At 47.9% G+C, this 72,089-nt stretch overlaps 1 protein-coding gene across 1 annotated transcript; it reads right to left on the bottom strand.

Annotated features, from left to right (window-relative positions):
* Positions 1 to 29,915: 29,915 nt before the first annotated feature.
* On the bottom strand, positions 29,916 to 31,405 carry LOC123151940 (DNA damage-repair/toleration protein DRT100). Its single transcript, XM_044571568.1, has one exon. The coding sequence runs from the start codon at positions 31,344 to 31,346 to the stop codon at positions 30,204 to 30,206; it is 1,143 nt and encodes a 380-aa protein (XP_044427503.1). The 5' UTR covers positions 31,347 to 31,405; the 3' UTR covers positions 29,916 to 30,203.
* Between the last annotated feature and the right edge of the window lie 40,684 nt (positions 31,406 to 72,089).

The following is a 72,089-nucleotide window of genomic DNA, read 5'->3' as shown; positions in this document are numbered from 1 at the left end:
ACGATGATCTCATTGGATGAACCACGATGTCAAGGATTCAATCAATCCCGTATACGATTCCCTTTGTCTACCGGTATAGCACTTGCCTAAGATTCGATCGTCGGTATACCGATACCTTGTTCAATCTCGTTATGGCAAGTCTCTTTACTCGTTCCGTAACACATCATCCTGTGACCAACCCCTTAGTCACATTGAGCTCATTACGATGATGTCTTACCGAGTGGGCCCAGAGATACCTCTCCGTAATACGGAGTGACAAATCCCAACCTCGATTCGTGCCAACCCAATAGATACTTTCGGAGATACCCGTAGTGTACCTTTATAGCCACCCAGTTACGTTGTGACGTTTGGCACACCCAAAGCATTCCTACGGTATCCGGGAGTTGCACAATCTCATGGTCTAAGGAAAAGATGCTTGACATTAGAAAAGCTTTAGCATACGAACTACATGATCTTGTGCTAGGCTTAGGATTGGGTCTTGTCCATCACATCATTCTCCTAATGATGTGATCCCGTTATCAACGACATCCAATGTCCATGGTCAGGAAACCGTAACCATCTATTAATCAACGAGCTAGTCAACTAGAGGCTCACTAGGGACATGTTGTGGTCTATGTATTCACACATGTATTACGATTTCCGGATAACACAATTATAGCATGAATAATAGACAATTATCATGAATAAGGAAATATAATAATAACCATTTTATGATTGCCTCTAGGGAATATTTCCAACAGTTTACACAGACCTTGGGAATAGGCGAGTTTTAGGGCGGGTCGGGAGGCATTCGATATTCACTGCCTTTATAAGGGGATAAGGATTCCCCCTTCTTCTCCCACGCCTTCTCTCTTCCTCTGCCCTTCCACTCTTGAGCTCCAGCGCCCAAGTTCGCATCTTCTTCCCACTCGGGCAAGCACTCAACCATGTCCGGATCCGGAGGTCAAGGCAAGTGGATGGTCTCCTCCGTCAAGGAGAAGGACATTACTGAGCTTCGGGTGGCCGGGTACCTGGCGAAGGAAATCGCCCATCATCTTCCAGCCCAGGGGCAAGTCGTCCCCACACCGAAGCCCAATGAGAGGGTGGTATTAATCCCCCATTTCCTCCGTAGGCTAGGGTTTCCACTCCACCCTTTCGTCAGCGGGCTGATGTACTATTACGGGATAGACTTCCATGATATATCCCCGAACTCTTTCCTCAACATCTCGGCGTTCATCGTCGTGTGTGAGGCCTTCAACCGCATTCAACCCCACTTCGGGTTGTGGCTCAAGGTCTTCAACGTGAAGCCTAAGGTGGTGGATGGCCAGCACGCAGAGTGCGGAGGCACCATGGTGAGTAAGCTGACCAATGTCTCCTGGCCGAAAGGAACTTTCATGGAGACTGTCAAGGAATGGCAAAAACAGTGGTTCTACATCATAGAACCCCGCGGCGCCACCTGAGCCGCGGTTGCCGAATTCAACTCCGGCGCTCCCATGCGACTCACCTCCTGGGTCGAGAAGAGCCCGAACTGGTGTTCGCCGGATGAGCTGATAGCACTACAGACGCACGTTCAAAGCATGGTGGACAAAGATGTCAAACTTGTCGATGTAATCCAGGTGATGCTAGTTCGCCGGATTCTCCCGTGCCAAAGCCAAAGCCATCCTCTATGGGAGTTCAATCCGAAGAAGCACCATGCCCTGAAGAGGCTCTTCGAAACCACTCACGAAGATGCCTGGAAGTTGCTCTTCAAGGGCAACGACACACCGCCGGCCATAGATTTGGACCGCGGGCACGACATTAACCACCTCACCAATGAGGTATGATATTTTTAATGCATCCCCTACTTGCTTTTTTCAAGGATGATGTCTAAGCTTTTATTGTCATTGCTTCTTCAGGACTGGATGGAGAGGGCAAAGCAGATCCGGTGTCTGGCTCCGCTACCCGAGGAACCAGTCATCCCGCGCCTAGCGAAGATGCTGGTGTCGGCGCCCTATACGGCGCCGGAGAAGAAGGCCAAGGGGGTCCGGAGTGGCCCCCGCCGCAAGGGCACTTCGGACGTGACGTCTGAAGACAAGACCCGCTCCTCCCCCGCCGAAGACGACGACAAGGAGGAGGAGAGCAACTCTCCCCCTGATGGGGGAGGAAGAAGAGGGCAGCCTCCACAAATCTGGAGGCGGAGGCGCCCAAGAAGGGAAAAGGCCCTCTCGCGGACAACTCCGCATGGGACGTAGACAACAGTCAGGAGCGGTGTTGTGACGCCCCGAGACCGATGCGCCAGGTGTATTCCAGTTATTCGCCGTCGTTGCCATGTCATTTGCTTGCGTGTTGCATCTTGTCATGTCATCATGTGCATTGCATCATCATGTTTTCAAAACCCGCATCTGTCCGGGTTTCCCCCAGTTCTTTCTGTTGTCCGTTCTGAGCCCAGACACACTTGCACGCGCCCGCGGCATGTCCGAAATTTTATTTTATAAGTTGCTAGAAAATGTTCTCGGAATAGGCTGGCATGCGGTCTTATTATAGTGTAGATAGACCGCCTGTCAAGTTTCAACGCATTCGGAGTTCGTTTGATAGCCCAACCGTTAAACTATAGCGACATTATAGTCGGTCTAACGTTGGACGTTTTCGGTCTCCGGAAACAGTCGCCGGGGCTCTCTCTCTTCTCTTCTCTCAGCTCGAGATCGTCTATACAGTCCACTACTCACCACCAGGCCCTACCTAACCTCTCTCGTCAGCCCGCGACCCTCCTCGTGCGCGCGCCCGAAAGCTGTCCCGGACCCGACTCGGGTTGTCGCTACCGCTATGTCCGGATCAACCCCAAACATCTACAAAACGTCTCTGTTTCTTTATTTGGACTCCCCAACCTTTTTATCTCAACTGTCCGATCTAAATCGTAGGGTCCAAATAGCCCTTTATCTCATTGCTATATATATTTAGGCCAACCCTAACATCTAGGGAGTCTATCCCATCATTCCTCCCCGCCGCCGCCGCTCCAAAATTCTTCCTTGGGATCCCTCCCGATTCCGAATCCACCAATCAAATCTACAGCCGCCACAGCTCCTCCCGATCCAAACCATGCACCACCTCCCGTGCCTCCCCGAGCTCGATCCCGCCGCCTCGCGCCGCTCGCCAGAGCAACCAGCGATGACCCTCACCTCCAGGACCTCCTCCTCGCCATCTCGTCATCCTTCCCACCCGCCGGTGTTCTTCTCGACGACGCCAGCCGCCCTCCTCAACACCTTGCATCGCCGTCGGCCGCAAGCAGCGCCACCAGCAGATGAGCCCCCGTCGCGCCCCCTCGTTCCTCTGTTTTCCTCCTCTCAGTATCTCATCTCTCTCTCGTTCTCTCTCTGTACCAGGATGCAGCATCGCCCATGGCCTTCTCTCCGGCCAGAACGAGCCTTCCCTGGTGCTCCATCGACCCACGCCCGCCTCGGATCGATCGAGCCAGACCGGATCCAGCCATCTCCGCCGTCTCCTGCCGTCGATGCCGTCAACTTCATGTCATTGCGCGGCACGCCAAGTCCCTGCCTCGCTGCCAAGACCTCGTCGGAGCCCCTTGATTTCTGCAGCCGCAGCCCCTTGCTCCTCCGCAACCCCGAGCTTGGTGCCGTCCTCTGCTCCCGCATCACTCGTACCTCAACTCATTGATCTCCATGCCCCGCCGCCGGCCTTTGCTCGCTCTGCATCGAGCATAGGAGCTTGAACTGCTCGCACTCCTGTACCCGCGCGATGACCGCATCACCGTTGATCACGGTTCTGCGTGTAGGGCCCAGTCGCGCCATCGCCTTGCCTCTGCAGCCTGCCTCCCGAGCTCCTCCCGCACCGATCCCCGATGCCAGCGCCCTTGCCTGTGCATGTGCGTTGACCTCTCCAGCGAGGCCCAGCAGCATCCTCCGTTCCCTGGGCCGGCCCTTCTCCTCCTCTGCTATGACGACTGGGCCTGGCCCATGGGTGAGCAGCCCCCAGCTCTGTTCAGATTCAGCCCGTTGTGTTTTTTTCCTTGCTGAGAATGTTTCTATTATTTCTAGATACAACAGTTTTTGTAGAAAACCCCTAGACTTCATGCATCTAATAACTAATTAACCGTGCATCGGATCTAAATAAACTATATTTGAAACTTGCTTAGTTTTTCATCTAGTTTCATAATATGTCATTTTCATCCATGTTTAAAATGTTTAAAATGATGTATGGTTAAATTTGCTCCTATGTCATGTTAAAATGATTTATTTTCATAACTAAATAACCATAGCTCTAAACCTAACAAAGTTTTTATGTAAATGGGGCAGAATTTTGCCTAGTTTAACATGGTGGCCTTACTTTGCATGTTTAACAACACTAAAATTGTGTTTAGGGCAGAACAGTACCAAACCTAATATATGCATATGAGGATTTTTCCGGACTTGTTGTTTGTTGTTCCGGCCTCATTTAAACTTGCCTAGATTGGTAGTTTTCATTTGCTTCACCCCTTGCCATGTTAATCAACATTTAATATTGTTGGGTACATAAACGAGATCGAACTAAATAACTTGAATGTGGTGTTCCGTCAATATGCAACTCATTGCATATTGAGCTCCATTTAATTGTAGGTTTGTTTGTGCACTTTGCCATGCCATGCCTCATTAAACCGGACATGCATCATACTTGGTTGTGCATCATGCCATGTTCATGTGTTGGTTGTTTACTATGTTGTGTGCTTCTTTCCGGTGTTGCTTCTTCGGGTTGGTTCCGATAACGTCGCATTTGTGAGGACCCGTTCGACTACGTCCGTTTGTCTTCTTCATGGACTCGTTCTTCTTCCTTGCGGGATTTCAGGCAAGATGACCATACCCTCGAAATCACTTCTATCTTTGCTTGCTAGATGATCGCTCTTTTGCTATGCCTATGCTGTGATACCTACCACTTGCTTATCGTGCCTCCCTTATTGTTAAGCCAAGCCTCTAACCCACCTTGTCCTAGCAAACCGTTGTTTGGCTATGTTACCGCTTTGCTCAGCCCCTCTTATAGCATTGCTAGTTGCAGGTGAAGATTGGAGTTGGTTCCATGTTGGAACTTGGATATTTTGTTGGGATATCACAATATCTCTTATTTAATTAATGCATCTATATACTTGATAAAGGGTGGAAGGCTCGGCCTTATGCCTAGTGTTTTGTTCCACTCTTGCCACCCTAGTTTCCGTCATATCGGTGTTATGTTCCCGGATTTTGCGTTCCTTACACGGTTGTATTATAATGGGAACCCCTTGACAGTTCGCCTTGAATAAAACTCCTCCAGCAAGGCTCAACTTTGGTTTTATCATTTGCCACCTAGCCTTTTCTTTTCCTTGGGTCGGCCCTCTCAAGGGTCATCTTTATTTAACCCCCCCGGGCCAGTGCTTGTCTAAGTGTTGGTCCAAACTGAGCGATGTCCGGAGCTACCAGGGGCAACTCTGGGCTGGCCTACCCGACGTCTTGCTCATCCGGTGTGCCCTGAGAACGAGATATGTGCAGCTCCTATCAGGATTTGTCGGCACATCTGGGTGGCTTTGCTGGACTTGTTTTACCATCATCGAGGATGTCTTGTAACCGGGATGCCGAGTCTGATCGGATTGTCTTGGGAGAAGGAATATCCTTCGTTGACCGTGAGAGCTTATGATGGGGTAAGTTGGGACACCCCTGCAGGGATTTGAACTTTCAAAAGCCGTGCCCACGGTTATGGGCAGATGGGAATTTGTTAATGTCCGGTTGTAGTAAACCTAAAGTTGACCTTAACTAAAATACATCAACCGCGTGTGGAACCGTGATGGTCTCTTCTCGGCGGAGTCCGGGAAGTGGACACGGTGTTGGAGTTATGTTTGACGTAGGTTGTTCTAGGATCACTTTTTGATCATAGTTCATCGATCGTGTTTTGCCTTCTCTTCTCGCTCTCATTTGCGTATGTTAGCCACCATATATGCTAGTCGCTTGCTGCAGCTCCACCTCATGCCTTTTACCCTTCCTATAAGCTTAAATAGTCTTGATCGCGAGGGTGTGATATTGCTGAGTCCCCGTGACTCATAGATACTTCCAAAACCAGTTTGCAGGTGCCGATGATATCATGGAGGTGACGCAACCAAGCTCAAGGAGGAGCTCTATGAAGATCTTGTCCTTTGTGTTGTTTCGTTCTAGTCGATCAGTAGTGGAGCCCAGTTGGGACGATCGGGGATCTGTGTAGCATTTGGGGTAGTATTCTTTTATTTTGGTTCCGTAGTTGGACCTTGAGTGTATTTGGATGAATGTAATGCTTTATTCATGTATTGTGTGAAGTGGCGATTGTAAGCCAACTATGTATCTCTTTCCCTTATGTATTACATGGGTTGTGTGAAGATTACCTCACTTGCGACATTGCTTTCAATGCGGTTATGCCTCTAAGTCGTGCTTCGACACGTGGGAGATATAGCCGCATCGAGGGCGTTACAAGTTGGTATCAGAGCCTTCCCCGACTTAGGAGCCCCCTGCTTGATCGAATCGCTGGCGTTGTTGAGTCTAGAAAAATGTTTTGAGTCTTATAGGATTATATATATATCGGAGAGTAGAATTCTTTTTACTCCTCAGTCCCTTCGTCGCTCTGGTGAGGCATCCTGACGTAGAGTTTTGACTCTTCTCTTCTCAAATTTTCACTAATTTTTTTTAGGATCACGCGGGTATCTTGGAATCGTTCCGATGGTTTTGTGACGAGAGCATTGTTCTTGGTGCCTCCTAACATTTAGGGGTTGTGGCAGTGTCCCGGGGAGTTGAGCTCCAAGGTGTTGTCATCACAATTTTATCGTTGCAGTTCTGGAATACCTGAGTTCGCCGACATCGAAAATCTCTTTTGTGCAGTTGTTGGTGAGATAACCTCGACGCCACCCAGTACTGGGGCGGGAGTTCGGGAGTATTGCCATAACTCGTATAATGGATGCTTTTCGAAGGTTGAGGTAAACGATTTCCGAAGGTTTCTTGGTTATGTGTTGAAGGATGGATATAGCTGGATGTAGGATTTGCTAGTTTGGGTGAGATATTATGCTTTCCCTGTATCCCCAACACCTGATTGCATAACCGGAATGTTTTGGGAGTTTATAAATGGGAATTCAAGTAGCTCTTAGGATATCTTTCCGACAGATGTATGATATGAAATTGGGGTTTGGCGTCTAGTGGTCCGCCTATCCACGGTTGGTTTTACAGTGGTCTCATTATGTCTTAAAGAGTCCCTGGCTATGCCGACTCAGGGATGCTTCGCATGTCATGTGCACTGCCTTGTACATGATGGTGTTGTACGATCAAGCCCGTGTAGGCCCCACCACAAAAACTTCGAACGAAATCTCTATCATATGTTTGTTCCGGCTTATTCTGCAAGCCAATCCTTTGTTTTGTTTTGAGTTGTGGTATTCGAGTTGCTTCAATGTCAAGTGTTGATTCCATACCTTCCCTAAGTGGTGTTCTCATGTTCCTATGTGAATGCAAATTCTTCTTGTTCATCAAGTTTGCCATCTCAGTTTCTTTTGGAACCGGTGTTTCTCTCCTCAAGCGGATCCGATCTTTTCATCATCCGCAAGACCAACTCAGTTCTTCTCAACGGTGTTTGCTTCATCCGTCTCCAAGTTGTCTTTGTTTTCCCGCCCTCCCACCCTTGTTTCTTCAAGGACTCGGATTTCTTTATCGAGTACCCATCTTATGGATGTGAAGTCTCTCCATTCTTTTCCGTCAATATTCTTACCCGGTGGTTCACATGAAGATGCTCTTATAGTTCGTCATTCCTCATTCCTTTTTTCTTCTCCGGTGGATTCAATTCAAACTTTGTGGATCATATCCCTTTTTCCTCGTTTCAAATACCTTCTCATGCCGGTGCTCATCATATTCATTCATTTCTCGCTATTCAATTATTCCGGAGTGCTGAAGATATCTCGGAAGGCTCGTCTTTTCCTTCAAGATCCGTTCAAACCTATTTCGAGGTTGTTATCTCATTCAAGCCATTTTATTCAACCGGTGCTATCTATCTCTGTTCAAATCTTTTCAACGGTGTTTCTTTTGAGTGGGCCCTAACCCACAGGTCCTTTCCCAGGATCTTACCTGACTCTTCTAATTTTTCCCGGAGCTATCCTAAATTCTTTTCAAAGTTTGACGTAAGAATGGTTTATCATCAGTCAAATGTCTTTCACCAAGATCTTTCAAACTCTTTTCATTGTTGGTTCAACCTCTTCGCTTTTCATTATTCCGGAGTGCCTCAACATTCATGGTAGTGTTTCTCGTCATCATTCTTAAATTTTGAAGACCAAAGAAGTTTTTTCCTCTTAATCTTGCTCCTTTCTCTTCAAGATTCATGGTTCTAGCTTGATGCCATCCTCTCATAATTGTTTTGATCGTGAGAATTCTTTTGACCTATCCGGAGCAATTCAAGAGTCTTCTCGGTTTGATTATCCGGAGCCCATCATTTCAGAAGACCTATTCATTCTCAGCCTGCAGCTATCATGCTCCAAATCTCATCGGTGCATCATTCAATATTCTTTAATCAGCGCGTGATCTCTTCGTTTCAGTTGTATCCAAATCCCCTCAAGTATCCTCATTCGTTCTCTAATTCTTACTGGTGATTCATCCCTTTTACTTCGTTCATTTCCAATTCTTACGGTTATTCATTCAAGATTTATCTTCCTTCTTTTCATATCAATTTATTCGTTGCTCCAACCCGACCGGTGATTCACTGAAGACCTTTCCAAGTTGACGCTATATCTATCTTAATCCTTTCTACGAGAATAAATAGTATGTCAAATCCGTTGCTTGTCATCAATTTAATTGGTGAAGGATAAGCATAATGTAATTCTTATTCTTGTTTCATCGAGTGAATTCAATTCCTTATTCCGGAGGTTCTTCTTAGCACATTCTCAGTTCGAGATGCTTTATCTTTTCTCCCGGAATTCCAAGATCTCTCAATTATATCATCACGAAGATCCATCTAAATCATTGCAAGGCTTCAACCTTATTATTTTCATCCTTCATTTCGTTTGATCATTCTTTTGCTACCGGAGTTCCTAATGAAGGTTCTACATGATGGTTCATCAAGTATTTTATCCCTTCTCGAAGCTTTCATCGAGAGTCTTTTCAGAGGAGCTCAAGCATTCTTCATCTTGCATCTCAAAGTCCAATTCGTCCTATCTTATCTTTGAGGTGGTGTTATGTCATTCGTGATAATTTCCCGTCATGCTCCGTGATTCACAAGTTATCAAGAATGAGATATCTCAAATCCATCAATCTCTTCATTGAATCTTGGGTTATATTTCACCTAAAACTTTCCCTAAGGATTGTTACTAATTATATGGTGATTATAAATGATCCAAGTTCTTCATTTATCCTTCCGAGGAGATAAGTTTCTCGTCTCCTTGTTCTTATAATCCAATTATTTTCCCCGTGAGTGGCAGGTTGCCACCTCATATTTTGAGATTTATTCCGTAAGCCCATTTCAAGTTTATTCTTTCGGTGTTGGTTTTTCAACAATTCTGTTCGACCTTTCTCTTCAAGATGCTTTTCAAGCTCATTTGAGTTAGAAGATGGTGTTTTATTCTCTGTTCTTTTGTTCCGACGATCTACCTTTTATTCCTTCATCCGGAGGCATTGCTTTGTTGCTATATTCACTCTTCATCTCGGATTGTCGGGACCATGTTCTTTCCTGCTTATCCATTTAACCGGAGTGTCGTGCCCGCTTTTCGAGTTCTTCCCATTCTGTCAAGTTTTGCCTCCCTTCTCAACCGGAGTGCCGCCTGAAATCGTTCTTACCCATTGTGTCATTATTTCAATAGTTCCGGAGGCAGTGTGTTGTTGATTTCATCAAGTATCCTCTCATCTTGTCAAGTTCATGTTCAATTCCTTCCATTTACAGTTGGAGTGCTGCCCAAATAATATCATTCTTGTTCCTTCTCTATCTTGTTTTAACCAAAGTGTTGTGCCCTCGGCTCAAGTTCTTTCATTTTTATCAAGACTTTCATCTCTTTTCAACCGGTGTACTACCCGAATTTGTTCTCCCCTGTTCCTCTTTTCTAACGGAGTGTTTTCAACTTTGTTCATCTCCGTTGCATTATTTCTTTCAATATGTTCAACTTCTCAAGGTTCATTGGTTTCACTCGATTGTCAAAGAAGCAATTTATTTTACCTCTTCTCTTCCTCTTCCTTTTCCCTCCGGTGCCATCCTAGATCTCGGGACGAGATCCTCTCGTAGTGGTGGAGTGTTGTGACGCCCCGAGGCCGATGCGCCAGGTGTCTTCCAGTTATTCGCCGTCGTTGCCATGTCATTTGCTTGCGTGTTGCATCTTGTCATGTCATCATGTGCATTGCATCATCGTGTTTTCAAAACCTGCATCCGTCCAGGTTTCCCCCAGTTTTTTCTGTTGTCCGTTCTGAGCCCAGACACACTTGAACGCGCCCGCGGCATGTCCGAAATTTTATTTTATAAGTTGCCAGAAAATGTTCTCAGAATGGGTTGAAAGTTGGCGTGCGGTCTTATTATAGAGTAGATAGACCGCTTGTCAAGTTTCATCACATTCGGAGTTCGTTTGATAGCCCAACCGTTAAACTGTAGCGGCATTATAGTCGGTCTAACGTCGGACGTTTTCGGTCTCCGGAAACAGTCGTCGGGGCTCTCTCTCTTCTCTTCTCTCAGCTCGAGACCGTCTATACAGTCCACTACTCACTGCCAGGCCCTACCTAACCTCTCTCGTTAGCCCGCGACCCTCCTCGCGCGCGCGCCCGAAAGCTGTCCCGGACCCGACTCGGGCTGTCGCTACCGCTGTGTCTGGATCAACCCCAAACATCTACAAAACGTCTCCGTTTCTTTATTTGGACTCCCCAACCTTTTTATCTCGACCGTCCGATCTAAATCGGAGGGTCCAAATAGGCCTTTATCTCATTGCTATATATATTTAGGCCAACCCTAACATCTAGGGAGTCTGTCCCATCATTCCTCCCCGCCGCCGCCGCTCCAAAATTCTTCCTCAGGATCCCTCCCGATTCCGAATCCACCAATCAACTCTGCAGCCGCCACAGCTCCTCCCGATCCAAACCATCCACCACCTCCCGTGCCTCCCCGAGCTCGATCCCGCCGCCTCGCGCCGCTCGTCGGAGCAACCAGCGACGACCCTCACCTCCAGGATCTCCTCCTCGCCACCTCGTCGTCCTTCCTCCCCGCCGGTGTTCTTCCCGACGACGCCAGCCGCCCTCCTCAACACCTGGCATCGCCGTTGGCCGCAAGCAGCGCCACCAGTAGATGAGCCCCCATCGCGCCCCCTTGTTCCTCTGTTTTCCTCCTCTCAGTATCTCATCTCTCTCTCTCGTTCTCTCTCTGTACCAGGATGCAGCATCGCCCATGGCCTTGTCTCCGGCCAGAACGAGCCTTCCCTGGCGCTCCCTCGACCCACGCCGCCTCGGATCGATCGGGCCAGACCGGATCCAGCCATCTCCGCTGTCTCCTGCCGTTGATGCCGTCTACTTCAGGTCGTTGCGCGGCACGCCAAGTCCCTGCCTCGCTGCCAAGACCTCGCCGGAGCCCCTCGATGTCTGCAGCCGCAGCCCCTTGCTCCTCCGCAACCCCGAGCTTGGTGTCGTCCTCTGCTCCCGCATTGCTCGTACCTCGACCCGTCGATCTCCATGCCTCGCCGCCGGCCTTTGCTCGCTCTGCATCGAGCAGAAGAGCTTGAACTTCTCGCACTCCTGTACCCGCGTGAGGACCGCATCACCGTTGACTGTAGTTCTGAGTGTAGGGCCCAGTCGCGCCATCGCCTCGCCTCTGCAGCCTGCCTCTCGAGCTCCTCCCGCACCGATCCCCGACGCCAGCGCCCTTGCCTGTGCAGCTGCACCGCTGCCTACCTTCGACCAACACTGAAACGAGACGACGAGCGTCGCGCCATGTGCGTTGACCTCTCCAGCGAGGCTCAGCAGCATCCTCCGTTCCCTGGGTCGGCCCTTCTCCTCCTCTGCTGTGCCGACTGGGCCTGGCCCATGGGTGAGCAGCCCCCAGCTCTGCTCAGATTCAGCCCATTGTGTCTGATGCGAATAAGCATGCGTCGCTGCTGGCCGCGACTTGTCACACTGCCGAAGTCTCCGGACTAAAGCAGAAACTGGAGCAGGCCGAAGAAGAGCTCGGCCAGGCGAGGAAGAAGCTCCAAGAAAAACAAGGTATGTGATAACCCGTTATGTATTCGAAAAAAGTAAAATGGTAAAAAAGTAAAATGATATGCATTGACCGAAGTGTCATGATATGTATAGAAGCAACGACCGAGGTCAAGGCACTAAAGAAGGCCCTGGCCGAAGCCAAGGGCAAGGCTGTCAAGGAGCAGGCCGCCCGTAAGAAGCTCAAGGCCCGCGTCAACGAGGTCCACCAAGAGCTCCAAGATGCTATGAAGAAATATGAGGCCTTGGAGGGAGATGTTTCGGCTCGAGAGGCCAAACTCTCAAAGGCTCGCCAAAGCGCGGAAGCGGCCCGGGTTAAAGCCCAGGATGCCCTCCAGGAGATCCAGGAGGTGAAGAAGATCGCAACGAGTAAGGCATTTAGTATGCAGAGCAAGTATGTGAAGAAGAAATTTCTCCTACTAACCCGGATTCGGAGTTCTCCAGGGGCATTTGCAGATCTGCCGTGCAGTGTGTCCGACGCCACAGAATTCTTCCAAGCCGAAGAAGGGAGCTCGACGGAGAAGTTGTTCTGGTCGTAGTATCTTGCGCCAGAGCATCCCGTGCCCTTCACCGATCAGCTAAAACAGCTGGTGGAGCTGCATAGGGTGGCCGAGCTAGCCATGAAGGATTTGATAATCTGGCTGTGGCCAGCTGAAGCTATGCCCGACAGCTACTTCGGCCTCGTGAAGCGGCTAGTGAATGATTGTCCTTGACTGGACATCGTCAAGCGATTGGCCTGCATCGAAGGTGTGTGCATGGCCTTCGCCCACATCAAGGTGGGTGTGGTGGGCGAAGATGGACGCCGTCAAGCTGACGGCCGAGGGGCCGCCAGAGGGCAAGGAGCACCGCACGCCAGAGCGGTATTTTGCAGATGTCCTGGAGGGGTCGCGCATTGTAGCAACGCAATGTGTGCAAGACATTATTTTCGAATGAATAAAATCATGTTTTTCTTTGCCCTGTATGATGAAACAGAGTCGTTATGTAATATAATGTTTAGTTAAAAAATTCTCCTCCTGTGCACCCGTGTTATGTGAAATCTGAGAGTTGGCCAGTCGTCGGCTTCTGCCCCCACGTAGGAAATACGGGGGTGTTCGGGATGTAATCTAAACACTCTTGATCCAATTGTTTGGTCCTTGAAGGAGGTGTTTAGCGCGACGAACCAGGCAATCGGACTATGCGGCTTTAGCATCCTCACTCAGCCATATGAGTTTGACAAATAGAAATATAGGCGCATCCTCTAGTATTCAGACTAGGAAGCTGTAAACACTTGATTGGGTAAGTATCGATCCCTCGCATAATGCGGAAAAATTCTCTAAGGATTTGAGACCACTAAAGAGCTGACCGGCTCTCGCCGCATCATGACAGTCATTTTTCGGCTTTCTCTACTGAGGTGCTCACCTGGGTAAACCAGGGCACAATTGCAGTAGTTCTCCCTTTACTACCCTAGCCGATACAGCGGAACATAAGGTAGTAAGCACAGGAGTCGGACAACCCAACTATTGACCAAAGACATGATTCAGAGCCAATGCATATAGTGCTAAATTCGGGGTGCCGAACTATACTATAAAAGTGTTTGGACTTTTGTTGCCATGTTGTGGGGCACTATGAAGCCCTTGGCAAATTGAAACGCACCCGAGTGTACGGGTGTTATCTGATAGAATTACCAGAAAGAAAAAGGAAAAAGGAAAGAGAAATGAAGAACCAGTGGTAAGCTAGAGCCGTGAAATTTTGGGCCGCAAACTGTTTCTATTATAATTTCATTGGTGCGTTAAAGCACGTTTATACAAGTAGTGCAATAAGAAGAAAAGCTTTTTACTATGCCTTCACCAAGAGAGATCTGCGTATGGGTCCTGAAAATAGGTAAAGGGATCGTTAAAGAGACCACCTAAGAGTTTCCCAGCATGTCCATGCTTCTTGTTGTCTTGGTGTTTTTATCCTTCGAAAAGAATCGATGGTCAAGCCGCCAGGAAAGGTCTGTAAAAAAGAGAAAAACAAAAGAAAAAAGGGAAATAGTGAAAGTATGAGTGTCCGGAGCGGTCGAGCCGTATTGCAGATCACAAGATGATTATTCCTCCATCCGGGTCCATGGTATTTTTAGTGCATAATTATGTACGCGCGGTACGATGACCGCCACTTGGTTAGTACGGCGACGGAGGCCAAATTGCTAGTCAAGCTCCTAACGAGCCGAGTTGTCCTTCCGCGGGATGGTTCGGACTCTCTTGACAGTGTCCGAGGGCTCGGCCACCAAATTGAGGTTCTGCTTGACAAGGCCACCCTGTACCTCTGCCGCTAAGGCAGCAGTGTGCTCCTCGGTGCGGAGGGAGCGTTCCGTGTTTCCATTGACTGTTATGACGCCGCGCGGTCTGGGCATCTTGAGCTTGAGATAAGCGTAGTGTGGAACCGCATTGAATCGAGCAAATACGGTTCGTCCGAGCAGTGCGTGGTAGCCGCTGCGAAAGGGGGCGATATTGAAGATTAACTCCTCGCTTCGGAAGTTATCCGGAGACCCGAAGACAACCTCTAGTGTGATTGAGCCCGTACAGCGGGCCTCTACGCCCAGTATGACTCCTTTAAAGGTAGTCTTTGTGGGCTTGATTCGTGATGGGTTAATGCCCATTTTGGGCATTGTATCCTGATAGAGCAAGTTGAGGCTACTGCCACCGTCCATCAGGACTCGCGTCAGGTGGAACCCATCAATTATTGGGTCCAGGACCAGTGAGGCTGAACCGCCATGATGGATACTGGTCGAATGATCCCGACGATTAAAAGTGATCGAGCATGACGACCATGGATTAAATTTTGGGGCGACTAGCTCTATCGCGTAGACGTCCCTGAGCGCGCGCTTGCGCTCCCTCTTGGGGATGTGGGTAGCATATATCATGTTTACTGTTTTGACCTGAGGAGGGAACTTCTTTTGTCCACCTGTGTTCGGCGACCGGGGCACCTCGTCGTCGTCTTCGCTTTGTGATCCCTTATCCTTGCTTTAGGCATTTAACTTGTCGACCTGTTTAAAAACCCAACTGTCGGTGTCAAAACCGGCGGATCTCGGGTAGGGGGTCCCGAACTGTGCGTCTAGGCCGGATGGTAACAGGAGGCAGGGGACACAATGTTTTACCCAGGTTTGGGCCCTCTTGATGGAGGTAAAACCCTATGTCCTGCTTGATTAATATTGATGATATGGGTAGTACAAGAGTAGTTCTACCACGAGATTGGAGAGGCTAAACCCTAGAAGCTAGCCTATGGTATGATTGTATGTTGTGGTTGTTGTCCTACGGACTAAAACCCTTCGGTTTATATAGACACTGGAGAGGGTTAGGGTTACATAAGGTCAGTTACAAAGGAGGAGATATCCATATCCTTATGGCCTAGCTTGCCTTCCACGCCAAGTAGAGTCCCATCCGGACACGAGACAAAGTCTTCAATCTTGTATGTTCATAGTCTAACAGTCCGACCAATGGAGATAGTCCGGCTGTCCAGAGACCCCCTAATCCAGGACTCCCTCAGTAGCCCCTGAACCAGGCTTCAATGATGATGAGTCCAGCGCGTAGTATTGTCTTCGGCATTGCAAGGCGGGTTCCTTCTCCGAATACATCACAGAAGAATTTGAATACGAGGATAGTGTCCGACCCTGCAAAATAAGTTCCACATTCCACCGTAGAGAGAATAATATTTTCGCAGATCTAATTTGCTGACTTGTCTTAACAGTATGACGTCATGCCATGGCCCGGTGATTATTCGAACCGTTCCCTTTAACCAGCCCCGCACATAACGCGAGGCAGTTTTTCGACACGTCTTGTCAAAGCAGAGATCGTGTCCCCTTATTACGGGATTCTCATCAATACGGGCGTGGGTAACCCAACCGCGCCATCAATTGCGGCGCTTGGGGGATAAGCGAGTTTTACCAGGCAAGTGGGGACGCTTAGCTCCGTCCGCCCATATAGAGGGATAAGGATTCACCTTTCTATCCACGCCCTCTTCCTCCTTTGCTCATCCGTTTTCGCACACTCGAGCTCTAGCGCCCAAGTCCACACTTCCCACCTCAACCTTCTCCAACCATGTCCGGAGCGGGAGGCAGGTGGATGGTCTCCTCCGTCACGGAGGGAGACATCAAGAAACTGAGGAGAGCCGGATACCTGCCCGACGACATCGCGCACCGGCTCCCAGATGAGGGGCAGCTCATCCCCACCCCCAGGCCCCATGAGAGGGTAGTATTCCTCACCCATTTCCTCCGCGGACTGGGATTCCCTCTCCATCCATTCGTCCGGGGGCTCATGTTCTATTACGGCCTGGATTTCCATGATCTGGCCCCGAACTTCATCCTCAACATCTCGGCGTTTATCGTCGTGTGCGAGGCCTTCCTCCGCATCAAGCCCCACTTCGGCTTATGGCTGAAGACCTTCAATGTCAAGCCGAAGGTGGTGGGCGGCCGCCAGGCGGAGTGCGGAGGCGCCATGGTGGGCAAGATGCCCAACGTAACATGGCTCGAGGGCTCCTTTGTGGAAACCATAAAGGGGTGGCAATCGGGGTGGTTCTACATCACCGAGCCGCGCGACCCTGTATGGGCAGCGGCCCCCGAGTTCCGATCTGGCATCCCCACGCGGCTCACCTCCTGGAAAGAGAAGGGCCTGTCCTGGGGTAGTTCGGAAGAGCTGACCGGACTCCAAACATGTATTCAAAACATGGTGAACAAGAAGCTCAAGCTTGTCAACATAGTCCAAGTTATGCTCATCCGCCGGATCCTCCCGTGCCAACAACGGGAGTTCAACTTGTGGGAGTTCGACCCGGCGCAGCACCGAACTCTGAACAGGCTCTTCGACACGACTCATGAAGATGCCTGGAGGGTGCTGTTCAAAAGTGCCGAGGTCCCCCCTCCTATTACTGAGGATCGCGGATTCAGCGCGAAGCGCCAAGCCAGTGCGGTAAGCTGCTTTACCTTTCACAGGATACTTATTTTTTTATAGATTGACTCTATGCGGGATCTAAACTCCCGTACCTTTGACAGGACTGGCAGAAGATGGCCGGACAGATCGACTGTCCGGCTCCTTTGCCCGAAGGCCCCACAGACGCTCTTCTGGCGAAGATGTTGACTCCGGCCCCTTATACGGTGCCGGAGAAGACCAAGAAGGCGAAGGGAACCCGAAAGAGTTCCCGACGCCAGGCATCGTCGGACTCACCGTCCGATGACTCTGCGGCGCACTCTTCCCCCGAAGACGAGGAAGAAGAAGAAGAAGATGCTCCCCCACCGACTGGGGGAGACAGGAAAAGGAAGGCCGCCCCAACTGGGGGGCCGAAGGGTCCAAGAAGGGAAGGACTCTCCTTCCGGACAGCTCCACCGCCACCGACGAAGGCGAAGACGAGTGGTTGCCCAGGGCCAAGCCCCCGGGGAGATCGTAAGTATTCGGATACCAGAGTAACCCATAGGATTCCTTTATTGCACTACTTTCCCTAACGTCGAACACAATTATGTAGGCCGCCACGAGCCAGTATCGATGTATCGTCGGACGGCTCCTTGGGCTTGTCGGACATGGATAGCGATCCAGTCCCGACCGCCACCTCCCCTCATCCTGCCGACGATGCCGAGGTGTTGTCTCAAGAGGCACCGAATCGAGGGGAGACAGTCCCGGAGGCGCCTCAAGGCGACCTTCCGGACTCTGGGAGCCGAGGGGACGGGGCCCCTGAGAGCTCCGAGTTCGGCCCTCAGCCGAACACCGCGCCGGAACCTCCAGCGGTTCCAGGCTCGGGCAGGCGGCCTCCTTCTAAGAGGGGCAAGACGCCTGTGCCGGTGACCTCTGTCCATCCAGAGGCGCCGGACAATCTGCTGGAAGCGCTTCGCAGCGCTTCCATCGACGAGGAGCACCGCACTATCATGAGTGCGGTGATCCAGAAGGTTCAGTCCGCCAAGAGCGGATTGACTGAAGCCTGTGCCAGCCTTCTAACAGGCTTCGAGGTAAGTGTTTTAAAATGTAGTAGAAATATTACCGCATAGACAGTAGCCCCTGATGCTTTGTTCGGTGTTCACAAAGAAAAGCCGAACAGAGGATCAAATAATATCGCAGGAGTCTAATATAAGTGTGTCAATATGCATATGCAGGCTTCGCTGCTGGCGTCCGCCGCACTGACTGCGGAGGTCGCCGTACTGAAGCAGGACCTCGAGGGGTCCAGGAAAGAGCTCGGCCTTGCCAAGAGGCAGCTCGAGGAGAACAAGGGTAAGTAATACCCTGTCTATAGATATGTATATATAAAAGAGGACGCGATTGCAAAATGACAGGATCATCGTATGTTTGCCAGGGGCCACGACCGAGGTGGCGACCCTGAAGCAAGCGCTAACCAAGGCCGAAGATAAAGCGGCCAAGGAGCGCACCGAGCGAGAGAAGCACGAGGCTCGGGTGGGCGAGGTGCAGCAAGAGCTCCAGGCTCTCGTGGCGAAGCACGAGGCGTTGGAGCTTGACTCAAAGACGCGGGAGTCTGAGCTTGCCGCGGCCCTCGAGAGTGTAAAAAGTGCCAAGGCCGAAGCCCAAAAGGCCCTCCAAGAGATCGACGCGATGAAGAAGATAGCGGCGGGTAAGGCTTTCTATATGCAAAGCAAGCATGTAAAAGTAAATTACCGATTACTTACCCAGATCCGGAGCTCTTCAGGAGCATTCGCAGATTTGCCCCGCAGTGTGTCCGATGCCGCACAATTTTACCAGACCGAGGACGAAAGCTCGACGGAAAAGTTGTTCTGGTCTCAGTATGCTGAGGCCGGACATCCGGTGCCAATGAGCGACCAACTGAAGCAGATGGTCGAGCTACATAAGGCGGCCGATTAGGCCATGAAGAGCTTTATAGTCCGGCTGTGGCCTCGCGACGCCCTTCCAAACAGCTTCTTCGGCCTGGTGAGGCGGCTTGTAGATGCCTTCCCGCGGCTGGAGGTCGTCAAGCGATCTGTCTGCATTGAAGGTGCATGCCGGGCTTTCGCCCGTGTGAAATTGCAGTGGGTCAAGCTAGACGACGTGAAGCTGATCGAGGAGGGGCCGCCGGAGGGCAAGGAGCACCGCCACCCCGAGATGTATTACGAGGGTGTTCTGCTGGGTGCCCGTCTCATAGCGGACGAGTGTTCAAAAGATGTAATATTTGAATGAGACTTGCTCGTTTTATCCTGTATGTATGAAAACTTGTTTCATATGCTCTATGCAACGCTTGTTGGAATTTAAAATATTACCTTTTGTTTGGCTTTTTATCCAATCTGAGAGATGGCTAGTCCTCGGCTTCTGCCCCCATGCCACGAGTGCTGGGGTGTTCGGGATAAACCTGAGCACTCTTGTTCCCATGTTTGGGTCCTTCGAGGGAGGTGCTCAGCACAGCGAACAAGGCAACCGGACTAATAATGCTTTATCACTCTCACTTAGCCATAGAATTCTATAATTTTAAATTTCGGCGAAGCCCCTGGTATTCGGAAGGCCGAATTCGGGGCGCGATACACGCCTTTAAGCCGGACAGGGCCGGCCCCTCGCTCTAAGCGGCATAAGTCTTTAGGGACTTGAAAACCTCGCCGAACAGCGACCAGTCTCTCGCCTTATCATGACAGTCAGTTTTAGCTTTCTCTACTGAGGTGCTGAACCCAGCAGAACCGGGGCACAATCGCAGTAGTTCTCCTAGCGCTACCTTAGCCGATAGAGCGGAACGTAAGGTACCAAAACATAGGAGCCGGGCAAACCCAACATTTGACCAAAGACATGATTCGGAGCTGATGCATATAATGCTATAAGTTCGGGGTGCCGCACTTGTGAAAGTGTTGGACTTTTCACACCGCATTGTGGGGTACGTAAGCCCCTGGTGTATTGGTCGTACCATAGTGTACGGTTGCAAGGCGTCATTAATGAACACATAGATATATATATATATATAATATATATATATATATATATATATAACAAGAATGCAATAATAGTCGTAATGTCATGCATTGTTTATTAAAAAATTGCGTTAAAGCAGAGTGATACAGATAGTGGGATTAGTAAAGAGTAGGACTATGTCCCTTCCAAGGGCAAGCTGAGGAATGATATTAAATTGAATATTTCACTTGTTACGGTAATCAACCTGGGAATTCCGTGGTATAACGTAGTTGTCTGCCTCCTTGGTTGCTGCATCATGTGTTCGGCAATAGTGCTGCCGGACAGTGTTTCCAGAGATTAAGGTCCTGAAAGAAAAAGAAAAATAACCAAACGGGAAGCCCCTAGTGCGGTTTAGGCCGCATCTTGGGGCGTGCCGCAGTTGTGCCTCCCTCCCCACCTGTGCCCATGGTATTTTTAATGCGTAATTATGTACGCGCGGCACGAGTTTTGCCGCTGGGCTGGGATTGGGGTGGCCGCCGTATTGCTACGCGAGCTCAGATCGCGCCAGGCGGTCTATTTGCCGATTGCCCCGAGCGCGCTTGAAGGTGTCCGGGCTGTGAAGCGCCGAACTGGTTGATTGCCTTGAGAGGCTGCTTTGCGTTTCTGCTGCGAGGGCCGCGGTGTGCTCCTCTGTTCGGAGAGAGCGCTCTGTGTTTCCATTGACTGTAATAACTCCGCGAGGTCCTGGCATCTTGAGCTTGAGGTATGCATAATGCGGTACCGCATTGAATCTAGCAAATGCGGTTCGCCCGAGCAGCGCGTGATAACCACTGCGGAACGGGACTATATCGAAGATTAACTCTTCGCTTCGGAAGTTATCCGGGGATCCGAAGACCACTTCCAGTGTAATTGAGCCTGTGCAATGGGCCTCTACACCTGGAATGACGCCCTTAAAGGTCGTTTTTGTGGGTTTGATCCTTGAGGGGTCTATACCCATTTTGCGCACTGTGTCCTGATAAAGCAGGTTCAGGCTGCTGCCGCCATCCATAAGGACTCGAGTGAGGTGAAATCCGTCAATGATTGGGTCTAGGACCAGTGCGGCGAATCCGCCATGACGGATACTAGTGGGGTGGTCCCTGCGATCGAAGGTGATCGGGCAGGAGGACCAAGGGTTGAACTTTGGGGCGACTGGCTCCAACGCATATACGTCCCTGAGCGCACGCTTCCGCTCCCTCTTGGGGATGTGGGTTGCGTATATCATGTTCACCGTCCGCACTTGCGGGGGAAACCTCTTCTGTCCTCCAGTGTGCGGCTGCCGGGGCTCCTCCTCGTCATCGCTATGCGGCCCCTTGTCCTTGTTTTCGGCAATTAACTTGCCGGCCTGCTTGAACACCCAACAATCCCTGTTGGTGTGATTGGCTGGCTTGTCTGGGGTGCCGTGTATTTGACACGAGCGATCGAGTATACGGTCCAAGCTGGACGGACCCGGCGTACTTTGTTTGAATGGCTTTTTCCGCTGACCGGGTTTAGAGCCTTTGAATCCGGCATTGACTGCCGTATCCTCAGTATTTTCGCTGTTAATGCGGCGCTTATGTTTGTTGCGACGTGACCTGCTATTGCCATCCTTGGTATCTGAGGTACCATGGTTCTTTGATATGTTATTACTGCGAGCCAGCCAGCTGTCTTCTCCCGCACAAAAGCGGGTCATGAGCGTCGTGAGAGCTGCCATAGATTTCGGCTTTTCCTGACCAAGGTGCCGGGCTAGCCACTCGTCTCGGATGTTGTGTTTGAAAGCCGCTAAGGCCTCCGCATCCGGACAGTCGACGATTTGATTTTTCTTTGTAAGGAACCGAGTCCAGAATTGCCTGGCCGACTCTTCTGGCTGCTGAATTATGTGGCTCAAGTCATCGGCGTCTGGTGGTCGCACATAAGTGCCCTGAAAGTTGTCGAGGAATGCGGCTTCCAGATCTTCCCAACAGCTAATGGAGTCCGCTGGCAAGCTGTTAAGCCAATGCCGCGCTGGTCCTTTGAGCTTTAGTGGGAGGTATTTGATGGCGTGTAAGTCATCACCGCGGGCCATGTGGATGTGGAGGAGGAAATCCTCAATCCATACTGCGGGATCTGTTGTGCCGTCGTATGATTCAATATTTACAGGTTTGAAACCTTCTGGGAATTGATGTTCCATTACTTCGTCTGTGAAGCATAAGGGGTGTGCGGCGCCTCTGTATTGGGCTATATCGCGACGCAGCTCGAATGGGTCTTGCCCGCTGTGTTCGGCCCGGCCGGATTTGCTTTTACTGTATCCGGCGTGACGTTTATCGTCTCGCAGAGTGGTGCGCCGTCGTGATCCGTAGATCGATCTTGCATGCTTTGCTTTGTCCTCCAATATGTCTCGCAGGTCTGGCGTATCTCCCCATGCCTTTTTATTTGAATGGCGTCGGGGTGGAGGCTGAGCTTTTGGCTGGAATGCCTCTCTATCGCGGCCACGAGGTGGCCGATCAGCCGTATCATACGCTTCTTCCTCCAGTCGGGGTAGTAACCTGCACTTTGGGTAATTCTTGGAGGGGCGCTCGAGTTTATATTCCTCGGCCGCGAGGACTTCAGTCCATCTGTCAGCTAGCAGATCTTGATCAGCTTGAAGCTGCTGCTGCTTTTTCTTCAGGCTATTTGCCGTGGCCATAAGCCGGCGCTTGAAGCGCTCTTGTTCGACGGGATCCTCTGGTACGGCGAATTCATCGTCGCCGAGGCTTGCCTCGTCTTCGGAGGGGGGCATGTAATTGTCATCCTCCTCCTCTCCGTCTGCCGCTCTCTCAGGAGAGCTGGCTCCTCCATCCTCCTGCTCTAAATCTTGCTGGAGGGGATTGTTGTTGTCCTCGGCACTATCCGGAGTGTTATTATCTCCTGTGCCGGTATCACCACTTTTGCTTTGGCGGGACTTAGAGCGGCGCCGCTGACGTCGGCGCTTGGGTTGTTTCTTGGAGGGGTCATCCTCCGCTATCTCGTCGCCATTGCCTTCTTTGGGTGTATCCACCATGTATATGTCATATGACGAGGTGGCTTTCCAGTGCCCTATAGGCGCTGGTTCATGTTCGTCTCCTACATCGTCGTCCATACCGTCGATGTCTTCGGAGTCGAAGTCGAGCATGTCGGTTAAATCATCGACAGTGGCTACGAAGTGGGTGGTGCGTGGACGTCGAATTTCTTCGTCGCCCGCATCCCAATCCTGTTGGCCATAATCCGGCCAGGGCTCTCCTGACAAAGAGAGAGACCTAAGTGAATTCAGAATGTTGCCGAAGGGCGAGTGCTAAAAGATATCCGCGGCGGTGAATTCCATGATCGGCGCCCAATCGGATTCGATTGGCAGGGGCGCGGGCGGTTCGGAGTCAGAAAAAGAGTCCGGCACCTTGGAGTCACGGGCTGCGCAGAGGGTTAGGCTAGTGTTCGGCTCGATCGCCATTGAGACTGCAGCCCCTGAGGCGGTGTATAACCACCCGTCCTCGATTGGCGCAGTGGGCTCCGGGCTAAGGGTCGGAGCTGATGCGGGCGCGGCCTCTGGGGTACTGTTCGGCGGCAGAGCTAGGTCATACCCATCATGACAGTGCGGCGCGCCCGGCTGTGGCTCGAATCCGTCGAAGATCAAGTCTCCGCGGATGTCGGCCGTGCAGTTCAAACTTCCAAACCTGACCTGATGGCCAGGGGCGTAGCTTTCAATCTGCTCCAGATGGGCAAGCGAATTAGCCCGCAACGCAAAGCCGCCGAATACGAAGATCTGTCCAGGGAGAAAAGTCTCACCCTGGACCGCATCGCTATCGATGATAGTAGGAGCCATCAAGCCTAACAGCGACGTCACAGAGGAACTCTCAATGAAAGCACCAATGTCGGTGTCAAAACCGGCGAATCTCGGGTAGGGGGTCCCGAACTGTGCGTCTAGGCCGGATGGTAACAGGAGGCAGGGGACACGATGTTTTACCCAGGTTCGGGCCCTCTTGATGGAGGTAAAACCCTATCTCCTGCTTGATTAATATTGATGATATGGGTAGTACAAGAGTAGATCTACCACGAGATCGGAGAGGCTAAACCCTAGAAGCTAGCCTATGGTATGATTGTATGTTGTGGTTGTTGTCCTACGGACTAAAACCCTTCGGTTTATATAGACACCGGAGAGGGTTAGGGTTACATAATGTCGGTTACAAAGGAGGAGATATCCATATCCGTATTGCCTAGCTTGCCTTCCACGCCAAGTAGAGTCCCATCCGGACATGAGACGAAGTCTTCAATCTTGTATCTTCATAGTCTAACAGTCCAGCCAATGGAGATAGTCCGGCTGTCCGGAGACCCCCTAATCCAGGACTCCCTCACCAACAATCTCTATTGGTATGATTGGGTGGTTTGTCTGGGGTGCCATGAATCTGGCACGGACGATCAAGTATGCGGTCCAGGCTAGATGGGCCCGAATTGTTCTTTTTGAACGGCTTCTTCCGCCGACCAGGCTTAGAGCCACTGAATCCGGCATTGATTGTAGTATCGTCGGTATTATCACCATTGCTTTGGCGTTTGTGTCTATTACGTCGGAGCTTGCCATTGCTGTTTTTAACCTCGGAGGGGTCTACCTCGCTGGCTGTGTTTTTGCTACGAGCCAGCCAACTATCCTCACCCGCGCAAAAGCGGGTCATGAGTGCCGTCAGGGCTGCCATAGATTTTGGCTTTTCTTGGCCGAGGTGGCGGGCGAGCCATTCATCATGGATGCTGTGCTAGGGCTTCGGCATCCGGACAGTCGAGTATCTGGTTCTTTTAGTTAGGAACCTGGTCCAGAATTTCCTGGCGGACTCTCCGGGCTGTTGAAATATATGGCTTAAGTCGCCGGCGTCCGGAGGTCGAACATATGTACCTTGGAAGTTATCAACGAAGGCTTCTTCCAAGTCCTCCCAGCTGCTGATGGAGTTTTTGGGCAGGCTGTTCAACCAGTGTCGTGCTGGTCCTTTGAGTTTTAGGGGGAGGTATTTAATGGCATGAAGGTCATTGCCGCGGGCCATATGAATGTGGAGAATGAAGTCTTCGATCCATACCGCGGGGTCTGTGGTGCCATCATATGATTCTATATTCATGAGTTTGAACCCTTCTAGGAATTCATGTTCCATGACTTCGTCAGTGAAGCAATGAGGGTGTGCGGCGCCTCTATATCAGGCTGTATCGCGACGTAGCTCTGATGGAGTCCATCTGCGGCTTTCCGCCCGCGCATGACTAGGTTTGTCACGTCTAAATAGACGGCCGTCGTCGCGTGTCGGGGCACGTCCTCGCGATCCGTAGATCAATTTGGTATGTCCTACTTTATTGTTTAGGTCATGTCGAAGGTCATATGTATGACCATGAGCTGATTTACCTCTACCTTTGCGATGAGGCAGGGTGGACTGGTGTTTGGCTTGAGATGCCGCTTTTTCCCGGTCACGTGGTGGTCGGTCAGCCGCGTTGCGCGATGGTGGTATGTGTTCCGGCGCCTCGTCGTCAAACTGAGGTAGTAATTTGCGCTTCGGATAGCTTTTGGCCGGGCGCTTGAGGCCGTATTCTTCGGCTGCTAGGATGTCGGTCCATTTATCGTTGAGCAGATCTTGGTCAGCTTGAAGCTGCTGCTGCTTCTTTTTCAGGCTCCTTGCAGTGGCTATTAGCTGGCGCTTGAAGCGCTCCTGCTTAAGAGGTTCCTCAGGCACGATGAAATCCTCGGTGCTGAGGCTTGCCTCATCCTCGGAGAGCGGAAGATAATTACTATACTCTGAGTCCTCGTGCGTGGCCTGTGTACCAGGGCTAACCTACCCATCTCCCCGTTCATCATGTTTGGTAGCTGCGTCAACAGGATCTTCGTTGTCTTCGGCACCTTCCGGAGTGTTATCTTCTCCTGTGCCAATGTTGCTATCTTTACTGTGGCATGACTTAGAGCGGCGCCGCTGACGCCGGCGTTTTGATTGTATCTCAGGAGGTTTATCCTCAACTGGATCTTCTTTGTCATCGCCGATGTTCTCCTTTGGTGCATCCACCATGTATACATCGTACGAGGAAGTGGTCGTCCAGCGTCCGGTGAACGGCGGGTCCTGGGCCTCTTCTTCTCTGGCATCGTCGTCCATACCATCGATGTCGTCGGAGTCGTAATCGAGCATGTCAGTTAAGTATTCGACAGTGGCTATAAAGTGGGTGGCGGGTGGGGAGCGAAATTCCCTGTCATCAGCTTCTAGTTCGAACCGGATATGGTTCGGCTGTGAATCCCCCGCTAAGGATAGATTTTTTAATGAATTCAGCACATCGTCCAAGGGTGAGTGTCGGAAGATGTCCGCGGCGCTGAATTCGGCGATCGATAACTGATAATGCTCGACATGCGCGGACGCACATAGTTCGGAACTTTTAACTGGAAACGAGCCTGAGGTTCCGGTGACACAGGCATTACCAGAGGTTAGGTCTGTGTGCGGCTCCAACGCCGTGGAGTCTGCGGCTTCCGTGGCGGGGTTGAGCTTCCTGTCCTCGGATGGCGCGACATGCTCCGGATCTAAGGCCAGAGCGGCTACAGGTGCAATTTTCTGGGTATGGCCCGATGACAGATTTAAGTCATGTTCATCGAGGCGACGGGGAGCGATTGTCGTAGTATCGAATCCATCGAAGATCAAGTCTCCACGGATATCCGCGACGTAGTTCAAGCTCCCGAATCTGACCTGACGGCCAGGGGCGTAGCTGTCGATCTGCTCCAGATGGCCAAGCGAGTTGGCTCGCAGTGCGAAGCCGCCGAACACGAAGATCTATCCGGGGGGAAAGACCTCCCCTTGGACAGCATCGTTGTAGATGATTAAAGGAGTCATCAAACCTTTTGGGGACGGCACAGTGGAACTCTCAATGAAAGCACCAATGTCGATGACAAAATCGGCGGATCTCGGGTAGGGGGTCCCGAACTGTGCGTCTAGGATTGATGGTAACAGGAGACGGGGGACACAATGTTTACCCAGGTTCAGGCCCTCTCTATGGAGGTAATACCCTACTTCCTGCTTGATTGATCTTGATGAATATGAGTATTACAAGAGTTGATCTACCACAAGATCGTAATGACTAAACCCTAAAAGTCTAGTCTGGCTATGATTATCAGGATTCTTCTATCTACGGGCCCAGCCCTCCGGTTTATATAGACACGGGAGGGATCTAGGGTTACACAAGGTCGGTTACAGAGAAAGGAATCTTCATAGTTGGTCGCCAAGCTTGCCTTCCACGTCAAGGAGAGTCCTATCCGGACACAGGTAGAGTCTTCGGTCTTTGTATCCTTACGGCCCATATCAAATAGATCGGACACCCGAGGACCCCTTAGTCCAGAACTCCCTTAAAGAGTACCTCGGTGTGGTCATTGTCATCATCATGGATGGGCTAGGAAGTGAGGAAAAAGAGAAAGATGAGGGAAATCAAGAAGGATAACGGCGGTGTGGCTCGGTGGGCTCGCCGGCGTCGGCCGATACTCCGGATGGCTGCGTGCGTGGGTCAGGAGGAAGCTCGCGGCAGAGCAGAGCGAGCGACTCCAGGCCAAATCGAGACAATGTGGGAGGGGGGAAATGAGACAGAGGCCAACCAAAACAATGGGTGGGGGGACTTGGGCTTTTTCATTGACCCGTTCGCGAAGTTTTTATCTCGAAGCGAACGACCGCTCGATGTTGAGATGGTGAGGGACGTGTGCCAATATTCGTGCGTACAAATCTGACGGTCTCTAGGTTGTTCGCTCGGAAATTGCAAAAAAACTAACTTCAGATTTTTATCATTTGGGAAAAATAAAAGCTACTCCATGTGCAACGGTATTGTTCAAGATGCCTTGCTTTCCGATCTAAAGAAATGAGTGAAGTCTGAAATAAACCCTGAGGTTGTAGACGCCGACGCAGATGAACCGTCAACTCTAAATTCCTGAAGTCCATACCCTGAACTTTCTGATCCCGGTCTATTCTAACCCTAGATATGTTTGGCGCACCAGGAAAGGCACAATCCTGGCCGGGAACATTGTTCTTTCATTGCTGCGCAGGGTCAACACATCGCTAGTCATCTTCTTCCTCGCTCCAATCTCTCTCCCCATGTTCCCTTTCCTCTCAGATCGATCAATGGCAATAGGGTAGATGCTCCTGGGGAGGTGGTGGCGAGTTAACAAGCTGCACATTGGCGGGAGCAAATGCAGCGGGAAGAGATGAGCCGCGCCTCGTGGCAAACGTCGTCGACCTGGCCACTGGCGAGCGTGCATAGCTCTCCGCTGGAGCATCCACGCTGCCCTCCATCTATTTCCTATACCCATCTTGAACATCACACTCGCCGCTCGCTGGGTCACCATAGTGTAACATGCACGCGCGCACTGGCACTCTCGTGAGCGCACGCTCTCATCCCGCCCGTCGTTCTCCTTACTCTTGATGCCGCGCTGGCTTGAGCAGGTTGTCATGGCCGCCTCCCACTGCAGCTTTGCGGACGTCGGCACGCGCGGCGAGAGCGACCGCGGGCATGCAAATTTTTCAGTATCCGCAACAACGTCGACGAGCACAGAGCTCCTTCTCTTCCCGGGGTGTCCTGTGTGTGCGGGGGCGCTGCAGTAGCGTGGCACTGGTGGATGCGATATTACGGACGTGGTGCTGCAGCTGTGTGCATGCGCGCACCGTGGCGGCGCTAGCACGCTCTATAGAGCTCGCCTTGTCATCGACTAGAGAGAGAGAGAGGAAAAGAAAAGAAGGTCACGGCCTCACGAGGTGCATAGCAGGAGATATGCGCGTCCACGACGAGGAAGACGAGGCGCGGAGCAGCTGTGCCAAACGGTCCTTTTCATGTGCGTGGTGGCATCCGTGCCGGCATCTTCGTCCCATCGGCGTCATGTTCCCTTCCGCTTAGTCTTAACGAACAACAATTGCTCGCCGGCAAGGCCCCCAACGCCCGCTCCTCGAGTCGGGATACCGCGTCGTCGGCCATGCACGTCATCAGGCTTGGAAACGCCCAGGAACTCGTCTGCGATGGCGTCAGACAGCCGAGCCGACCCCGTCCGACACGCTCATCAGGGCCTCGTCCGGAGGCGAGCCCACGATCCATTGGGGAGTGAACTTGTGAGGAAGAGATACTAGGGAAAGAGATGCATATGACAAGTGGGCCTATGTTGTAAGTGACTGTAGAGATCAATCCCGGCTGGGATCAGGTCTTTCCTATTCCATCAAACAAGATTTTACTTATACAAGGTCGGGATTGACCGGGATTTGTAAGTACAGGGTACCAATTTCAGGAAAATGAAAGTGAGGGTTTATTTACGTCGGCGTCTACGATCTCAGGGTTTATTTCAGACTTTACTAAAATTGAACGGGGGAGTGGTCCAAAATTCCAGTGCATTTCCAAGCACGGCTATTGCTCAGATCTTGAGCCGGTAGTAAAGAGCAGTAGTACGAAACGATAAGCTGTCAAAGTTCACCAAAGGAAAAAAGCCCTGTATGTGGGCTGTGCACTTGTGCAGTCTGACCATCTCTAGCTTCAAATAGTTTTTCGTGTGTTCATGCAACACGACAGGAGCAGCTGCACTGGTCACTGTGCTGTGTTGGTCAAGGAACAGGACAGGGTACCCGGAAGCAAGGCCTGAAAACTGGTGGAAGTAATTACATAGGGGCCAAAATCACATTCCGGTGATTATGCAGCACGAGTTTACAGGTTCATATACCATTATCATATCCATACGTTCATGTTAAGTTTGTTGTCGGCATGTGCTGTTCGCAACTGGGGGAGCAAATCACAAGTCTAAAATAGTGGCAAAATTCAAAATTTTCAAAACCGAGCTCCATGGAGCTCGGCCTCCAAAGACAATATCCGAAAAAAAAAATACACACTTCTCACAGGCTCTCAGCATTGCCCTTGCTTTCGGCAGCGCCAAGTGCTGCCATGCAAAAAAAAGTGCTTGTAGCTTAACAGTCCAAACTTCATAGTAGCAGCACACGCTCATGGAAATCACTGGCAAACGAAAAAAAGGAAAATTAAGGGGAATGGAGGAGGATTCTCTCCATTACACGATCGGCAGTACATTTATCTTCTTCCGTACCCAACCTATAGTACAAGTTTTTTTTAAAAAAAACTATAGTAAAAGTTAAGCACACAGTTGGCACTTGGACCTCGGTACACGGCTACCGGGCTACGGTACATCATCAGCACAGTATATCACACACGCACGGGCGCCACGGTAGTAAAAATCACCCGAAGTCGGGTCGACGCGATCGGATGGCTCTGGCGATCCACCTCTCGTTCACGTGCACTTGCCGAGCGGGGCCCCGCAGAGGCAGCTGTTGCTGGCGAAGGACTCGGCGGCGAGGTGGTCGAACGGCGGGCCCGCCGGGATGGTGCCGCACAGCCGGTTGTGGCTGAGGTCCAGGTGCCCCACGTACGCCGCCGACGCCAGGGACCGCGGCACGCCGCCGGTCAGCCGGTTCCGCGACAGGTCCAGCACGATGAAGTAGGACCTGCCCGTGAACGCGTCCGGGATGGGGCCCTCCACGGCGTTCCGGCTCAGGTTCACGATCGCGAGCCCCTTCTCCCCCAGCAGCTTCGCCGGGATCCGCCCGGAGATGCGGTTGCCGCCGAGGTGCAGCGACGTGAGCACGCCGCTGCCCGACGACCCGAGGCTGTCCGGGACGGCGCCCGTGAGACGGTTCTCGGAGAGGTCCAGGTCCGCGAGCCGGGTGAGGGACCCGATGGACGGAGGGATGGGCCCCGACAGCCGGTTCCGGCTGAGCAGCGCGCGGCTCAGCGTGGCGAGGTTGCCGATGTTGGCTGGGATACTGCCGGTGAGCTGGTTGTTGGCGAGGTCGAGGTGCTTGATGGATGCGAGGGAGGCGATGGAGCTGGGGATGGCGCCGGAGAGGAGGTTGTCGGCGAGGTTGAGCACGATGAGGCGGGAGAGGCTGCCGATGGACGGCGGGATCTCGCCCGTGAGGCGGTTGGCGGGGAGCTCGAGGATACGGAGGTTGGGAAGAGAGGTGGCGACGCAGGACGGGATGGGCCCGGATATCTGCTTCCAGTCGGCGAGGATGAGGGAGGACAGGGCGTCGAGGTGGCAGACGTGGTCGGAGATGTAGCCGGACATGACGCCCGAGGCGGGGTGGCCGTCGGGGGCCATCACGGCGTCCTCGGCTTCGCCGCGGAGGGTCAGGTCGGCCACGCGGCCGCTCGTGGGGTCGCAGCTCACGCCGTACCAGTTGGCGCAGCAATCCGCGCCCTTCCACGTCGAGAAGACGCCGAGGTGCGCCTCCGACAGCGCCGCGCGGATCGACAGCAGCGCGTCCCGGTCGGACTCCGAGCACGCCGGGCCGGCTGTGGTGGCGGAGACGAACACGGCGAGGATGGCGATGGCGAGGAGCGGCGTTGCCGGGATTGGAGCGGGAGACGCCATGGCTTTGTCTCGAGTGGAGTGGAGTGGACACCTGCTGAGTGGAGTGAGCTCGCACAGCAAAGCTTTTAGTAGAGGCTGGGGGAGTGTTCAAAATGGCCGTTTTACCCTCGGGCAAGCGCGTTCATAGTGAATTTTTGGGGAACCGCGTTCATCATGCATTTACCCATCTTTCGGTTTCAAGATACTACTACACAAAAGAATTCTATAAGACCAGGTCTCACTCGAGACCCATCCTGATGAATGACACGTGGCATTCACAAATTACAAAGCATTTCTCACCCTCCACTTAAAATCAGGAGGAGAGGAGATTAGATGCTTTGTGATTTGTGAATGACACGTGTCATCCATCAGGACGGGTCTCACCTGCTAACCGTGAGACCTGGTCTCATATAATTTTTTTCCTTACTACTACGGTCTACTGCACCAATAGCATTTTTTTAGCAGAGTAGTACCGGAGAAACACCCTTTGGCTCCCGTATGTATATAAACCTTAAATGGGTATTTTTTTAAATAGTTAAATAAAAAATTAAAATAGTTCAAAAATAGATTAAACTTGACTTACTTGTGCACTAGTATATAAATTTTCACAAAAAAACCAACATTGACTTCACATAGAAAAAGACAAAATTTATTTGCTATTATAGGTCACTATTCACGCTATTTTGATTGAAAATTTGTCTTTTTTAAAAGAAGTCAAAGAGGAACTTTCTTTTTGTGAAACTTTTCTCACTAGTACAATGAAAGGTCAAGTTAATTTCAGAAATTTTTGACTTTTTGTTGAATTGCTAAAAAAAATTCATATAGGGTACATATGTACTCAGGAACCAAAAGTTCCCCTCCAGTAGCACCGTCTATATATCACGCCTCACCAAATCGATCGCAAATATTTGGACCAGATATTTTTAGTCCACGGTTACCTAAATTTTTCTGACCAATCCGGCGTCCGAAATCCTGCAAATTTACACCAAACTAAAGCGGGTTTGGATGGTTTCACACGTCTCCCACGTCAGGCTCTAACACCCGAACCAACCTTAAACCCTTCTTCCGTCACGTCCGTTATTCTAAAAACCCTTTTAGAGAAAAGGCATGCGCCAGACTTTATAAATAAAGCCACCAGGCAGTGTTCCGAAACAACCATCCAACCAGACCAACGAACATAACGGTGACCCAGACGAGGGCCCACCCAAAGTTTTAGAGAAAGAGATACATGGCACCCAGGCCAACACACGGCGTGCAGGCCGGAGAGATAACCAGCGATATAGCCAGCAACTAGTCAAAAGAGACACAAAAGCAACTACGCAACATGCTCCGGTCTGGATAAGGAAGACGCCGAGGCCCGCATTTTAGATATCAAAAGATCAAGAGCATCCCGGTCCTCCGGCTTAGTCAATAATCTCCACTGTTGTAGCAACATACATGATTTAAATAAGCAATCAGCAGGCTTAGCAGGAAAAACATGTTCGATAGTAAACTTGTTTCTAGTAGTCCACAAGGACCAACAGATCGCTCCAAGTCCTACCCAAAAGACTCTCTTTGTAACACCAGCCAAAGAATTAGTCAGGGTTCGGAGCTCAGAGAATGAAGAAGGATCCCAGGGAACCTGGAGCCATGTTCTGACACAACTCCAGACCAACTTGGCCAAAACGCAGTGAAAAAATATATGATTCATGTCCTCCAGGGCTCCGCAAAGGGCCCAGAACTCCGACCGGGGCCATTCCTCTTACGAATTTGGTCAGCCGCGGGAAGACGGCCTTTGAAAGCTTGCCACAGGAAGATCCTAACTTTAGGGGTAATACGAGCCCTCCACACATGAGTAAATTTGTTAGTGGGGGAACCACCAATTAGCTTGGAATACAGAGACTTGACCAAAAAATGCCCAGAAGAAGTATGGGGCCAGACCATCGTGTCTGTAGTCTCTGAGAGCGTAGGGAAGAAGGCAGTAAGCCGTTGCCACTCTTCTGACTCCATAGGAGATTAGGAGCGCCGGAAGGCTAAGTCCTAGTTATTCGCCGAGAGCCCCGCGATGGAGATATTCGGATTAGGGCAATAGGAAAAAAGGGTAGGGAAGCTCATAGAGAGAGGTGAGTCTCCACACCACCAATCAAGCCAAAACGAACTGAAACCCCATCCCCAACTACAAACTTAACGTGAGCCAAAAACAACGGCCTAACTTTAACAAGATCTTTCCAAAACTGCGAGCCTCTGCGAGCAGAGGCGAACAGGGGGCTAGAAAGAGGGAAATATTTTGCTTTAAGGATAGAAAGCCACAAGGTACCAGCTCCCATGGTCATAATTTTCCACCACCATTTAATAAAGAGGCATTTATTCATGATAGCAGTGTTTATGATGCCCAACCCTCCAAGGTTTTTGGGTTTACACATAACTTTCCACCTGACAAGTCTGTACTTGCGCGTATTGTCTGCCGCATTCCAGAAAAAAGCACCCCGATGCTTATCGAAGCCAGCATGCGTGCCGGCAGAGAGTAAATAAAAGCCCATGAGAAACATCAGTAAGGAAGACAAGCAAGTGTTGATCAGCGCCACTTTCCCAGCACTTGTGTTGTATCTGCCTCTCCAAGGAAGCACCCTATTGCCAACCTTAGCAACAACAGGGGCACATTATTTAGCATAGAGCATATCCAGAGAAATCGGGAGGCCCAAATATTTGAAGGGAAAGGATCCCAACTTACATTTAAGAAGATGGGCCACCCTTAAAGCCTCCGTATCGTCAACACCGACTATGACCTCGCTCTTAGAGAAATTAATTTTAAGCCCCGACAAGGCTTCAAAACAGAGAAGTATGAACTTGAGGTGGGCAATGCAAGAGTCATTCAGTTCTACCATGATGATAGTGTCATCTGCATACTGAAGATGAGTGACCCCTTTCGGAATGAGGTGGGAGATAACAGGAGATATATGACCATGAGTAGCAGCTTTGGAAAGAATACGAGACAGAGAGTCCACAACAAAATTGAACAGGATAGGAGAAGGAGGGTCACCCTGCCGCAGGCCCTTCTGTTGGCAAAGTAATTACTGACCTGACCATTAATAACGAGCGCAGTGTGGCCCCCCGAGACCAACTACATGATCCTGTGAACATAAGCCTCGTCGAAACCTTTGGCCAGGAGGACCTTTCTCAAGAAAGGCTAGCTGGCCGAATCGTATGCTTTTTCAAAGTCCAACTTTAATACCACCGCTTTCGACTTATGGATTCTGAGGTCATGAACGATCTCGTGTAAGCAAAGGATCCCATCTAGGATAAAACAACCTTTGATAAATGCCGACTGGAAAGGACTAATAGTTCTGTGGGCTATGGGTGTAAGCCGAGTGGCAAAGCCCTTCACAGGGAACTTAACAAAATTGTTAATGAGAGCAATTGATCTAAACTGGGAAATCAGCTCGACTCCTTTATCTCCATGTCACATTCATGTCGGCCCGAGTGAACGTGTTCGGACGACAACCAACTAGCATCCATGTTGGCTAACGGCCGTCCGTCTACCTGACATTCACACACCATGGAGACCAAGAAGCATATTCCGCCACATTGAAGCTTTGTCGTGTTTGCTTCGGATATTAAAGTCTAGCGAGATCAACACGCAAACCCTACACCCCTTCCCTCTTTCAAAGTCGCAGCACACCCTAAACACCTCCGCCGTGATGGGAAAGAAGTCCGATGCCGAGAAGTGGTGGCCGGCGTGTGGCTCCCCAACGAGTTGGCGCTGTCGCCCATGGTTTTCAGGCCCCTCATCCTCCGCGGTTCTGACAGACATCAAGCCTGAGTCGATCTCCTCGGGCGAGGAGGAGCAAAACCGCACCTCCTCGGCATGACAACCATGACAGATGAGGACTTCATACGTACATGGATATGCCGCTGTAATAGTCGTTGATCAAGTGTGACGGTTACAAGTCACTATTGTCTACTACACCGGTGGCATGTATATATGCTTATGCTAGGCTTATATAGTAAGAAACCACATAGACCAAGAAATGGCTACTCTTGGGGCTAATCCAACGCGGATCACCAAATCGCCCTCAAATGTCCAGATACTTTAGGCCATTCCAACGACGGTCACTAAATTGTTCTGGACCAATCCAGTCGTCTGAATCCCTCAAACCGGCATCAAACAGGGGTGAGGTTTGGGGGAGTCGGGACGTTGGCCACGTCGGACTCCGATAACGGACCCACCAAAAGCCTCACTCCCATCACGCCCGCTCTAGTCATGGCGGTGTGGTGACCGAGAAGCCTACTCTGGTTTAAAGTCATCCGGGCCCCTTCTTCGCAAACCCTACCGCAACAATCTCAACCTCTCGCACACATCAACCAGTTGCCATACACCACCAAACCTTCGCTCTGCTGCGACGAGCAAGAAGTCCGACACAGAGTAGTGGTCGCCGACACACGACTCCAGATCTAGGGGTAACTGGTGCCACTCAGGTGCTAGTTCCCCTGTGGCCGGATCTAGTGCAAACGTTTGAGGAGGAGCAAGCGGAGATGAAGGGGCCCACATCACCCATGAGGAAGATGATGAGCACTGTTATGTGCCAGTGAAGGGGACCATAGTCATATTGGCAACCACATGCTCCAGATCGAACAACGATGAGACGAACAATGACGGAGGTGATGGAAATATGCCCTAGAGGCAATAATAAAGCTGTTATTATTATTATATTTCCATATTCATGAAAAAGGTTTATTATTCATGCTAGAATTGTATTGACCGGAAACTTAAATACATGTGTGAATACATAAAATAAATATCGTGTCCCTAGTGAGCCTCTACTAGACTAACTCGTTGATCAAAGATGGTTAAGGTTTCCTAACCATAGACATGACTTGTCACTTGATGATGGGATCACATCATTAGGAGAATGATGTGATGGACAAGACCCATCCGTTAGCTTACCATATGATCGTTCAGTTTATTGCTATCACTTTCTTAATGTAAAATACATATTCCTTCGGCTATGAGATCATGCAACTCCCGGATATCGGAGGAATACGTTGTGTGCTATCAAACGTCACAATGTAACTGGACGATCATAAAGATGCTCTACAATTATCTCAAAAGGTATCTGTTGAGTTGGCATGGATTAAGATTAGGATTTGTCACTCCGTGTATCGGAGAGGTATCTCTGGGCCCCTCTCGGTAATACACATCACAAGAAGCTTGGAAGCAAAGTTACTAAGGAGTTAGTTACGAGATGATGTATTACAGAATGAGTAAAGAGACTTGCCGGTAACGAGATTGAACTAGGTATAGAGATACCAATGATCGAGTCTCGAGCAAGTAACATACCGACAGACAAAGGGAATTACGTATGTTGTCATAAGGTTTGACGGATAAAGATCTTCGTAGAATATGTAGGAACCAATATGGGCATCCAGGTTCCGCTATTGGTTGTTGACCGGAGAGGCATCTCGGTCATGTCTACATCATTCTCGAACCCGTAGGGTCTGCACGCTTAACGTTCGTTGACGATATAGTACTATAGGAGTTACGTGATTTGGTGACCGAATATTGTTCGGAGTCCCGGATGAGATCACGGACATGACGAGGATCTCCGGAACGGTCCGGAGGTAAAGACTGATATATAGGACAATGCTATTTGTGTTGGGGAACATAGCATGCAATTTCAAAAAAAATCCTACGATCACGCAAGATCTATCTAGGAGATTCATAGCAATGAGAGGGGGAGAGTGTGTCCACATTCCCTCGTAGACCGAAAGCGGAAGCGTTAGTTTAACGCGGTTGATGTAGTCGAACGTCTTCTTGATTCAACCGATCAAGTACCAAACGCGCGGCACCTCCGACTTCTGCACATGTTCAGCTCGATGACGTCCCTCGAACTCTTGATCCAGCAAAGTGTCGAGGGAGAGTTTCATCAGCATGACGGTGTGGTGACGGTGATGATGAAGTGATCCGCGCAGGGCTTCACCTAAGCACTATGACAATGTGACCGGAGGAGTAAACGGCGGAGGGGGGCGCTGCACAGCTTGGAACAATTTTGTGTCTAAGAGGCGCCCCTCCCACGTATATAAAGGAGGAAGGGGAGAGGAGGCCGGCCAAGGCGCACCCCAAGGGGAGGAGTCCTACTAGGACTCCAGGTCCAATTCGGACCCTCTTTCCTTTTACCGGAGAGGGAAAGGGGGAAGGATAAGGAAAGGGGGGTGCCGCCCCCTTCCCCACTCCAATTTGGACCCCTTCCAAGTGGGGGGCACGTCAGCCCCTTGTGGGCTGGTGTGCCTCCCTCCCAAGGCCCATGTGGGTACTTCCCCCGAGGGGTTCCGGTAACCCCCCGGTACTCCGATAAATTCCCAGAACGCTCTGGAACCATTCCGATGTCCGAATACTATTGTCCAATATATCAATCATTACCTCTCGACCATTTCGAGACTCCTCGTCATGTCCATGATCTCATCCGGGAGTCTGAACAATCTTCGGTCACCAAAACACATAACTCATAATACAAATCATCATCGAACATTAAGCGTGCAGACCCTACGGGTTCGAGAACTATGTAGACATGACCGAGACACATCTCCAGTCAATAACCAAGAGCGGAACCTGGATTCTCATATTGGTTCCTACATATTCTATGAAGATCTTTATCGGTCAAACTGCAATGATAACATACGTCATTCCCTTTGTCATCGGTACGTTACTTGCCCGAGATTCAATCGTTGGTATCTTCATACCTAGTTCAATCTCGTTACCGACAAGTCTATTTACTCGTTCCGTAATGCATCATCCCGCAACTAACTCATTAGTCACATTGCTTGCAAGGCTTATCATGATGTGCATTACCGAGAGGGCCCAGAGATACCTCTTCGATACTCGGAGTGAAAAATCCTAATCTCGATCTATGCCAACTCAACAAACACCTTCGGAGATACCTGTAGAGCATCTTTATGATCACCCAGTTATGTTGTGATGTTTGATAGCACACAAGGCATTACTCCGGTATACGGGAGTTGCATAATCTCATAGTCAAAGGAATATTTATAAGTTATGAAGAAAGCAATAGCAATAAAACTTAACAATCATTATGTTAAGCTACCGGATGGGTCTTGTCCATCACATCATTCTCCTAATGATGTGATCCCGTTTATCAAATGACAACACATGTCTATGGTTAGGAAACTTAACCATCTTTGATTAACGAGATAGTCTAGTAGAGGCATACTAGGGACACTTTATTTTGTATATGTATTCACACATGTATCAAGTTTACGGTTAATACAATTCTAGCATGAATAATAAACATTTATCATGATATAAGGAGATATAAATAACAACTTTATTATTGCCTCTAGTGCATATTTCTTTCAATTTGGTCACCGAAAAGGCTTCGGATTGTATCGGGTAGTCATCGGATCACCGGAAGGGTTTCGAGAAGCCCCAGGAGGTTAATGGAGAGAGGGGAACACACCAGCCCACAAGGGGCGGGTGCGCCCCTTCTCTTGGCCGCCGACCCTATGGATGGAAAGGGGGGAGGGATAGCCCCTCTTTCCTTCCCTCCACCTAAGAGGAAGGAAAGGGGGGTGGGCGCCACCCCCTCCTTCCTCCCCCCGCAGGCAAACAAGGAAGGGGTGGGCACCGAAGGGCAGGCGCCCAACGGGGTCAGCCGGCCACCTTGAGGCAGACCCAGGCTGCCACCCCTCCCCCCACCTATATATATGAGAGGGAGGGGCACCCCACAACCCAGGACAATCTCTTAGCCGTGTGATGCGCCCCTCTCCACAGTTTAGTCCTCCGTCTAGTTTTTCCGCAGTGCACGGCGAAGCCCTGTGGGAACAAGTTCACCGCCACCGTCACCACACGTTGTGCTGCGGGAACTCATCTGCTACCTCACCCATCTTGCTGGATCAAGAAGGCGAGGATGTCATCGAGTTGAATGTGTGCTGAACGCGGAGGTGCCGTATGTTCGGTACTTGATCGATTGGATCACGAAGGTGTTCGACTAATCAACCGTGTTAATAAGCGCTTCCACTTTACAGTCTACGAGGGTGCGTAGACATAGTCTCCCCTCTCGTAGCTATGCATCTCCTGTTGGGAAATGTTGCATGGAAAACAAAAGAAATTCTACGCACACGTAAGATCTATCAAGGAGATGGATAGCAACGAGGGGGAGAGTGTGTCTACGTACCCTCGTAGACCGTAAGAGGAAGCGTTTCACAACGTGGTTGATGTAGTCGAACTTCTTCACGCTCCAACCGATCAAGTACTGAACACATGGCACCTCCGTGTTCTGCACACGTTCAGCTCGGTAACGTCCCTCGCCTTCTTGATCCAGCAAGACATCGAGGTAGTAGATGAGTTCTGTCAGCACAACGTTGTGACAGTGATGGTAAAGTGATCCTCGTAGGGCTTCGCCTAAGCACTATGAAAATATGACCGAGGGTGTAAACGGTTGAGGGGGGCGCCCCACATGACTAATCAATTGCCTGGGTGTGCTAGGCGCCCCCTCCCACATATATATAGGTGGGGGAGGAGGGAGAAGCCAGGAGGGCGCCCCAAGTAGGACGAAACATACTTGGGGACCCCCCAAGTGGCGCGCCCCCTGCCATATTTGCCGGAGGGGGAAGGAAAGAGGGGGGAGGGGAAAGGAAGGGGGAATCCTATTCCCTTTCTTTCCTTTCATCCTTCTCCTTTCCTTATCCACCTTGGTCGGCCCATATGGGGGGCGCACCAGCCCCTTGTGGCTGGTGCATTTCCCCTCTTGGCCCATAAGGCCCATATCTTTTGCCAGGGTTGCCCGGAACCCCTTCTGATGACCCGATATGTACCCAGTACCCTTTGGAACACTTCCAATGTCTGAATACTATCGTCCTATATATCAATATTTACCTCTCGACCATTTCGAGACTCCTCGTCATGTCCGTGATCTCATCCAGGACTTTGAACAACATTCGGTCACCAAATCACATAACTCATATAATACTATATCTCATCGAACGTTAAGTGTGCGGACCCTACGGGTTCCAGAACTATGTAGACATGACCGAGACACCTCTCCGGTCAATAACCAATAGTGGAACCTGGATGCCCTTATTGGCTCCTACATATTCTACGAAGATCTTTATCGTTTGAACCGTTATGACAACATACGTAATTCCCTTTGTCCATCGTTATGTTACTTGCCCGAGATTCGATCGTCAGTATCTTCATGCCTAGTTCAATCTCATTACTGGCAAGTCTCTTTACTCATTCTGTAATACATCACCTCATGACTAACTCCTTAGTCGGTTGCTTGCAAGTTTATGATGTGTATTACCGAGAGGGCCCAGAGATACCTCTCCGATACTCGAAGTGACAAATCCTAATCTTGATCTATGCCAACTCAACAAACACCTTCAGAGATACCTGTAGAGCATCTTTATAATCACCCAGTTATGTGGTGACATTTGATAGCACACAAGGTATTCCTCTGGTATCCAGGAGTTACATAATCTCATAGTTGAAGGAATATGTATTTGACATGAAGAAAGCGATAGGAGTAAAACTGGACAATCATTATGCTAAGCTAACGGATGGGTCTTGTCCATCACATCATTCTCCTAATGATGTGATCCCGTTATCAAATGACAACTCATGTCCATGGTTAGGAAACCTTAACCATCTTTGATCAATGAGCTAGGCTAGTAGAGGCTTACAAGAGACATGTTATTTGTTTATGTATTCACACATGTATTTAAGTTTCTGATCAATAAAATTCTAGCATGAATAATAAACCTTTATCGTGAATAAGGAAATATAAGATAACAACTTTATTATTGCCTCTAGGGCATATTTCCTTCATCTCCATGGAAGGATCTTGCGTATGCGTATAATTTTTTTGTTTTCCATGCAATGTTCCCCAACAGTGGCATCTGAGCCAGGTCTATGCATAGATGATATGCACGATTATAACACAAAGGAGTTGTGGGCAGTGAGGTTCATATTGATTACCACCAACGTCTTATTTTGATTCGGCGGCATTGTGGGATGAAGCGGCCTGGACCAACCTTACATGTCCACGCACATGAGGTCGGTTCCACCGACTGACATGCAACTTGTTTTGCGTAAAGGTGGCCGGCGGATGTCTGTTTCTCCTACTTTAGTTGAATCGAATTTGACTACGGCCGGTCCTTGAAGAAGGTTAAAACAGCAAACTTGATAATCACTGTTGTGGTTTTTGTGTAGGTAAGAGCGGTTCTTGCTAGTTGCCCGTGGCAGCCACATAAAACTTGCAACAACAAAGTAGAGGACGTCTAACTTGTTTTTGCAGGGCATGTTGTGATGTGATATGGTCAAAATATGATGCGATATATGTTGACGTATGAGATGATCATGTTTTGTAATAAGTTCACGACTTGCATGTCGATGAGCACGACAATCGGCAGGGGCCTTAGGGTTGTCTTTAATTATTGTATGACCTACGTGTCAGTCACTAAGCGCCATGTAATTGCTTTTCCTTTATTGCTATGCGTTAGCAATAGTTGTAGAAGCAATAGTTGGCGAGTCGACCCCGACGCTGCGATGGAGATCAAGGTGTCAAGCCGGTGAAGATGGAGGTTATGCCGATGCTTTGGAGATGGATATCAAAAGCACAAGATGATGACCATATCATGTCACATATTTCGATTGCATGTGATGTTTATGCTTTATGCATCTTATTTGCTTAGAACGACGGTAGCATTATAAGATGATTCCTTCACTTAACTTCAAGATAAAAGTGTTCTCCCTGAGTATGCACCATTGCCACAGTTCGTCGTTTCGAAGCACCTCGTGATGATCGGGTGCGATAGACTCTACATTCACATACAATGGGTGTAAGACAGTTTTGCATATGCAGAATACTTGGGTTAAACTTGACTAGCCTAGCATGTACAGACACGGTCTCGGAACACTAGAGACCGAAAGGTCGAACATGATTCATATAGTAGATATGATCAACATAGAGATGTTCACCATTGATGACTACCCCATCTCACGTGATGATCGGACATGGGTTAGTTGATTTGGATCATGTATCACTTAGATAACTAGATGGATGTTAATTTAAGTAAGAGTTCATTAGTAATTTGATTAATTGAAGTTAATCTATCATGAACATAGTCAAAATGTCTATGTAAACTATGTCGTAGATCAATAGCTCGTGATGTAGCTTCCCCATTTTTTTATGTTCCTAAAGAAAACTAAGTTGAAAGATGATGGTAGTAATAATGTGGATAGAGTCCGTGATCTGAGGATTATCCTTATTGCTGCATAGAAGAATTATGTCCTTGATGCACCACTAGTTGACAGACCTGCTGCAAGAGTTGATGCGGACGTTATGAACGTTTGGCAAGCTCAATGTGATGACTACTTGATAGTTTACTGTGCCATGCTTTACGACTTTAGAATCAGGGCTCCAAAGACATTTTGAATGCCAAGGAACATATGAGATGTTACAAGAGCTGAAATTGGTATTTCAGGCTCATGTCTGTGTTGAGAGGTATGAGACCTCTGACAAGTACTTTTCCTACAAGATGGAGGAGAATAGCTTAGCTAGTGAGCATGTGCTCAGAATGTCTGGGTACTACAATCGCTTGAATCAACTGCGAGTTAATCTTCCAGATATTATAGTGATTGACAGAGTTCTCCAGTCACTACCACCAAGCTACTAGAGCTTGCCGATGAACTATAACATGCAAGGAATGACTAAACGATTTCCAAGCTTTTCGCGATACTTGAATCGGAGGAGGTAGAAATCAAGAAAGAGCGTCAAGTGTTGATTGTTAATAGGACCACTAGTTTCAACAAAAAGGGCAAGGTAAAGAAGGGGAACTTCAAGAAGAATGGCAAGCAAGTTGCCGCTCCTGTGAAGAAACCCAAAGCTGGACCCGAGCCTGAGACTGAGTGCTTCTACTTCAAAGGAAATGGTCACTCGAAGCGGAACTACCCCAAATACATGGCAGGTAATAAGGTTGGCAAACTAAACAAAGGTATATTTGATATACATGTTATAGATGTGTACCTTATTGGTGCTCGTAGTAGCCCCTGGGTATTTGATACCGGTTCAATTGCTAAGGTTAGAAACTCGAAACAGGAGTTGCAGAATAAACGATGACTGCTACCTCTTGAGCATGCGTTGGTTTTCCCTTGAAGAGGAAAGGATGATGCAACAAAGTAGCGTAGGTATTTCCCTCGGTTTTTGAGAAACAAGGTATCAATCCACTAGGAGAGAACGCACAAGTCACCTAGTACCTGCATAAACAATCAAGAACCTTGCAACCAACACAATAAAGGGGTTGTCAATCCCTTCACAGTCACTCGCCAAAGTGAGATCTGATAAAGATAGTAAGATAAATATTTTTGGTATTTTTGTTGTATAGACTGGAAAGTAAAGATTGCAAAATAGTAAACAAGATGTGACGTAAATAAAAGAGATGCAATATAATAAGAAAGAGACTCGGGGGCCATAGGTTTCACTAGTGGCTTCTCTCAAGATATCATATATTACGGTGGGTGAACAAATTACTGCCAAGCAATTGATAGAAAAGTGCATAGTTATGAGAACATCTAGGCAATGATTATGAATATAGGCATCACGTCCGTGTCAAGTAGATCGAAACGATTCTGCATCTACTACTATTACTCCACACATCGACCGCTATCCAGCATGCATCTAGAGTATTAAGTTCACAAGAATAGAGTAACGCATTAAGCAAGATGACATGATGTAGAGGGATAAACTCAAGCAATATGATATAAACCCCATGTAGCGACCCGACCCGAATGGATCAAGTCTCTGTGCTTAAGTGTCATCCCTGGATCGGTATGCTGACACACACAGTACTCGAGGATTTATAACAGAGGTAAATCACATGTATAAAGTAACATAAATACTATTACCTCAATCCAAAATAGCGGAAGTAACAAGGTTGTGGATTCCCATCAACACCAACGGCAAAGTTGAGTGTAGAAATCGTAACCCTAACGTATCACTTACTCGTCGTAAGATAATCCTGCAACATGAGATGTTGCAGCCACAAAGGGTCAGTACATTGAATGTACTGGCAAATTCACACTGTAGAGCAATGATGAATAATGGCTATCACTACATGCATATATGGCTGGTGGAAAAGCTTTATGGTTACAGTTTTGCGTAAAGCCAATTTTTCCCTACTGCAAAGGAATAAATTTTATTTAACTATCATGGTAGTTGTTAAACATTGAGAATGGTTGACAGCATCCTCAATCCCAATTGAGCATCATCATTAAAACCCAACAATATTCATTTAAAGTAACATGATGAGATTCACATGATAATCTAGGTACTAGATACTCAAGCTGTCCATAACCAGGGACACGGCTAATCATGATTAGTTTATACACTCTGCAGAGGTTTGTGCACTTTTCCCCACAAGACTCGATCGCCTCCGTTTGGTTTCTCGCACTACATGGTGTTTGAGAGGATGGATGGCCGAGACATAGTCTTTCAGAAGCGCTAGCACCTTACGATGGATAGACCGTTACACCTACTTTCCCCTACATGTGCTAGTCTACCCTATAAGAGTTCGCACGACTTAATCAACTATGCTAGAGCCCATAGTAGCTTGTGGCTGCACACGGAAGTTTCTAGTATGAATAATCTCATGATCCCTTTGAGCCTGGGTGGCGGTCCAAAAAAATAGGCAATCCTGGTCTACCCAGGTGCCTAGACAGGCAATCCTGGAATACCCAGGTGCCTCAATCCACCCAGATGTGTGTTAAAGTTGCCACCTTAAGTAAACCATTAATTAACAATCTCACATCTGTCGTGAATACTCTCAAACCCAAGCCACGTCTACGAGCATAGCATGGCAATATAAGCATAACGTAATAGTAACTCCCAAGGGTTTGATAATAAACAGGTAATAGGTACTACCTCAACTACTTCCCACCCCACAATTTAATTAGATCCTAATCATGCAATGTTTGAGGTTTGATCTAATGCAATAAAAACTGGGTATGAAAGAGGTATGATCAAAGTGTGAACTTGCCTGCAATGTTGATGAAGATGATTCGCACTCATAACTCTTGATAGATCTACTCGTCACACTCCGGTCAATCTATCGTAAGCAAGCAATAGTAACCACACATAAGCAATCAGTCAAAATATCAGAAAGATCGAAGAAGACAATTCGGAAAACATCAAAACCAAGCAAATAACTTTTGCAACATAAAACAATTTCTAACAGTACCAACATTATATGAATTTGGCCTTATCAGAAAGTTTAGGTCAAGAGCTTCGATTTGCAAAAAGAATCAACTCAAACGGAGCTACGAAACTCAAGTTATGATCAAACGAAGTTTGAATTCAAATCTGATCTAATTCAAATTTTAAAATTTCAAAAACATGTTTGGGTTGGATTACTGGATAGAGGAGATCGTAACAAAGAAGTGGGGGTTGGTTTCGTTGGATTTGGACAAACGAGCAAAAAGTAGTGATAGATTGAAGACCAGGGACTAAACTGTGAAGAAACTAATTACCTACGGGTCCCTGGCCGAAATTAAACAGAAAAAGAAAAAATCTATCTAACGAACGTTCGCTGCAGAAACAAAACCGACGAAAACCGTTCATTACCGAACCTAATCTGATGAACGCTCACTAAACAAACTAAACTAAATAATAAACCAGAAACGAAAAAGAAAAACTGGCGAACCGGGGCGGTTCGGTTTAACTAAACCCAAAGAAAAACTAAACCGATTTGTTCTAATAAACCTAACACTACAATGATAGAGATAAAAAGAAACGAACGGGGGGAGGCGCTTACAGAGGGCATGGTCGCCGGCTCAGGAGACGACTCTGGCAAGGCAGGCGAAGGCAGGGAGGGGCGGCGGGTCGCGAGGCGAGGGGCAGCGGCTCTGGCGTGGGGTCGAGCGGCGCTGGATGACGGGGTCGGGCAGGAGGCGACGCTGGTGGAGTTTAGGCGTACCGTGGCTCCAGCGAGGTAGCTTCGGTCATGGACGACGGTGATGAGGCAGTGGCTCCGGTGGTCCTCCGTCTCGTACGAGAGCATGGGGAGGTGCGGCGCGGCAACGCGGACATGATGGTGGTGGCGGAGGTGATCGGAAGGGGAGGGTGGAGGCGCGGCAAGGCGGCGGAGCTCGGTGAAGTTTTGCAAACTCCGGCGAGATCGGGAGGACTCCCTAGGGCACGGTAGATCAAGGTTTTCGTGAAAATCGGACGAGGAGGAGGTGGGAAGTATTTCTAGGGGGTTGGGCTTGCGCGAGGGGCAACAAAACTATCGAATCGGGAGAGATTTGGGATCGGGGCTCTCTGTCCATGATGAACACGAAAGAAGGAGACAAAGGAGGGGGATGACAAGCGGGGTCCACCCGTCGGTGGCAGCGGGGAAAGGGGCGCGGGTCGGGTGGCCGTCTCGACGGGGCCTCGGGCGCGTGTGAAGCAGCTGGGCTGGGCTTTGGCCTGGCCCACTCGGCGGAGAAAGGTTTTTTTAAAGATCTTTCTTTTCAGACAAACAAAACAAATAAAAACAAATAGAAATGAAAGTATTATATAGGCATATAATATATCAAAATTTTCAGAAAAATATTTTCTACGACATGAACATTTTACTAACGCCAAATAAAATCCACGCAAAATCAGATAAATCAAAGAGTGCTACTAGTCTATTAAAATCCAACAAAAAACATTTTAAAAATATACCAAAATGATTTCAAATAAATTTCTCTCCAATTTTCTAATGTAGGGAATCATGTTACCCTATTTTCCATATATTTTATTTTTGGAGAAAAATAATTTGAATAAAACTCAAATAACCCAAATTGAAAATAATAATTTCAACTGGATTTTAAATTTGAGTTTCTTTGAAACTCCCAACTCATATTTCATATAATTTGAAGAAGTCATTTTATCTTCTCTCGTGAAAATCATTGAGTTGCTTGAAGTTTCTAAATTAAAAATATTCTCAAATGAAATTCAAATATTTTCAACACCCCTTGTCATTTAAATAAATGGAAGAAGTCATGTCATCTTCTCTCCAGGGTTTCGGGGTGAAAAGAATTTGAATTCACGGAGATCACGAATGCAAAATGAAAGTTTGGGAAAGTCCTTTTATTCCCTCTCATTTAACTTTCAAAAAAAGTTTTGAATTTCACTCAATTTCACACAATCAATCAAACAACCAATCTATCTATCTATTTATTATAACATTCCAAAATTTAGAATTTTGGGATGTTACAAACCTACCACCCTTAAAATGAATCTCGTCCTCGAGATTCGGAGAGGCTAGAAAGAAATAGGTTAGGGTTTGGGGGTCTCCTCAAAATCCATAGATCATCACACGGTGTTGTGACGCCCCTGATTCAATCGTACACTATTCATACACGCAAACGTGTACGATCAAGATCAGGGATCCACGGGAAGATATCACAACACAACTCTACAAATAAAAAAAGTCATACAAGCATCATATTACAAGCCAGGGGCCTCGAGGGCTTGAATACAAGAGCTCGATCATAGACGAGTCAGCGGAAGCAACAATATCTAAGTACAGACATAAGTTAAACAAGTTTGCCTTAAGAAGGCTAGCACAAACTGGGATACAGATCGAAAGAGGCACAGGCCTCCTACCTGGGATCCTCCTAACTACTCCTGGTCGTCGTCAGCGGGCAGCACGTAGTAGTAGGCACCTCCGGTGTAGTAGGAGTCGTCGTCGACGATGGCGTCTGGATCCTGGGCTCCAACATCTGGTTGCGACCACCAGGTAGAAGGGATAGGGGGAAAAGAGGAAGAAAGCAACCGTGAGTACTCATCCAAAGTACTCGCAAGCAAGGAGCTACACTACATATGCATGGGTAAATGTGTAAAGGGCCATATCGGTGGACTGAACTGCAGAAAGCCAGAATAAGAGGGGGATAGCTAATCCTGTCGAAGACTACGCTTCTAGCCACCTCCATCTTGCAGCATGTAGAAGAGAGTAGACTGAAGTCCTCCAAGTAGCATCGCATAGCATAACCCTAACCGATGATCCTCCCCTCGTCGCCCTGTGAGAGAGCGACCACCGGTTGTATCTGGCACTTGGAAGGGTGTGTTTTATTAAGTATCCAGTTCTAGTTGTCATAAGGTCAAGGTACAACTCCAAGTCGTCCTGTTACCGAAGATCACGGCTATTCGAATAGATTAACTTCCCTGCAGGGGTGCACCACATAACCCAACACGCTCGATCCCATTTGGCCGGACACACTTTCCTGGGTCATGCCCGGCCTCGTAAGATCAACACGTCGCAGCCCTACCTAGGCACAACAGAGAGGTCAGCACGCCGGTCTAAATCCTATGGCGCAGGGGTCTGGGCCCATCGCCCTTTGCACACCTGCACGTTGCGAACGCGGCCGGAAGCAGAACTAGCCCCCTTAATACAAGAGCAGGCTTACGGTCCAATCCGGCGCGCGCCGCTCAGTCGCCGATGTCACGAAGGCTTCGGCTGATACCACGACGTCGAGTGCCCATAACTGTCCCCGCGTAGATGGTTAGTGCGTATAGGCCAGTAGCCAGACTCAGATCAAATACCAAGATCTCGTTAAGCGTGTTATTTTGAAATAACCGCGAACGCCGACCAGGGCCAGGCCCACCTCTCTCCTAGGTGGTCTCAACCTGCCCTGTCGCTTCGCCACAAAGATCCACACAGAGGGCCGTTGGGAAAGTATGTCCTTCCAGCCCCCAATTCGTGAATCAACTGCGGGTACTCCTTGAGCCAACCCGACTTTGGTCATCACATTTATCATGTATAAAGTATATAGTATATACCCGTGATCACCTCCCGAGTGATCACGGCCCGATAGTATAGCATGGCAGACGGACAAGAATGTAGGGCCACTGATGGAACACTAGCATCCTATACTAAGCAGTAGGATAGCAGGTAATGGTAACAACAGTAGTAGCAAGGATAGGCTATGCATCAGGATAGGAATAACGGAAAGCAGTAACATGCTACACTACTCTAATGCAAGCAGTATAGAGAAGAGTAGGCGATATCTGGTGATCAAAGGGGGGGCTTGCCTGGTTGCTCTGGCAAGAGAGAGTGGTCGTCAACACCGTAGTCGTACTGGGTAGCAGCGGCGTCGGTCTTGGTGTCTAGCGAGAGAAGGGGGGAAGAAACAATAAATATAATGCAAACAAATGCATGTCGATGCATGACATGACAAAGCGTGATGCTTGGTGTGCCCTAACGCGTTACGAGGTGGTACTAGTGAAGGGGAGGAACATCCGGGAAATTATCCCCGGTGTTTCGCGTTTTCGGGCAGAGGAGTCGGAGGGGAAAAGTTGCGTGTTCGCTATGCTAGGGATGCATGGCGGACGAATGGGTTGCTTATCCGGATCCGTCTCGTCGTTCTGAGCAACTTTCATGTACAAAGTTTTTCCATCTGAGCTACAGTTTATTTTATATTGATTTTAAAGGATTTAAATCATTTTTAGCATTTAATTAATTATTTGAATAGAACATTATCCAGAACAGTGAAAGGTGATGTTAGCATGACATCACCATGACGTCAGCAGGTCAAACCCAGCTGACCAGAGTCAAACCTGGTCTATGGGTCCAGTGGGACCCACCTGTCATAGACTCAGGCTAACTAAACAGGTTTGATTAGTTTAGTTAATTAATTAGGTTAATTAAGCAAGATTAATTAAGTTAATTAATCCTTTAATTAATTAATTAATTTAATAATTTTATTTATTATTTATTTTTAATTCCTTTTCCTTTTCTCTTTTTATTTTGTTCTCAGGGTGGGCCCCGTTCGCCATAGGCACAGGGGCCAATAGCGGGCGACGGGCAGGCGGGCAGCGGGCGCAACCCGTACGGGGTCGAGCCCGCTCGCGAGGCAGCGGGGCAAGGCCGCGGCGATGCGCGGGCGGCCACCGGAGGCCGTTCGGGCGGCAACGAGCGGCGAGACCAATAGCGCGGCGGGCCATCGCGGCAAGAGCGAGTGGTGACGGGAGGAGAAGGAGAGCGAGGGTGCGTGGTCTCAGCTGGGGTCAGCGCGGTCCGACGCAGGTAGCAGCAGCACAGCCGCAGGCATCGGACGGTGGCGGCAGCATGCCAAGGGGGAGGCAGAAGCACGCGGTGCAAGCGGGGAGCACCAGGCGGCGCTGGCCGTGGCAGACGTGGCTACAGCTCTAAGCAGCAGCAGTGGCAAGCGGAGGGGGGCGCGCGCGTATCCAGCGAGCGAGGCGAGGGGAAGAGGAGGCCGAGGGCCTCACCGGGATTCGTAGGGACTAGGCAACAGGGGGGGCGAGGAGGAGGGCGAAGACGATGCGGTGGAGAGGAAGCAGGCTGGCAAGGGCGCCCTCCGTCGAGGTCCAGCGGTGGGGCGGCGTCGGGCGTCGAGCAAGGGCGTCGCGGCGACCTCTTCCTCCGTTCCCGATCCAATCGGGGAGAGAGGAGATATTTTCGTGGGGGGGGGGAAGTGGGGTGTCGGTGGAGAGTGGGGGGGAGTGGGGAACGGTTTATGGGTGCGGGGTGGGCCGGTCGGTTGGGCTGGTAGAGGCTAGCTAGGCCTATTGGCCCAATTGGCCAAGGGGTCTCCTTTTGTTTTTTTGTTTGTTTTTTTTATTTACCTTTACTATTTTCTGTTTTATTCTATTTTAAATCATTTAGGCATTTTCTAAAAATATGTTTGCTGCACTATAATTACCCTTGTAATATTCGGCAACCACCGAACATTTTATTTTAATATTTGGAAACTTTTGTCATTTGACTTATTTAGGATTTAAATTTGAAACGGTTTTGAATTAACCCGAGATTAATTACAGTGACAGAGGTGACGTGTCACCATTAACGTGAGATCACTGTAGCATGATTATCCGGGCGTTACAAATCTCCTCCACTACAAGAAATCTCGTCCCGAGATTTAGGAGGTAGAAGGAAACAGTGCAGGGTATTCATCGCGCAAGCGGTCCTCGCATTCCCAAGTGGCTTCGTCTTCAGAGTGATTTGACCACTGGACTTTGAGGAATTTGATCGCCTTCTGACGTGTGCGACGTTCAGCTTGGTCGAGAATGCGGACCGGGTGCTCTTTATAGGAGAGGTCCTGTTGCAATTCGAGCACTTCATGGTCCACTGCTCGGATTGGGTCCTTGAAGCAGCGTCGAAGTTGCGACACGTGGAACACATCATGAACCTGAGAAAGGTTTGACGGAAGCTCCAGTTGATATGCCACTTTTCCACGCCTTTCGAGAATAGTGAAAGGACCAATATAGCGGGGAGCTAGCTTTCCTTTGATCCCGAAGCGGTGTGCACCCTTCATTGGTGTAACTCGAAGATAAGCCTTTTCGCCAGGTTGATAGACCATGTCTTGGTGATGACGGTCATACTGACTTTTCTGACGTGACTGAGCAGTCTTGAGATTCTCGCGAATAATGCGAACTTGTTCTTCGGCCTGTTGGATAATATCCGGACCAAAGAGTGGACGTTCCCCCGTTTCTGACCAGTTCAGAGGGGTTCGACACTTTCGTCCATATAGCACTTCAAAGGGGGACATCTTCAGACTAGCTTGATAGCTATTATTATAAGAGAACTCGGCATATGGAAGAGATTCCTCCCATTTCTTGCCGAATGATATTACACAAGCTCGAAGCATGTCTTCGAGAACTTGGTTGACACGCTCAACCTGTCCTTGCGACTGAGGATGAAACGTAGTACTGAACACCAGATGAGTCCCCATAGCTTCTTGGAAACTTGCCCAAAATCTTGAAGTGAATAAGCTGCCACGGTCTGAACTGATAACCAGTGGAATACCGTGAAGTGAAACAATTCTGCCTATGTAGAGAGTAGCAAGCCGACTAGCAGTGATTGTCTCTTTGACCGCCAAAAAATGTGCAACTTTAGAAAGCCGGTCAATGACGACAAGAATAGCATCATTACCTTTCTGCGACTTGGGAAATCCAGTGACGAAGTACATCTCAACATGGTCCCATTTCCATTCAGGAATAGAGATAGGTTGTAGAGTTCCAGCAGGCCTCTGATGCTCTGCTTTGATACGGCGACATACATCACACTCAGCAACATAACGAGCAATGTCCTGCTTCATATTAGACCACCAGAATCTTTGACGAATATCCTGGTACATCTTTGTACTACCAGGATGGATGGACAGAGGCGTATCATGAGCTTCTTGCATAACCCTTTTAGTCTTATCCAGGTTTTTCTTCGAACATGGTACCACTAGGCGGCCTTTGAAATACAAGGCGCCATCATCGGCGATAGTGAAGAATGAGGGCTTTCCTTCTGCTAGATGGTGTTTAATCTTATGGACTTCAGAGTCATAACCTTGTATAGTCTTTATACCAGCTACGAGATCTGGTACGACAGTCAGGGTATTTAGAGAACCCTTAGTAATAACAAGAAGATTCATCTTGCGGAATTCTGGGGGAGGGGGAGCGAGTGCTCCAGGAGGAACAATATGGAGGTTTAGCTTTCTAAATTCTTCGACAAGCGAGGGCTGAACTTTGTGAACCTGGAGGTGGTTGCAGTAAGACTTGCGGCTCAAGGCATTAGCCATTACATTAGCCTTGCCGGGGGTATATGATATACCCACGTCAAAGTCTGCAACAGTCTCCATCCATCTTTGCTGACGGAGGTTTAGATCTGGCTGAGTAAACAGATACTTCAGACTTTGGTGATCGGTGAAGATCTCGCAACGATTACTGAGAAGGTAGTGTCGCCACTGCTTTAGTGAATGAATGACAGCAGCAAGCTCGAGGTCATGAACTGGGTAGTTTTCTTCGTGAGGACGTAGTTGACGAGAGGCATAAGCAATCACTCTGCGCTCTTGCATTAGGACACAGCCTAATCCTTGACGGGAAGCGTCGCAGTAAATGACGAAGTCCTTCTTAGTATCAGGTGGAGCAAGCACGGGGGCAGAAGTCAACTTGTCTTTGAGCGCCTGGAAACTTTCCTGACACTTGTCTGTCCATTCGAACTTGACACCCTTATGCAACAGATTAGTCAGAGGCCTGGCAATCTTGGAGAAGTTCTCGACGAATCGACGGCAATAGCTGGCGAGGCCGAGAAAACTTCGGACTTGCTTCACATTCTTCGGAGGAGTCCAATCGAGAATAGCCTGAACTCGTTCAGGGTTGACGGCAATACCATTCTTGGAGATGACATGCCCAAGATAGGTTACTTCGGGGAGCCAGAATTCACACTTGGAATACTTAGCATACAGTTGATGCTCTCGAAGTTTTTCCAGCACAAGACGAAGATGTGCAGCATGTTCTTCTTCGTTCTTGGAAAATACAAGGATATCGTCCAGATAAACCACGACAAACTTGTCGAGGTAATCCATGAATATATAGTTCATCAGACGAGAGAAGGTGGCGGGAGCATTCGTTAAGCCGAATGACATGACGGTGTACTCGTATGATCCATACCGAGTCACGAAGGCGGTTTTTGGGATGTCCTCCTCACGAACACGGATCTGGTGGTAACCCAACCTCAAGTCGAGTTTGGAGAACACTGATGAGCCAGCCAGTTGATCATAAAGATCATTGATCCGGGGAAGAGGATATTTATTCTGAATGGTAGCTTGGTTTATAGGACGGTAGTCTTGGACTAATCGGTTTGTCCCATCCTTCTTCTTAACAAAGAGAGAAGGTGCTCCCCAAGGAGAGCAACTTGGGCGAATGAAACCTTTGACAAGAGATTTGTCGATTTCCTCCTTAAGCTCAATGAGTTCATGCGGCGGCATCTTGTAGGGTCGTTTAGCTATAGGGGTAGTGCCGGGTTTCAAGTCGATGATGAATTCGACAGCTCTAGCAGGGGGAATCCCTGGAAGTTCTTCTGGGAAGACATCTTGGAATTCATGAACGACGGGAATGTTTCCAATGCCCTCGAGTGGTGCAGCGTTCAACGCATTCAAGGCATAAAGACGTGCCTCGGTGTTCTGAACTAGATGAGCTTGGTAAGCAATTATTTCATCAGTAGGGTGTAGCAGATGGACGACCTTAGTGGCGCAAACTATAGAAGCAGTATGCGCTTTCAACCAATCCATTCCCAGAATGAGGTCGATGCTACAGGACTTCAGTACGATGGGAGAGGCAAGGAATTCCAGTCCTTCAATTTCAACGGGAACATCGTGACTAACCATAGAGGTTTGACACTGGCCCGCAGGAGTGTGTACCACAATCGCAGTGTTCATCTCTTCGTATTTAATGCCATGCATGAAAGCAAACTCAGCTGATATGAATGAATGCGATGCTCCCGTATCAAATAAAACAGATGTTGGTACTGAATTTACGAGGAGTGTACCCATCACGATAGCAGGCTGGTCTAGAACTTCATTGAGATCAACACGGTTGGCATGAACACGACCATAAGACTTGGCACTGTTGTTGCGAGGCTGGTTGCTTCCACGGCCAGTTGCCGGGAGGGCCAGTTGATTCTGGTTCTGATTGCAATCCCTAGCACGGTGACCTGGCTGACCACACTTGTAGCAGAGACCATTATTGGGAGTGGGAACAAGAGCTTGTGGTGGTGGAGCTGGAAGTCTTGGCTGCCTAGTTGGAGGAGCAGGCAGACGGGGTGCAGCATAGGTCTGCCTTGGGGCAGGTGCATTTGGCTGGTACATACTGTTGGGAATCCATATCTTACGCTTCTGCGAAGACGGGCCCGAAGATGAGCCCGTGTCACGCTTGCGCCTGTGAGAGCTCTGGTATTCCTGCAGACTAGTTTCGACATTGATGGCTTTGTTCACCAGAGTGGCGAAATCAGCAAAGTCATGCACTAGAAGTGCGAGCTTGATGTCAGCTTGAAGGCCATCACGGAACTTCTCCTGTCTGCGTGCATCAGTTGCAATGTCTTCTTCAGCATAGCGGGACAAGTCAAGAAACTCCCGCTAGTAAGCTTCCACAGTTTTGTTGCCTTGGGTGAGGTTGCGGAACTCATGCTTCTTCTGGTCCATGACTCCCTGAGGAATGAAGCGAGCATGGAAGGCAGCTTGGAAGTCTTGCCAGGTGATGATTGTTCCAGCTGGCAGAGTACGCCTGTGGCTGTCCCACCATTGAGCCGCGGGTCCTTTCAGGAAGAAGGAAGCAAAGGTGACATAGCTGGCAGGGGCTACATCAGTAGACTCCATCTCATAGGTGATGTCACGGAGCCAGTCGTCAGCATCTAGAGGCTGAGTTGAGCTGCGGTACACGGTTGGGTTGAGGCGCATGAAATCTTGCAGAGTCACTTGGGTTGGCTACTGGTTCATATTGGGGCGAGGAAACTGAGCCATAATATTCTCCATGAACTGACGATTCAGCTCAAACTGTTGCATCATCCCAGCCATGTACTCAGGCGGTGGTGGGGCGTTGCCACCACGACCACGACCACGACCACCTGGTCTAACCATCCTGCTAATATATAATAGGGGTAGTTCAGCATTGAGAAATTTGCAAAGACAAGAATCATTCATGATGAAACATGCACAACGAAAGCAGCACAATAGATACTACATAGTAGTCCGCATATCTTACAAAAGAGATCATGCATAGAGTTCGTTACACAGAGTTCGGTACACAGGCTAAGACATCATAGGCGGCACACAGGCTCGCGGCGAATGCATCTAACACTAACAAGCAAGTCTACATCAGTCCCATGCGGTATTGCGGAGGTAGGTGTAGCCCGACAGCTGGAACTGACGCGAAGGGAAGACCTCCACGCGAGTAGCCTGGGGTCCGTGGATACTCTGGTGCGGAACCCGATGCGCAGGTGGCAGGAGAGGACCCAATGCAGGAGAGTAGCCTCCCACATCTGGCCAGCCGACGCCCTGGGGCATCACGGTCCGGGCAGGGTAGATCGCAGAACGCGACAGATCCCTAGAGCGGACAAAGGGGTGCAACAGCGTCAGAGCACGATACAGGTGCTGACGGGTGGTGTACAACTCGTGGCGAAGAGCTCGGTTAGCTCTATCCAGCCCATCAGCATGCAGAACTAGGTTCTGATGGTAGAAGGGCTCTCGGGTGACATTGGAGTAGGCAGCAGTGTAGTATCCCTCCGCACCAACATCGGATGCGATAGCAATGTGCCTGAAGGGGGAGGTATCCAACTCCTGATACTCTCCACGAAGACGTGTCAGAGCAGCATAAGCAGCATCGTGGACCGCCATATCAATAGTCACTCCAACTCCATGAGCAGTGTGCAGCACGGTAGTGGAGTCATACTCCCGAGAGTAGAGGTGGACGATGGCACGGTACTGCTCCTGGTTGAAGTCCTGATACTCCTCATAGACGGTGTACTCAGGGTGCCAGCGATAACCCAAATAAGTCATCATCTCAACCAACACAGCAGGTGATCTTGAGGCACCAATGGCCGTCGTGTGGCGCACGACCTGCCTCGTGGGTTCCATCTGAAAACAAAGATGTTTTCACAGGAGTCAAATGACAATGTGGATAATGTTCAAATACTACTCTAAAGAATAACTAGGGCTTATCCAACTTTGGGGTGAACGTGGTCACGGGATCCTAGTGTTAGACTTAGTAAAATCGTTTAACCCGAGTAGGAGAGAGTTCTTTGTCCCAGAGTATATACGAGGAATAAAAGATCCTAATACCACCCAATGGCGACGTGGGTCCGTAAGGCACACAACCATGTTAGTAAAAGTTTTGTAATGACTAGACTCAACTTCGGCAAAGGAGTGTGGAAGGGGAATTCCTATAGGCAGTCAGCTCTCATACCAACTTGTGACGCCCCTGATTCAATCGTACACTATTCATACACGCAAACGTGTACAATCAAGATCAGGGACCCACAGGAAGATATCACAACACAACACTACAAATAAAAAAGTCATACAAGCATCATATTACAAGCCAGGGGCCTCGAGGGCTCGAATACAAGAGCTCGATCATAGACGAGTCAGCGGAAGCAACAATATCTGAGTACAGACATAAGTTAAACAAGTCTGCCTTAAGAAGGCTAGCACAAACTGGGATACAGATCGAAAGAGGCACAGGCCTCCTGCCTGGGATCCTCCTGACTACTCCTGGTTGTCGTCAGCAGGCAGCACGTAGTAGTAGGAACCTCCGGTGTAGTAGGAGTCATCGTCGACAATGGCGTCTGGATCCTGGGCTCCAACATCTGGTTGCGACCACCAGGTAGAAGGGATAGGGAGAAAAGAGGAAGAAAGCAACCGTGAGTACTCATCCAAAGTACTCGCAAGCAAGGAGCTACACTACATATGCATGGGTAAATGTGTAAAGGGCCATATCGGTGGACTGAACTGCAGAAAGCCAGAATAAGAGGGGGATAGCTAATCCTGTCGAAGACTACGCTTCTGGCCACCTCCATCTTGCATCATGTAGAAGAGAGTAGACTGAAGTCCTCCAAGTAGCATCGCATAGCATAACCCTAACCGATGATCCTCCCCTCGTCGCCCTGTGAGAGAGCGACCACCGGTTGTATCTGGCACTTGGAAGGGTGTGTTTTATTAAGTATCCAGTTCTAGTTGTCATAAGGTCAAGGTACAACTCCAAGTCCTCCTATTACCGAAGATCACGGCTATTCGAATAGATTAACTTCCCTGCAGGGGTGCACCACATAACCCAACACACTCGATCCCATTTGGCCGGACACACTTTCCTGGGTCATGCCCGGCCTCGTAAGATCAACACGTCGCAGCCCTACCTAGGCACAACAGAGAGGTCAGCACGCCGGTCTAAATCCTATGGCGCAGGGGTCTAGGCCCATCGCCCTTTGCACACCTGCACGTTGCGAACGCGGCCGGAAGCAGAACTAGCCCCCTTAATACAAGAGCAGGCTTACGGTCCAATCCTGTGCGCGCCGCTCAGTCGCTAACGTCACGAAGGCTTCGGCTGATACCACGACGTCGAGTGCCCATAACTGTCCCCGCGTAGATGGTTAGTGCGTATAGGCCATTAGCCAGACTCAGATCAAATACCAAGATCTCGTTAAGCGTGTTATTTTGAAATAACCGCAAACGCCGACCAAGGCCAGGCCCACCTCTCTCCTAGGTGGTCTCAACCTACCCTGTCGCTTCGCCACAAAGATCCACACAGAGGGCCGTCGGGGAAGTATGTCCTTCCAGCCCCCAATTCGTGAATCAACTGCGGGTACTCCTTGAGCCAACCCGACTTTGGTCATCACATTTATCATGTATAAAGTATATAGTATATACCCGTGATCACCTCCCGAGTGATCACGGCCCGATAGTATAGCATGGCAGACGGACAAGAATGTAGGGCCACTGATGGAACACTAGCATCCTATACTAAGCAGTAGGATAGCAGGTAATGGTAACAACAGTAGTAGCAAGGATAGGCTATGCATCAGGATAGGAATAACGGAAAGCAGTAACATGCTACACTACTCTAATGCAAGCAGTATAGAGAAGAGTAGGCGATATCTGGTGATCAAAGGGGGGGCTTGCCTGGTTGCTCTGGCAAGAGAGAGTGGTCGTCAACACCGTAGTCGTACTGGGTAGCAGCGGCGTCGGTCTCGGTGTCTAGCGAGAGAAGAGGGGGAAGAAACAATAAATATAATGCAAACAAATGCATGTCGATGCATGACATGACAAAGCGTGATGCTAGGTGTGCCCTAACGTGTTACGAGGTGGTACTGGTGAAGGGGAGGAACATCCGGGAAATTATCCCCGGTGTTTCGCGTTTTCGGGCAGAGGAGTCGGAGGGGAAAATTTGCGTGCTCGCTATGCTAGGGATGCGTGGAGGACGAACAGGTTGCGTATCCGGATTCGTCTCGTCGTTCTGAGCAACTTTCATGTACAAAGTTTTTCCATCTGAGCTACAGTTTATTTTATATTGATTTTAAAGTATTTAAATCATTTTTAGCATTTAATTAATTATTTGAATAGAACATTATCCAGAACAGTGAAAGGTGATGTTAGCATGACATCACCATGACGTCAGCAGGTCAAACCCAGCTGACCAGAGTCAAACCTGGTCTGTGGGTCCAGTGGGACCCACCTGTCATAGACTCAGGCTAACTAAACAGGTTTGATTAGTTTAGTTAATTAATTAGGTTAATTAAGCAAGATTAATTAAGTTAATTAATCCTTTAATTAATTAATTAATTTAATAATTTTATTTATTATTTATTTTTAATTCCTTTTCCTTTTCTCTTTTTATTTCGTTCTCAGGGTGGGCCCCGTTCGCCATAGGCACAGGGGCCAATAGCGGGCGACGGGCAGGCGGGCAGCGGGCGCAACCCGTACGGGGTCGAGCCCGCTCACGAGGCAGCGGGGCGAGGCCACAGCGATGCACGGGCGGCCACCGGAGGCCGTTCGGGCGGCAACGAGTGGCGAGACTAGTAGCACAGGGGGCCATCGCGGTAAGAGCGAGCGGTGACGGGAGGAGAAGGAGAGCGGGGGTGTGTGGTCTCAGATGGGGTCGGCGCGGTCTGACGCAGGTAGCAGCAGCACAGCCGCAGGCATCGGACGGCGGCGGTAGCATGCCAAGGGGGAGGCAGAAGCACGCAGTGCAAGCGGGGAGCACCAGGCGGCGCTGGCCGTGGCGGACGCGGCTACGGCTCTAAGCAGCAGCAGTGGCAAGCAGAGGCGGGCGCGCGCGTAGCCAGCGAGCGGGGCGAGGGGAAGAGGAGGCCGAGGGTCTCACCAGGATTCGTAGGGACTAGGCAACAGGGGGGCAAGTAGGAGGGCGAAGACGACGCGGTGGAGAGGAAGCAGGCCGGCGAGGGTGCCCTCCTTCGAGGTCCAGCGGTGGGGCGGCGTCGGGCGTCGAGCGAGGGCGTCGCGGCGACCTCCTCCTCCGTTCCCGATCCAATCGGGGAGAGAGGAGATATTTTCGTGGGGGGGGGAAGTGGGGTGTCGGTGGAGAGTGGGGGGGGAGTGGGGAACGGTTTATGGGTGCGGGGTGGGCCGGTCGGTTGGGCTAGTAGAGGCTAGCTGGGCCTGTTGGCCCAATTGGCCAAGGGGTCTCCTTTTGTTTTTTTTGTTTTTTTTATTTACCTTTACTATTTTCTGTTTTATTCCATTTTAAATCATTTAGGCATTTTCTAAAAATATGTTTGCTGCACTATAATTACCCTTGTAATATTCGGCAACCACCGAACATTTTATTTTAATATTTGAAAACTTTTGTCGTTTGACTTATTTAGGATTTAAATTTGAAACGGTTTTGAATTAACCCGAGATTAATTACAGTGACAGAGGTGACGTGTCACCATTAACATGAGATCACTGTAGCATGATTATCCGTGCGTTACAGGTGTCTGGGGTGCTACCACCCTTAGAAGCATGGTTACGGTTCCATCAAAACTCGTATACTCCATCCTTATTCTTGACAGTGCCGGTCTTTTCAGATCGTAAGGATAATTCCTTCTCTAGGCTCTTCAGGTAGTGGCAATACCTTTTACTCAATTCTTCTGTCCTTTCCTCTTGGTAAGGTTATTCCGAGACTGGGTCTTCTTACCTGACGGGTCTGGCGCCAGTACTAAACAACTATCGATATCTCATGGTGGTCAACAATTTATGGTTTCTCCTGCAGGAAATGGGTCTGGTTGATTCTCACCGTATAACCTACGGTTGGCAACAGGTGCCTTGTACAAGGGGAAAATTGCTATACCATTCTAAGGTTCAAACAAGGTTTAATAACGTCATCTCTCTGCTATAGGTAAGTCACTCTGATTTACCATCCCACATAGCAAGGCGAATAATAAGAGTAAGTCGGTATGGTGATCAATCCATCCCGCACCCAAATCATTACCATGTATATGGTTTAGCAAATCTCGCATTCTAACACTCGGTCATCCTCACAAGCATTGCAGAATTTCTCTTGTCAACGAACCAAGTTCGGATAAATCCGTAGATTCTGCAAGCCAAACAACCATCTATCGTTCCTTCACAACTCTCAGGTTTTGCGTTACTCCTATAAAATTGTCTGCCGATAAACGTCGTATCTTCCTCCAGGGTTTTTCCTTCAGCAAGAATGTGCTTGCTTCTTGGCAGGTCCTGGGGCCTGTGGGTTATGGCCCATCTCATTACTTGTAGTCCTTGAACTTATCATCGGGCAACTGATCATTATTTCAACTTCCAACTTCCTAGTATTCTTAAATTCATCCAATTGTATTGTCTTCCTTCCTTCTATTGGCACCAAACTAGGACATGATTACTCAGACTCATCATGGAGTTTCCATTGATCCATATTTCCGACATCATACCTCCTTTATATCCAATAGTAATTTATCTCTTCATCCTCGTGGGATATCCCTCATACCGAGATAAAAACTTATACTTATGAAGTCCATATTCCACTTCGTGGAACATCATTATCCTTTCCAGGGTCAAGCGTCCTTACAAGGGAATATTGGCCATCTCTGCATGGCACTTCTTCAACTGGGAAACGTGAAACACATCATGAACTCCTGACAGTCCTTCGGGTGACTCCAACTTGTTGGCCACTTCTCCCATATGCTCCAAAACTCGGTATGGTCCTACAAATCGCGGGGCTAACTTTCCCTTAACTCCAATTCGTTTAACTCCTCGCAGAGGGGACACACGAAGACATGCTCAGTCTCCAATTTCATAGACTACCTCCTTGCGTTTCTAAGTCTGCATAACTCTTCTGCCTGGACTGAGCTACCTTCAGTCTATCTCGAATCAACTTAACATTCTCTTCTAACTCCTTTGATCACATTTGGTCCAAACAACTGACGGTCTCCAACTTCATCCCACACACTCTTGGGGTATCACACATTTCAAGACAAAACTCGTATTCATTTTGTCCAAAATCCACTCAGTGGAGTATCCTTATCTTTTCCAGGGGTCAAGGGTTCTTACAGGGTACTACCACCCTTAAAATGCACAAATCTTCCATAGACCATATTTCTCATATCCTCAAAATGGCCAAAATTCTTCTTCATAGAGTAACAACTCATAAAATCCATATCGGTACCAACGATGCTAACTTTATTCCTTCTCAAATGATTACAATCTCTCGCTTTTCCATTACATGTCTCAACTCAACACCTCAATATAAAAGAAAATGTTCTCACTTCTACTACTCCATTTCTTTTGTTGCAAACTCAACTATCTAGCACAAGTTTCCTTCTCCTTGGGGCATTCTCTGGCAAAGTGCCCTGCTCCATTACAACTAAAACATATTACTTCTGACAAGTATCGAGGTTTCCTTTTTGGGAAACTGTTGAGGTAGTGCCCTGACTCCTTGCACCTGTAACAGGTGATATGACTTAGGTCCCTTCTGGGCTCCAATCGGTTTCTCTTCCTGGACTTTTCCATGCCGATCATGGCTTCTATTTCTTGTGGATCATACTCTACTTCCTCTGCCGGGAATTCTACTAGATACCCATTCATACAATTTTGGGAGATGTGTCCTTCTTCTCCACATGAATAGCAGGACTTAGTGCAGGGTTTACTCGGGTCTTCTTTGGGTGTGTCCTCCACCTCTTCCTTCATCACAGTTTCTTCTAAAATTTCCATAAGGGCTCCTTTCAGTACTTCTTTCTTCTGCTGGATGGTTCGTTGTACCATGGGGTAAATGTGACACTGAGCAGGATAGTGGGTAGTCCCTTCACACAAGAAACAAGTAATCTGCCTAGTTGGGCATTCTTCAACTGGGTGACTTCCTTCACAATTAGGGCATTCATCATTGTGTTCTTTATGGGTGTGTCCTATTTCTCCACAAATCTAGCATGCACAAGGTTTCCTCATATCCTTTCCATAAGACTTCAACTTTTGGGACACAAGGTGAGATCTTTGCACAGTCAACTTTAATTCTCTCCAAGTGGTTACTCCTTGCCATCCATTCGTGGTTTGGTACATCCTCCACCAAGTAGCAGCACCTCTTTGAAAGCACTGCAGAGCATGATGGGTCATATCATGTCCAACTATAGGGTTATTCTCCATGTGATCCTCCATGTTCTGAATCCATTGGTCCGTCTCCAATTGACTCATCGGTCTAGAAAATATAAGCTCATCTTCATTCATCCTCTATTGGGTCCATGGGTTTGGAGTGAGATAAGAGACATAGAGAGGGATATACACAATACAAACAAAAGTTTTGAAAAGACAGATTTTATTGGGGCTATCGGAAAAACATCAAACAAATGACAGCTCACAATCGTCGCATCTAACGTAGGTATAAAACAGGGGTTTGGTCTTCTAAGGGTCAATAAATATTCAAAGTCGCCAACTCTTCAAGTCTTGTTTATGTCTCTGATGGCTTCTTCCCATCGTGCTTGTCCTTTTTCAAGTTCTTTTGCCAGATCAACTCTGTTGACACGAAGTCTCTCGTGACGTCCTTTAATATTCTGGAGTTGCATTCCAAACTTCTGGTTTCAACATCCTTCGCATGAACCAGGGTCCTACTGTCCTTCAGTTCCTGACGAATCTCCGGTATCTCGAGGTTTTGCTCCTCCAGCTTGGCTACTTCAGCTTCTTGGACCTAAGTTCTTCACGAAATGCTTCCTTGTCTAATACGGTTTCCTGGAGCTCCATCTTAAACTTCTTGATGTACTACTCCAGATCCTGGTGATACACCGGCTAAGGTTAAAACTTCATCTTACTAATAGGTGCTCCATCAGCCTTCTTCCATCAAATCCATTCTAAAGAAATGCATCCTTAACTCAGCACGGTGACAATAGCATCAGCGGGCGATGACATCACGGATAACCGTGTTTCTGCTCTTGTCATTCCCATGAGCTATCATTCCATAGTTGATATCTCCTGCCTTAGGGTTTTCTTTCACAAAACTTTGAGTTCTCATGCTCCTTGTTTCAGTCTTTCTCCAATACACCTTGATCTCGGGTATTGACAACTTCCATAGTCTGCCAAGTTCCATAAGGGTAGCCTTCCTAGGTCATACAAATCTGGGAATTCTTCAAAGCCTTCAAATTCTACTTGTCTTCGGTCTTCAACCGTTGTAGTTTCCATTATTCAGATGCACGGAAAATACTCTTCATTCCGAAGTGGTCTTAGTTGTCCGATATCTTGTACTTCTTGGAGTGGTCTCATCAGTCGAATCTTCATGGTCAAAAGGGAAAAGGGATATGGTCTCACTAAAAGGGGATATTTGAATAAGCTCAGAAGAGAAGAGAGGTAAAAGATCTTTTGAAAAGTAAAGTTTACAGGAAAAATCTTTACTATGGGCTTGCCAGTTTCTAGGGTCACGTCCTACAGTTAACATGTGCTCTGATACCATCTTGTAGCGACCCGACCCGAATGGATCAAGTCTCTGTGCTTAAGTGTCATCCCTAGATTGGTATGCTGACACACACAGTACTTGAGGATTTATAACAGAGGTAAATCACATGTATAAAGTAACGTAAATACTATTACCTCAATCCAAAATAGCGGAAGTAACAAGGTTGTGGATTCCCATCAACACCAACGGCAAAGTTGAGTGTAGAAATCGTAACCCTAACGTATCACTTACTCATCGTAAGATAATCCTGCAACATGAGACGTTGCAGCCACAAAGGGTCAGTACATTGAATGTACTGGCAAATTCACACTGTAGAGCAATGATGAATAATGGCTATCACTACATGCATATATGGCTGGTGGAAAAGCTCTATGGTTACAGTTTTGCGTAAAGCCAATTTTTCCCTACTGCAAAGGAATAAATTTTATTTAACTATCATGGTAGTTGTTAAACATTGAGAATGGTTGACAGCATCCTCAATCCCAATTAAGCATCATCATTAAAACCCAACAATATTCATTTAAAGTAACATGATGGCATTCACATGATAATCCAGGTACTAGATACTCAAGTTGTCCATAACCGGCGACACGGCTAATCATGATTAGTTTATGCACTCTACAGAGGTTGCACACTTTTCCCCACAAGACTCGATCGCCTCCGTTTGGTTTCTCGCACTACATGGTGTTTGAGAGGACGAATGACCGAGACATAGTCTTTCAGAAGCGCTAGCACCTTACGATGGATAGACCGTTACACCTACTTTCCCCTACATCTGCTAGTCTACCCTATAAGAGTTTGCACGACTTAATCAACTATGCTAGAGCCCTTAGTAGCTTGTGGCTGCACACGGAAGTTTCTAGTATGAATAATCTCATGATCCCTTTGAGCCTAGGTGGTGGTCCAAAAAAATAGGCAATCCTGGTCTACCCATGTGCCTAGACAGGCAATCCTGGAATACCCAGGTGCCTCAATCCACCCAGATGTGTGTTAAAGTTGCCACCTTAAGTAAACCATTAATTAACAATCTCACATCTGTCGTGAATACTCTCAAACCCAATCCATGTCTACGAGCATAGCATGGCAATATAAGCATAACGTAATAGTAACTCCCAAGGGTTTGATAATAAACAGGTAATAGGTACTACCTTAACTACTTCTCATCCCACAATTTAATTAGATCCTAATCATGCAATGTTTGAGGTTTGATCTAATGCAATAAAAACTGGGTATGAAAGAGGTACGATCAAAGTGTGAACTTTCCTGCAATGTTGATGAAGATGATTCGCACTCATAACTCTTGATAGATCTACTCGTCACACTCCGGTCAATCTATCGTAAGCAAGCAATAGTAACCACACATAAGCAATCACTCAAAATATCAGAAAGATCGAAGAAGACAATTCGGAAAACATCAAAACCAAGCAAATAACTTTTGCAACATAAAACAATTTCTAACAGTACCAACATTATATGAATTTGGCCTTATCAGAAAGTTTAGGTCAAGAGCTTCGATTTGCAAAAAGAATCAACTCAAACGGAGCTACGAAACACAAGTTATGATCAAACGAAGTTTGAATTCAAATCTGATCTAATTCAAATTTTAAAATTTCAAAAACATGTTTGGGTTGGATTACTGGATAGAGGAGATTGTAACAAAGAAGTGGGCGTTGGTTTCGTTGGATTTGGACAAACGAGCAAAAAGTAGTGATAGATTGAAGACTAGGGACTAAACTGTGAAGAAACTAATTACCAACGGGTCCCTGGCCAAAATTAAACAGAAAAAGAAAAAATCTATCTAACGAACGTTCGCTGCAGAAACAAAACCGATGAAAACCGTTCATTACCGAACCTAATCTGATGAACGCTCACTAAACAAACTAAACTAAATAATAAACCAGAAACGAAAAAAAAAACTAGCGAACCGGGGCGGTTCGGTTTAACTAAACCCTAAGAAAAACTAAACTGATCTGTTCTAATAAACCTAACACTACAATGACAGAGATAAAAAGAAACGAACGGAGGGAGGCGCTTACAAAGGGCATGGTCGCCGGCTCAGGCGACGACTCCGGCAAGACAGGCGAAGGCAGGGAGGGGCGGCGGGTCACGAGGCGAGGGGCGGCGGCTCTAGCGTGGGGTCGGGCGGTGCTGGATGACGGGGTCGGGCAGGAGGCGACGCTGGTGGAGTTCAGGCGTACCGTGGCTCCAGCGAGGTAGCTTCGGTCATGGACGACGGTGATGAGGCAGTGGCTCCAGTGGTCCTCCGTATCGTAAGAGAGCACGGGGAGGTGAGGCACGGCAACGCAGACGTGATGGTGGTGGCTGAGGTGATCGGAAGGGGAGGGTGGAGGCGCGGCAAGGCGGTGGAGCTCGGTGAAGTTTTGCGAACTCCGGCGAGATAGGGAGGACTCCCTAGGGCACAGTAGATCGAGGTTTTCGCGAAAATCGGACGAGGAGGAGGTGGGAAGTATTTATAGGGGGTTGGGCTTGCGCGAGGGGCAACAAACGGATCGAATCGGGAGAGATTTGGGATCGGGGCTCTCTGTCCATGATGAACACGAAACAAGGAGACAAAGGAGGGGGATGACAAGCGGGGTCCACCCGTCGGTGGCAGCGGGGAAAGGGGCGCGGGTTGGGTGGCCGTCTCGACGGGGCCTCGGGCGCGTGTGAAGCAGCTGGGCAGGGCTTTGGCCTGGCCCACTTGGCGGAGAAAGGTTTTTTTTTAAAGATCTTTTTTTTTCAGACAAACAAAACAAATAAAAACAAATAGAAATGAAAATATTATATAGGCATATAATATATAAAAATTTTCAGAAAAATATTTTCTACGACATGAACATTTTACTAACGCCAAATAAAATCCACGCAAAATCAGATAAATCAAAGAGTGCTACTGGTCTATTAAAATCCAACAAAAATCATTTTAAAAATACCAAAATGATTTCAAATAAATTTCTCTCCAATTTTCTAATGTAGGGAATCATGTTACCCTATTTTCCATATATTTTATTTTTGGAGAAAAATAATTTGAATAAAACTCAAATAACCCAAATTAAAAAAAATAATTTCAACTGGATTTTAAATTTGAGTTTCTTTGAAACTCCCAACTCTTATTTCATATAATTTGAAGAAGTCATTTTATCTTCTCTCCTGAAAATCATTGAGTTGCTTGAAGTTTCTGAATTAAAAATATTCTCAAATGAAATTCAAATATTTTCAACACCCCTTGTCATTTAAATAAATGGAAGAAGTCATGTCATCTTCTCTCCAGGGTTTCGGGGTGAAAAGAATTTGAATTCACGGAGATCACGAATGCAAAATGAAAGTTTGGGAAAGTCCTTTTATTCCCTCTCATTTAACTTTCAAAAAAAGTTTTGAATTTCACTCAATTTCACACAATCAATCAAACAATCAATCTATCTATCTATTTATTATAACATTCCAAAATTTAGAATTTTGGGATGTTACACCCCATCTTTTTATCCTCGATGGCAACAATACAATACGTGCCTTGCCGCCTCTACTATCACTAGGAAATGACACCGCAAGATTGAACCCAAAGCTAAGCACTTCTCCCATTGCAAGAAAGATCAATCTAGTAGGCCAAACTAAGCCGATAATTCGAAGAGACTTGCAAAGATATCAAATCATGCATATAAGAATTCAGAGAAGAACCAAATAATATTCATAGATAATCTTGTTCATAAACCCACAATTCATCGGATCTCGGCAAACACACCGCAAAAGAGTATTACATCGAATAGATCTCCAAGAACATCGAGGAGAACTTTGTATTGAGAATCAAAGAGAGAGAAGAAGCCATCTAGCTAATAACTATGGACCCGAAGGTCTATGGTAAACTACTCACGCTTCATCGGAGAGGCTATGGTTTGATGTAGAAGCCCTCCGTGATCGATTCCCCCTCCGGCAGATCGCCAGAAAAGGCCCCAAGATGGGATCTCACGGGTACAGAAGGTTGCGGCGGTGGAAAAGTGGTTTCGTGGCCCTCTGCGATCGATCTAGGATATAAGAGTATATATAGGCGAAAGAAGTACGTCGGTGGAGCTACGTGGGGCCCACAAGGGTGGGGCACGCCCTCCTGCCTCGTGGCTGCCTCACGGAGTTCCAGACTTCCACTCCAAGTCTCTTGGTTCGCTTTCGGTCCAAGAAAGATCATCATGAAGGTTTCATTCCGTTTGGATTCCGTTTGGTATTCCTTTTCTGCGAAACTCTAAAATAGGCAAAAACAGAAACTGGCACTGTGCCTCCGGTTAATAGGTTAGTCCCAAAAATAATATAAAAGAGCATATTAAATCCCATTAAACATCCAAAAAATATAATAGCATGGAACAATCAAAAAATTATAGATACGTTGGAGACGTATCAAGCATCCCCAAGCTTAATTCCTGCTCGTCCTCGAGTAGGTAAATGATAAAAATAGAATTTTTTATGTGGAATGCTACCTAACATAATTATCAATATAATTCTTTTTATTGTGGCATGAATGTTCAGATCCGAAAGATTCAAAACAAAAGTTTAATATTGACATAAAAATAATAATACTTCAAGCATACTAATAAAGCAATCATGTCTTCTCAAAATAACATGGCCAAAGAAAGCTATCCCTACAAAATCATATAGTCTGGCTATGCTCTATCTTCATCACACAAAATATTTAAATCATGCACAACCCCGATGACAAGCCAAGCAATTGTTTCATACTTTTGATGTTCTCAAACTTTTTCAATCTTCACGCAATACATGAGCATGAGCCATGGACATAGCACTATAAGTGGAATAGAATGGTGGTTATGGAGAAGACAAAAAGGAGAAGATAGTCTCACATCAACCAGGCGTATCAACGGGCTATGGAGATGCCCATCAATAGATATCAATGTGAGTGAGTAGGGATTGCCATGCAACGGATGCACTAGAGTTATAAGTGTATGAAAGCTCAAAAATAAACTAAGTGGGTGTGCATCCAACTTGCTTGCTCACGAAGACCTAGGGCATTTTGAGGAAGCCCATCATTGGAATATACAAGCCAAGTTCTATAACGAAATTCCCCACTAGTATATGAAAGTGACAAAATAGGAGACTCTCTATCATGAAGATCATGGTGCTAATTTGAAGCACATGTGTGGAAAAAGGATAGTAGCATTGCCCCTTCTCTCTTTTTCTCTCATTTTTTTATTTGGGCCTTTTCTCTCTTTTTTATGGCCTCTTTTTTTCCTTTTTTTAATTTTTCGTACGGAGTCTCATCCCGACTTGTGGGGGAATCATAGTCTCCATCATCCTTTCCTCACATGGGACAATGCTCTAATAATGATGATCATCACACTTTTATTTACTTACAACTGAAGAGTTACAACTCGATACTTAGAAGAAAATATTACTCTATGTGAATGCCTCTGGTGGTGTACCGGGATGTGCAATGATTCAAGAGTGACATGTATGAAAGAATTATGAATGGTGGCTTTGCCACAAATACGATGTCAACTACATGATTATGCAAAGCAATATGACAATGATGGAGCGTGTCATAATAAACGGAACAGTGGAAAGTTGCATGGCAATATATCTCGGAATGGCTATGGAAATGCCATAATAGGTAAGTATGGTGGCTGTTTTGAGGAAGGTAAATGGTGGGTTTATGGTACTGGCTAAAGTTGCGCGGTACTAGAGAGGCTAGAAAAGGTGGAAGGGTGAGAGTGCGTCTAATCCATGGACTCAACATTAGTCATAAAGAACTCACATACTTATTGCAAAAATCTATTAGTTATCGAAACGAAGTACTACACGCATGCTCCTAGGGGATAGATTGGTAGGAAAAGACCATCACTCATCCCCGACCGCCACTCATAAGGAGGACAATCAAAAAATAAATCATGCTCCGACTTCATCACATAACGGTTCATCATACATGCATGCTACGGGAATCACAAACTTTAAACACAAGTATCTCTCAAATTCAGAACTACTCAACTAGCATGAATCTAATATCACCATCTTCATATCTCAAAACAATCATAAGGAATCAAACTTCTCATAATATTCAATGCACTTTATATGGAAGTTTTTATTATACCCATCTTGGATACCTATCATATTAGGACTATTTTATATCCAAAGCAAAATACCATGCTGTTCTAAAGGACTCTCAAAATAATATAAGTGAAGCATGAGAGATCAATAATTTCTATAAAATAAAACCACCACCGTGCTCTAAAAAGATATAAGTGAAGCACTAGAGCAAAATTATCTAGGTCAAAAGATATAAGTGAAGCACATAGAGTATTCTAATAAATTCTAATTCATGTGTGTCTCTCCCAAAAGGTGTGTACAGCAAGGATGATTGTGGTAAACTAAAAATCAAAGACTCAAATCATACAAGATGCTCCAAGCGAAACACATATCATGTAGTGAATAGAAATATAGCTTAGGTAAAGTTACCAATAGACGAAGACGAAAAAGGGGATGCCTTCCGGGCCATCCCCAAGCTTAGGCTTTTCGTTGTCCTTGAATTTTACCTTGGGGTGCCTTGGGCATCCTCAAGCTTAGGCTCTCTCCACTCCTTATTCCAAAATCCATCAAATCTTTACCCAAAAACTTGAAAACTTCACAACACAAAACTCAACAGAAAATCTCATGAGCCCCGTTAGTATAAGAAAATAAACCACCACTTTAAGGTACTGTAATGAACTCATTCTTTATTTATATTGGTGTTAAACCTACTGTATTCCAACTTCTCTATGGTTCATACCCCCCGATACTAGCCGTAGATGCATCAAATAAGCAAACAACATGCGAAAAACAGAATCTGTCAAAAATAGAACAGTCTGGAGAAATCTGGAGGTTTCGAATACTTCTGTAACTTAAAAAATTCTGAAAAATTAGGACGACCAGGAAAATTTGTATAATGATCTACGGCAGTTGTAATTGGTATTTTATCGCTCTCTGGTAAAAAATGAAAATTATTTTCGTGACCACATACTTTCTGTTTTTATCAGCAAGATCAAACAACAATCACCTAAGAAGATCCTAAAGGCTTTGCTTGGCACAAAAACTAATTAAAACATGAAAAAAACAATCATAATAGAGGCTAGATAAATTATTTATTACTAAACAGGAACAAAAAGTAAAGAATAAAAATAAAATTGGGTTGCCTCCCAACAAGCGTCATCGTTTAACGCCCCTAGCTAGGCATAAAAACAAGAATAGATCTAGGTATTGTCATCTTTGGTATGCAATCCATAAGTGTCTCTCATAATAGATTCATAAGGCAATTTAATTCTCTTTCTAGGAAAGTGTTCCATGCCTTTCCTTAACGGAAATTGGAATCTAATATTTCCTTCTTCCATGTCAATAATTGCAGCAATCGTTATAAGGAAAGGTCTACCAAGAATAATAGGACATGTAGGATTGCAATCTATATCAAGAACAATGAAATCTACGGGCACATAATTCCTATCTGCAACAATAAGAACATCATTAATCCTTCCCATAGGTTTCTTAATGGTGGAATCCGCAAGATGCAAATTTAAAGAACAATAATCAAATTCACGGAAACCTAACA

Source organism: Triticum aestivum, chromosome 7A (genome assembly GCF_018294505.1).
Source record: "Triticum aestivum cultivar Chinese Spring chromosome 7A, IWGSC CS RefSeq v2.1, whole genome shotgun sequence".
NCBI lineage: Eukaryota > Viridiplantae > Streptophyta > Magnoliopsida > Poales > Poaceae > Triticum > Triticum aestivum.
The sequence above is the reverse complement of the archived record's forward strand: the minus strand, read 5'-3'. Positions and strand labels throughout refer to the sequence as shown.

Excerpts from the sequence above, each read along its gene's own strand:
- LOC123151940 (XM_044571568.1), bottom strand. The coding sequence starts at position 31,346 with ATGGCGTCTCCCGCTCCAATCCCGGCAACGCCGCTCCTCGCCATCGCC.